This window comes from Hordeum vulgare, chromosome 3H, assembly GCF_904849725.1.
Source record: "Hordeum vulgare subsp. vulgare chromosome 3H, MorexV3_pseudomolecules_assembly, whole genome shotgun sequence".
Taxonomy (NCBI): domain Eukaryota; kingdom Viridiplantae; phylum Streptophyta; class Magnoliopsida; order Poales; family Poaceae; genus Hordeum; species Hordeum vulgare.
Window position 1 is genome coordinate 100,616,452 of NC_058520.1, and position 72,089 is coordinate 100,688,540.

A 72,089-nucleotide genomic window follows, 5' to 3' on the forward strand; every position below is an offset into this window, starting at 1 on the left:
ACCTCAATTGGCCTGAGCAGGCCATCGTCTAGAGTAGGGAGGATCACCCGCCCCGGGTTGATAACCCTGGCGATTTGGCTTTGGTCGTGCCCCCCCAGGTCGGGGGCTACACCCTTTCCAAGGTCCTTATGGATGGCGGCAGCAGCATTAACATCCTATATTTCGATACCTCTCGGCGAATGAATTTCCCAGAGGGCGATTTGATGCCATCTTCCACGGTGTTCCACGGCATTGTTCTGGGTAAGTCGGCATACCCTGTTGGACGGATTAAACTTAATGTAGCTTTTGGCATAGAATCCAATTACAGGAGCGAGCCCTCATGTTTGAGGTGTTCAAGATCAAGAGCCCTTACCACACACTATTCGGAAGGCCGGCTTACACTCGTTTCATGGCCCGCCCATGCTATGTCTACCTCAAGCTCAAAATGTCGGGCCCCAAGGGAACTATCACGATCAATGGGGATAGGAAAATAGCTCAAGAATGCGAGTATGGAGACGCGGCTTATGCCGAGTCGGCTTGTGCGGATGAGGAACTCAAGTTTCACGAAGCCAATGTTTACCCGGTAGATATAACACCACTCAAGAGACCCATAATCGATTCAGAGCCGCCTCTCAAGTTTAAGCCAACGGATGACACGAAGGTGATAGATTTCACGCTGGTGAGTCATCCAAGTAGTTCACCATTGAGTCGGGTCTGGATCCCAAATAGGAAAGCGCGCTCATCAAATTCATCCATGAGAATCGGGACATCTTCGCATGGAATCCTTCAGACATGCCAGGTGTGCCAAGAGAATTCGCTAAGCACCAACTTAATATTGACCCTAAAATAAAGTCAGTTCGGCAGTATCTTCACCAGTTCAATGAAGAGCAGCGTAAAGCAACTGGGGAGGAAGTCGCCCGGCTCTTGGCCGCTGGATTCATTGTTGAGGTTTTTCACCCTGAGTGGTTGGCTAACCCAGTCTTGGTACTCACGAAGAATGGCACGTTCCGCATGTACATTGACTACACCGATCTCAACAGGGCCTGCCCAAAGGACCCTTTCGCCCTCCCTCACATTGATCAAATCATTGACTCTACGACGGGTTGTGAACGACTATGTTTTCTTGATGCTTACTCAGGGTACTACCAGATCAAGATGGCTTTGGCGGATCAGGAGAAAACGTCATTTATAACTCCCTTCAGGGCCTTCTGTGATGTGTCTATGCCATTCGGGCTCAAGAGCGCTGGGGCGACTTATCAACGCTGCATCCAGAATTGCCTACACAGTCAGATTGGTCGCAATGTTCACGCCTACATTGATGATATAGTGGTCAGATCCCAAAGGAAAGAGTCACTTCTGGAGGACCTCAAGGAGACTTTCGACAATTCGCGCGTGTACCAGATGAGGCTTAACCCTACCAAGTGTGTTTTTGGTGTTCCCACAGGAAAGTTATTGGGCTTCTTGGTGTCAGAACGACTCATCGAAGCTAACCCGGATAAAATTGAAGCGATCACTTCGCTAGGCAAGTCGGCCAATGTCAATCTAGTTCAGCGCATGGCGGGTCGTATTGTGGCTGTAGCGACCAGACCTCAAAGACTCTAGCCTCTGTACATCAGTGTCATCCCTGGATCGGTAATGCTGACACGCACAGTACTTGAGGATTTATAAGAGAGTTTCAATCACACACTCATTACATGGAATGTCTCAAAAGAGAACGTATTACAATAATATGGCTTAAGGCCATCTAAAAATGATAACAGCGGAAGGCTTGGAAGATAAACTGAGTGAAAGACAACGACCTATGGCACCTTACTAGTCGTTTGAAAAATCTACAACATGAAATGTTGCAGCCCGAAATGGGCCAGCACTTGGAATATTCTAGCAATGTAACACACAGAGTAATGAACAGAATGAAATGCTATCTCTACTTGCAAATATGGATGGTGGAGAGCTCTATGGTTAACAGTTTTGCATAAAGCCAATCTTTTTCCTACAACAAAGGAATAAGTTTTATTTAACAATCATGGTGGTTGTTAAACATTGAGAAGGTTCCTCCAACTCAATCCCCAATTAAACATCATCATTAACCCAACAAATTAATTTTGAGTGATGAGATCAAGATGATAATCCAAGAACCAGATACTCAAGATGTCCATAACCGGGAACACGGCTAACCATGATTAGTTTGTACACTCTGTAGAGGTTTGTGCACTTTTCCCCACAAGACTCGAATGCATCCATGGTCGGAGATTTGAGACAGAGTCTTTCTGAAGCATTTACTCTCTACTCTGGATAGACAGTACCACCTACAACCCACTACATCTGCTAGTCTACCTCTTCAAGAGCTTCACGCAACTTACTCAACCATGCCCCATATTGGCTTGTGGCTGCACACGGAAGTTTCTAGTATGACTAATCTTATGATCTCTTTGAGCCTGGGTGGCGGACCGTAGGATGATCACATGGTTATTCCGGGATATCCTAGGACAACGGTGGATTTCTCCAAGTGCCCTAACAACCACTGGGTACCCCAGGGTGCCTCAAACAATCCACCCAGATGTGTATTTAAGTAGCCACCTTAACTTAACCATTGATTAACAGTACTCACATCTGTCATGGATACCTCACCCAATGCACGTCTACGAGCATAGCATAGCAATATAAGCATAACGTAGAAGTAACTCCCAAAGGGTTGGTAATAAACGGGTCAATAGGTTCTACCTCATCATCTACTTCCCAAAACCCACATGTTAATCAGATCCTAACCATGCAATGTTTGAGGGTTGATCTAATGCAATAAAACTGGGTAATAAACAGGTATGATCAAAGTTTTACTTGCATTGCTGATGATCCGCAAAACCTAGAGACTCGTAGTAGCACGCTTCGCACTCCGGGTACTCTATCGCAACAAAACAATAACATACATAAGCACTCAAACTAGAAGCACGGTTAAAACTCAAATAAGATATCTAACCAGAAAGTTCAATGAAGAACTCCGGTTTGCAAAAAGAATCAAAACAAATGAAGCAACGAAACTCAAACTACGAAAGAAACAAGATGCGTTTACTAATTTGGACTAGAGTCGAATTTTGTATTACAAAAACTCTTGTTCAAGTTGGTCAAACAAAAAGAGGGCTTTGAGACGAAGATCTAGGCGCTTGAATCACCAGATTCCGATAAATGAGCGAAAAGATAAACTAAAACGAAGATCAGGGTAGAAATCGCGATCGAAAATAATTGCGGAAAAACCATGGAAAAAGAAAAACTGACGAGCAGGCTAACGAACGATCGTTCGCTGTCTACGGCTAACGGGTGAACTTCATTCGTTAAAAAGAACGTATGGACGAACGTCCGCTATTTAACTAAACCGGGAAAAAAATAAAACCGATCAAAAAAATAAATCTAGCGTTTAAAAAAACAATCAGTTTTCTTGCGAAAACCGGCGGCGGCTACCTCGGCGGTGGGACGGTGGACAGCGGCAGCAGCGGCTCCGTTGGGCGGCGGCGGCGGTTGGCGGCGGGGCGGCTAGGGTTCCGGGGGCATGGCTGGCGGCCGCTTATAAAGGCCTGCGGGGTCGGAGTCCTAGCCGGACACGGCCCGGTACGTCGGTTCCCTATAAAAAAATCCGACTGGTAGAAAATAAAATAAAAGAAATACTAAACGGGCTCCAAAAATCCCGAAATAAATTTTCCCCGTCCTCTAAAAATATAACGGACAAGGTGAACATTTATTTGGGCCTCTAATAAAATTTTGAAAAACGCATTTTTTCCTAATTCAAATAAAATAACAATAAAACTCCGAATCAAATACTTATTTGATTTGAATATTTTTTCTCCAATATTTATTTTATTTTGGGAAGTCATTTTATCCCCTCTCTTTTATTTCTTATTTAGAAATATTGGAAGAGAAAATAATTAAAACCAAATGATCCTCTTTTCAAAAGTTGGGAAAGCTCAAATATGAGAATAACGAAATCCCCAACTCTCTCCGTGGGTCCTTGAGTTGCATAGAATTTCTAGGATCAACCAAAAATGCAATAAAATATGATATGCAAAGATGATCTAATGTATAACAGTCCAAAATGAAAATTTGGGATGTTACAAACCTACCCCCCTTAAGATGAATCCCGCCCTCGAGATTCGGGTTGGCTAGAAAATAGGTACGGGTGATCCTTCTGTAGGTCTTCCTCTCATTCCCAGGTGGCTTCATCCTCACGAAATCCTTTAGCTTTTCCTTTGTTCAGCCTTTCCTTTATCTCGGCAATCTCTTCGTCAGTCTTCTGAGCCTCTCTGATCTTATCCATCAAGGTAGACTAAATTTCCAATACTCCTACATAACCTCTCGGAACTATTTCCAAACATAGCTCGCGAAGATCCTCTGCTAACTCCTTGGGTAACCCTCCGGTCATGAGTGTATTGACATGACTCTTGCGACTCAACGCTTCGGCTACTACATTATCCTTTTCGGGATGATAGTGCAACCTCATATCATAATCCTTGATGAGCTCCAACCATCTCCGTTGTCTAAGATTCAACTCCTTCTGTGTGAAAATATACTTCAAACTCTTCTGATCCGTGTACACCTGAGAGTGCTTTCCGATGAGGAAATGCCTCCATGTCTTCAGCGCATGCACTACGGCTGCTAATTCCAAACTGTGGGTAGCATAGAAATACGTCTCCGTCGTATCTACTTTTCCAAACTCTTTTGACCTTGTTTCAGAGTCTAATTTGCATGATTTGAGTGGAACTAACCCGGACTGACGCTGTTTTCAGCAGAATTGCCATGGTGTTGTTTTTGCGCAGAAATAAAATTTCTCGGAATGACATGGAAATTTACGAGGATTTTTTGTGGAATATATAAAAAATACTGGCGCAAGAATCACCTGGAGGGACGGAGCCAGGAGCTCACAAGCCCACCAAGCCCCCCCTAGCCAGGCCTGACAGGCTTGTGGGGCAAACGAAGTTCCACTGCCTCCAAATCTAGCTCTATTTAGCCTCTTTCGTTAGAAAAAAAATCAAGGAGAAGAGTTCATCACGTTTTACGATATGGAGGCGCCGCCACCTGCTGTTCTTCCTCTGGAGGGTAGATCTGGAGTCCGTTCTAGGCTCCGGAGAGGTGAGATCATCGCCATCGTCATCATCAACCTTCCTTCATCGCCAATTCCATGAATTTCTTCACCGTTCGTGAGTAATCTCATCGTAGGCTTGCTGGACGGTGATGGGTTGGATGAGATCTATCATGTAATCGAGTTAATTTTGACGGGGATTGATCCCTAGTATCCACTATGTTCTCAGATTGATGTTGCTACTACATTGCCATGCTTAATGCTTGTCACTAGGGCTCGAGTGCCATGATTTCAGATCTAAACCTATTATGTTGTCGCCAATATATGTGTGTTTTACATCCTATCTTGCAAGTTGTAGTCACATACTATGTGTTATGACCTGGCAACCCCGGAGTGACAATAGCCGGAACCACTCCCGGAGATGACCATAGTATGAGGAGTTCATGTATTCACGAAGTGTGAATGCGTTGGTCCGGTTCTTTATTAAAAGGAGAAACTTAATATCCCATAGTTTCCATTAGGACCCCGCTGCCATGGGAGGGATGGACAATAGATGTCATGCAAGTTCTTTTCCCTAAGCACGTATGACTACATACGGAATACATGCCTACATTAGATTGACGAACTGGAGCTAGTTACTTATCTCTCCGTGTTATAATTGTTGCATGGTGAATAGCATCCGGCATAATCATCCATCACCGGTCCAATGCCTACGAGTTTTCCTACTGGTCCTTGCTACGTTACTTTGCCGCTACGGCTGTCACTGCTGCTACTGTTACTCTGTTGCTACTGTTGTTACTTTGCTGCTACTGGTTACTGCTACTACTGCTGCTATCATACTACTTTGCTACTCATACTTTGCTGCAGATACTAAATCTTTCAGGTGTGGTTAAATTGACAACTCAACTGCTAATACTTGAGAATATTCTTTGGCTTCCTCTTGAGTTGAATTAATAAATTTGGGACCTTTTTGTGGCGCCGTTGCCGGGGAAGCACAGCTATATTCTGTGAGTCACTTGGGATTTACGTCTACTACTCACTATGAGGAATCCGATAGATCCTAGAACTAAAGTCTTGCCCTCCACTACGAGGACAGGTAAGGAACTGCCCTCTAGCTCTGCACTTGATTCACCTTCAGTTATGAGTAAGTTTGCGACACCACCTCCTGCTAGAAATCTTGATATGTCGCCTGTGCTTGATGATGCTATTTCTGCTGCCCATGATGCTTATGATGATGCTATGCCTTATACTAGTTTGCATGATGATGCTATGCTTGATACTGCTTTGCCACTAGGTGCATTCCTTGATGCACAAATTGCTAGAGTTGCTGGTAGATGTGATGATACTTCTGAAACTGCTGATACTATTGAAGTAGAACCTGCTATTTTGCCTGCTAGAACTAGTTCTCCTACACATGAATCGCCTGATATTCCTGAGTGTTATGTTATGGAGGGAGAGATAGTTGAGGATTTTCTTGCGTGTAAGGATAGCTGTAGTTGAGAAATCACTGCTCAAGTGGAAAGAAAAATCTTTGAACGCTAGGATGAAATACCACCCGAAGTTTGCTAGTTCGCCTATTTTTGTGACCGATAAGGATTATGAATTCTCTGTCGACCCTGAGTTAATCACTCTGGTCAAATCTGATCCTTTTCACGGTTATGAGTCTAAAACGGTTGTAGCTCATCTTACCAAATTGCACGATATAGCCACCCTATTCACGAGTGAGGAAAACATCCGCCACTACTATATCCTCAAGTTGTTTCCTTTCTCGCTAAAGGATGATGCTAAGACTTGGTTCACTTCTCTTGCTCCTGGTTGTGTGCGTAGCACCCAGGATATGGTCTACTACTTCTCTGAAAAATATTTCCCTGCCCATAATAAGCAAGCTGCCTTGCAGGAAATATACAACTTTGCTCAAGCTGGAGAAGAGAGTCTCCCACAAGATAGGGGAGGCTCGTCCAACTACTGAATGCTTGGCCTGATCGCCCTCTTGAGAAGAATGAAATACTTGATATCTTCTATAATGGACTTACCGATGCTTCTACAGACCACCTAGATAGTTGTGTCGGTTGTGTTTTTAGGGAACGAACTGTAGAACAAGCTGAGATCTTGTTGAATAATATCTTGTGCAATGAGAATGCTTGGACTATTCCCGTACCACCTCCTAAGCCAACTCCGAAGAAAAGAGGTATTCTATTCCTCAGTCCAGAAGATATGCAAGAAGCTAAGAAATCTATGAAAGAGAAAGGCATTAAATCTGAAGATGTCAAAAATCTACCACCTATCGAAGACATCCATGGTCTTGATAACCCGATATAGGTAGTAGAAGTAAATTCTCTGCGTAGGTTCGATGAGAGTGATATTCCTTTTGATAAACCTACTAGCCTATGCTTGGATAAATTTGATAACTTTGTTGCCAAACAACAAAGTTTCAATGATTATGTTAGCAGACAATTGGAATAGAATGCTCGTATGCTTAGTCATTTAAGTGCTTGTGTAGACACAAATGTCAATGATCTTAAGCTTCTGAGTAAACATGCTTCTATGGTTACTACTCAAGTAGAACAAGTACTTAAAGCTCAGAATGACTTGCTCAAGGAGTTGAATGACAATTCTGTCAGAGTCCTTACAAGAGGCGGTAGAATTACCCAGGAATCTTTGTATCCTGAGGGTCACCCAAAGAGAATTGAACAAGATTCTCAAGGAGTTAGCACTGATGCACCTAGTCATCCTAGAAAGAAGAAAGATGATAGGAACCTGCACGCTAGCAACCCATACGCTGATACACCTGAGAATCTAAACGATATCTCTGTTTGTGATGCGGAAACACAATCTGGTGATGAACATGAGCCTAATGATAATATCAATAGTGATGTTCATGTTGATGCTCAACCTAGCAATGATAAGGATGTGGAGATTGAACATGTTGATCTTGATAACCCACAGCCTAAGGCTAGGAGATACGATAAGAATGACTTCGCTGCTAGGAAGCATGGTAAAGAAAGGGAACCATGGGTTCAGAAACCCATGCCCTTTCCTCCCAAACCGTCCAAGAAAAAGGATGATGAGGATTTTGAGCGCTTTGTTGAAATGATTAGACCTGTCTTTCTGCAAAAGCATTTGACAGATATGCTCAAAATGTCTCTGTACACTAAGTACATAAAGGATATTGTTACCAATAAGGTGAGGATACCTGAGGTTGAGATTTCCACCATGCTTGCTAACTATACCTTCAAGGGTGGAATTCCTAAGAAACTAGGTGATCTCGGAGTGCCCACTATAGCTTGCTCCATTAAAGGCAACTACGTTAGAACTGCTTTATGCGACCTTGGAGCCGGTGTTAGTGTTATGCCTCTCTCTCTTTATTGTAGACTTGAACTGGATAAGTCGACACCCACTAAAATCTCTCTGCAAATGGCCGACAAATCAACTTCTTTCCCTATCGGCATTTGCGAAGATGTGCAAGTTGTGGTTGCTAACATTACTATCTTAACAGACTTTGTTATCTTGGATATTCCCGAGGACGATGCCATGGCGGTCATCCTCGGAAGACCCTTTTTAAACACTGTAGGGGCTGTTATAGATTGCAACAAAGGCAATGTCACTTTCCATGTCAACGGTAATGAGCATACGGTGCACTTTCCGAAGAAACAATATCGAGTACATTGCATCAAAGCTATCGAAAAAACTTCATCGATTCTTATAGGGAGCTTTGAATGCCCTATTCCCCCTGTTAAGATGAAGTGTGATTTGCTTGTTGGGGAGATTCACATCCCCATTGAGGTGACCTATTGACTATTCGAAAATTCTCCGTCTTCTTTTGCGATTCGAATTTTTTTGTCAATGAGACTTGATCAACCTCATTGACGGATTTCTTTCGATGACCATGAGATGGATGAACCGAGGAGTCAGAAACCTCTGTTCCAAGCTTTCACCTTCGTTTTCTTAGAAGAAAAATGATAGGTTTAGTTTAGTTTTCCCTGTTTTCTGTTTTAGCGTCCCGTAGAAAAGTACCCCGAAAATAAAAGTTATCCGAACGTCCTGAAAATCAAGTAAGATTTTTTATGGAATTTTTGAAAAATACTGAGACAAAGAGCTAGTCTGGGGGATGTGCCAGTGGGCCACAAGCCCAGGAGGCCCGGCCACCCCCTCGCCGGGCCTGGCAGGCTTGCGGGTCCCACATGCACCCCCTCCAATCATTCTAGCTCTCATCTGCTTCTCCTACCTCCAGAAAAATCGTTTCGTAGCTCAAACCCGTGCTCTTGCTCCTCTTGCTGGGATTTTCGATCTCCTTGCTCAAAGCACCATTCTCCGAACTATTTTGGGGAAATTACTCCTTCGTAAGTGACTCATCCATAGGTCCAATTAGTTTTTGCTATAGTGCCTTATACTTCAGTATTTTTTATGCCTTGGTGACCATGTTCTTGAGCTTTGCATGCTAATTTTAGCTGGTCCCAAGTAGTTTTGATGCATAATATGGCCTCTAGGCAGTTGTGGGAGTAGTTGCTACGAGTTTAGTTGAGCCTTGTTCACTTTTCCTTAGAGTCACTGTAAATTTCAGAAAAGGAAGATGTTCAGGAGAAACTATCATGGTGGTTCCTCAAGCAAGAGAGGTCCCCGTATTGTGATTCGGGAGCCCGGCCCTTACCAACCAAGGAACGCACAGGTACAACCGTGTGAATGGCCTTGTGGTGAATTCATGATTGAGGCAGGTTTCAAAGATGAGTTTGATACACTTGTTCACAACGTCGGACTCGAAGAATTCATCTCTGATAGATGTGAACAGTATGTCACGCTCACTGCCTCTTTTGTTCGTAGATTCAAATTTTCAGCTCGCCATGATACATCTGTACTATTTGATCTCTATGAAAAATCGTATACCATGGATTTAGAGGATTTCAATAGAATTTGCAAGATACCTATCTGCGGTAGTCTCAATGATCATCTTGAGTCTTCGGTTAGAGATTTTTTCTCTATTATAACTGTTGGAGAAACTAGAGATATTACGCAAGCTACCATGGGAGCATTCATTTTCCTGCCTTGCATTACTTTGCCCTCTTCATAGGCAGATGCATTAATGGCAAGATTGATCATTGTCACCTCTGCGCACCATACCTTCGTATTCTTAAGAGTGCAGTAACGGGTGATAGAAGTTTCAACATGGGAGCTATAATAGCAAGGAGGCAGAATAATAATGCTAATGAAGGGGATTTCTTTGGTGGGATCTATGCCACTCGCATAGAGAATTTCCTTGGAGAACCCATCCGCGAAGGAGATCCCCCGCTCCATACATCTTTCCTTGACCGTGTCGCTTTGACACGCTACCAGTTCCTTGAGAGGGATGATGAATCCCTCCTATACCGTTTAATATTTAACCGGCATCATGTTTTCCATATTACTCTTCCTGCTCCATCCTTCTTTGACTTTCAGGTAAAATGGAGATATTACATAACCAGAGGAGAGGTAGAGGAGTATGAGAGGGAGGCAGTGGCTGCAGCGCTCCCGCACAACCCCCATTATGATTTTTGGTGTCGCCCGGACCATCCATGGGATTAGACCAACTTAGGTCAAAAGCCTAAGCTTGGGGGAGTATGTGTTCCTCACCGACTTTACATTCTTGCTTACGCTTTCACTTTGTTAGTCGGTGTTCACACTTTGCCACTGTATCATCCATGCTAGTTTATTTCTTTTTCTCGTTTTCTTTTCGTGTGTCTGTCTAGTTTGAGAAAACTCAAAAATATTTGCTTGTTCTTCTTTTGTTTGTTGGGAGCTTTCCTGTGTAAATAGTTTTCTTTCTCTTTGGGTCAAGGTAGAAGACCATGGTTACAATGTTTAGTGGCTCTCGCATGCATATCTGTTTATCTGTCAAAGAGCCATATAACTTTGTCTTCTCCTTTGTGTTTGCATGCAGATTCCAGCTTAGTCCAATGCACGAGCACTCTTATTATTGTTCACATCATTCGGTCGTGCAAGGGAAAGGCAATAATGACGATATATGATGAAGTGACTGAGCCTGGAAAAGCTGGTATGGACTCGATCTATTTTGTTTTTGTAAATATTACTAGCTCATCGTTCCTGATTCAGCTTTGTTGTGAGAAAAACATGTTTGCAATGACAACTTCGAGATCATAGTTGTTGATGCCATGCTTAATTAGCTAGGAGCTTATAATGGTTTGTCTTGGATGCCCACATGAATGTTGAGATGACTATGATGTAGTATGATAGGATGGTATCCTCCTTTGAATGATTCAAGTCGCTTGACTTGGCGCATGTTTACGCATGTAGTTGAAACAAAATCAACATAGCCTCTATGATATTCATGTTCATGGTGATTTATGTCCTACTCATGCTTGCACTCAATGTTAGTTAATCTAAATGCATTTTGATGACTGTTGTCGCTCTCTAGTTGGTCGCTTCCCGGTCTTTTGCTAGCCTTCACTTGTACTAAGCGGGAATACTGCTTGTGCATCCACTTCCCTAAACCCAAAATTGTTCCATATGAGTCCACCATACGTACCTATATGTGGTATCTACCTGCCGTTCCAAGTAAATTTGCATGTGCCGCTCTCTAAATCTTCAAGAAATAATCTGTTTTGCATCCCCGCACCCCTCATGTGGTGACAGGGGGCTATGAGTATCTTCCATGTTAGGCGTGTTATCCTCGATATGTGTTTATTCACTATCATTCAAGATTAAGGGCCGGTAAGTGAAATGCCCAGTTCCAGGCTCAAATCGAAAAGATAATTGCAAATAAAACTCCCCCTGGATTGATGTTGGTATGGACGGCACTCGAGGATTCGGCTCATCGTGGAGTGTGATTGATTGGTGGTGGGGGAGTCAAAACTTTACTTTTCTGTTTGGGAACCGCCTATAGCATGTGTAGCGTGGAAGATGGTGAGAACTCTTAGTCATTGCTTTGACAATGAAAGCATGCCACCCAAAATTATTATCTCTGTATTCAAAGCTTGAGCTCTGGCACCTTTCCAAATCAATGCTTCCCTCTGCGAAGGGCCTGTCTATTTATGTTCCTGTTGAGTCATCCTCTTCTTATAAAAAACACCAATTAGAGAGCACCTCTGTCATTTTTATGCTTTGCTTTTAACTGTGTTGAGTATGAGTGTGACTGGATCTTCTTTGCCATGAATTACAATGTTTAGTCAGCCCTTGGTATTTGAAGGTAATTTGCATTTATGTTTTGCGGTCTCAGAATGAGCTAGCGAGATACCATCTGTTCGTACTGCTACATGATTGTCTTGATTGAAGTGTTGATGTTTGAAACTTATTATTATTGCTCGCTAGTTGATTATCCCATTAATATGAGTTTACTGTGAGACCTAGATGTCATTTTCTTTTGTAGTTTGCTTGTGATCTTGCTGAAACTCTGGATATGAGTTAGACATAGTTGCAGCAACAGATAAAATAGAGTTCGTAAAAGTTTTTCTTTTGTCTCTTTCAGTTTGTCAACTGAATTGCTTGAGGACAAGCAAGGCTTTAAGCTTGGGGGAGTTGATACGTCTCCGTCGTATCTACTTTTCCAAACTCTTTTGCCCTTGTTTTGGACTCTAATTTGCATGATTTGAATGGAACTAACTCGGACTGACGCTGTTTTCAACAGAATTGCATTGGTGTTGTTTTTGCACACAAATAAAAGTTCTCGGAATGACCTGGAAATTTATAAGGATTTTTTGTGGAATATGTAAAAAATACTGGCGCAAGAATCACCTGGAGGGACGAAGCCAGGAGGTCACAAGCCCACCAGGCCCGGCACCCCCCCCCCCTGGCCGGGCCTGGCAGGCTTGTGGGGCCCACGAAGCTCCACCGCCTCCAAATCCAGCTCTATTTAGCCTCTTTCGTCCGGAAAAAAACCAAGGAGAAGAGTTCATCACGTTTTATGGTATGGAGGCGCCGCCACCTCCTGTTCTTCCTCTGGAGGGCAGATCTGGAGTCTGTTCTGGGCTCCGGAGAGGGGAGATCGTCGCCATCGTCATCATGAACCTTCCTTCATCGCCAATTCCATGATGCTCTTCACCGTTCGTGAGTAATCTCATCGTAGGCTTGTTGGACGGTGATGGGTTGGATGAGATCTATCATGTAATCGAGTTAGTTTTGACGGGGTTTGATCCCTAGTATCCACTATGTGCTGAGATGGATGTTGGTACTACTCTGCCATGCTTAATGCTTGTCACTAGGGCCCGAGTGCCATGATTTCAGATCTGAAACTATTATGTTGTCACCAATATATGTGTGTTTTAGATCCTATCTTGCAAGTTGTAGTCACCTACTATGTGTTATGACCCGGCAACCCCAGAGTGACAATAGGCGGAACCACTCCCGGAGATGACCATAGTATGAGGAGTTCATGTATTCACCAAGTGTTAATGCATTGGTCCGGTTCTTTATTAAAAGGAGAACCTTAATATCTCGTAGTTTTCATTAGGACCCCACTGCCACGGGAGGGATGGACAATAGATGTCATGCAAGTCTTTTCCCTAAGCACGTATGACTACATACGGAATACATGCCTACATTAGATTGACGAACTGGAGCTAGTTACTTATCTCTCTGTGTTATAACTGTTGCATGATGAATAGCATCCGACATAATCATCCATCACCAATCCAATGCCTACGAGTTTTTCCTACTGCTCCTTGCTACATTACTTTGCCGCTACTGTTGTCACTTCTGCTAATGTTACTCTGTTGCTACTGTTGTTACTTTGCTGCTACTGGTTACTGTTGCTACTGCTGCTATCATACTACTTTGCCACTGATACTTTGCTGCAGATACTAAATCTTTCAGGTGTGGTTGAATTGACAACTTAACTGCTAATACTTGAGAATATTCTCTGGCTTCCCTTTGAGTAGAATCAATAAATTTGGGTTGAATACTCTACCCTCAAAAACTGTTGCGATCCCCTATACTTGTGGGTTATCACATAGTTCAACTCATGGGGTTTAAGCTGTCGTGAGGCATACGAAACAACTCTTCCCTCCTGCATCAGCACTGCTCCAAGTCCTCGACAAGAAACGTCGCAATACACTTGATAATCCTTGCATTGATCTGGAAGAATCAACACTGGGTTGTAACCAAGCGTTTCTTCAACTCCTGAAAACTGGCCTCACATTCCTCAGTCCATTTGAACTTGGTGTCTTTCTTCAACAACTCCGTCATGGGCTTTGCAATCTTAGAGAAATTCTCAATGAACCTCCTGTAGTATCCTGCGAGTCCAAGGAAACTCCGGATCTCTCCAACTGACGTGGGTGATTCCCAATTAGTCACTGTGACAACTTTGGTGGGGTCTACTGCTATTCCTTCTCCGGATATAACGTGTCCGAGGAAACCAACTTCCTTCAACCAAAACTCACACTTGCTGAACTAGGCATATAACTGATGTTTCTGAGCTTCCCAAGTACCAAACGCAAATGCTCCTTATGCTCCTCTTCATTCTTCGAGTAGACCAAAATATCATCAATGAACACCAGGACGAACTTATCCAAAAACTCCATAAACACCTTGTTCATCATGTTCATGAAATAGGCAGGTGCGTTAGTGAGACCAAATGACATAATGGTATACTCATATAGCCAATACCTTGTGGTAAAAGCTGTCTTCGGTATATCCTGCTCTCGAATCTTCAGCTGATGGTATCCCGACCGCAGATCGATCTTGGAAAATACTTTAGCTCCTTGCAACTGGTCAAATAAATCATTGATCATCGGTAGTGGATACTTGTTCTTGATTCTCACTTCATTCAATCCTCGATAATCAACAACCATTCTGAACGATCCATCCTTCTTCTCCACTAGAAGCACCGGTGATCCCCAAGGTGACAAACTTGGGCGAATATAGCCTTTATCCAGTAACTCCTTAATCTGCTTCTTAATTTCTTCCAAATCCTTTGCGGGCATCCGATACAGTCTCTTAGATATTGGCCCTGTGCCTGGCAAAAGCTCAATCAAAAACACAATGTCTCTATCTGGTGGCATGCCTGGCAACTCCTTTGGGAATACATCAGGGAAATCCTTCACCACTCTTACTTCCTCCTGTACAACTCCTGATAAGGAATTTACTTGAGTTCTCTTCGGCACATGCCGGAATATATACTTAATCCTTCTTCCTTTTGGGGTGGTCAGCAAAATCGACTTACTGGCGCAGTCAATGTTCCCTCCATACTTTGATAACCAATCCGTGCCTAATATTACATCCAGTCCTTGTGACTCCAGTACTATTAGGTCTGAGAGGAACACGCAGTTTCCAATCCTTAACGGTAACTGATCACACCATAGGCTAGCCATGTACTCTGCTCCTGGCGAGGTTACTAACATGGGTGACCAAAGGGCTTGTGTTGGCAGGTTATACTTATCCACAAATCCGCTTGATATGTATGAATGCGATGCACCAGTATTGAAAAGAACGATTGTCGTAAATGACTTAATCAAAAACTTACCTATTACTGCATCGGGTTGCGCTTCAACCTCTTCCATGCTAACGTGGTTCACTTGTCCCCTGTTGAAAGGGTTGGGCTTCTTCCCAGAGCTTCCATTGCCATTTCCATTCTTTGCTTCAGAACACTCCGTGGCGTAATGTCCATTCTTCCCGCACTTGAAAAAAGTAATGTGACATAGATCCTTCTTGGCGGGCGTTGCTGGGTTGGAACGGTTCTGTCCGTTGCTTCCTCCATTCCCATTCCCATTCTTGTGGCCACTGTGATTATGCGAACTCCCTCCATTGGATAGATGGCCTCCATGGTTATGGTGAATGTGCCCTCCTGAGTTCGGGGTAAAACGGGGCCTGTGCTGAGCTCCTGAATTGTACTTCCCTTGTCCATACTTCCTCTTGATGTTGTCAATCTGCTGCTGCTTCCCTTCAATCATGAGAGCTCTATCTACCAACTCCTAGTAGTTGTTGAAGGTTGCCACCATCAACTTCATGCTCAGCTCATCATTCAGTCTTTCCAGGAACTTCTCCTACTTAGCGGCATCTGTAGCGACATCATCTGGGGCATAACGTGCTAACTTACTAAAATCATCCATATACTGGCCCACTGGGCATCCTCCTTGGCGCAAGTTGCGAAACTCGTGCTTCTTCATGGCCATAGCTCCTGCTGAAACATGGGTGGTGCGAAAAGCCTACTGAAACTGGTCCCATGTGACAGTGTCGATGGGGTATGTGGTTGTGAAATTCTCCCACCATGATGTTGCTGGTCCATCTAGCTGATATGTGGCAAATCGCACTCTCTCCACATCTGTGCATCCTGCAGTGGTCAACTCTCTTGCAATCTTGCGGATCGAATCATCTGCAACAATCGGCTCGGTGCTACTAGAGAACACCGGCGAATTTAGCCTTATGAAACGGGTTAAGTGATCAACAGGTGGTCGTTGTGCTGGGTTGTTGTTGTTGTTCCCCTGGTTCTGATTCTGGACTAGTAGATGCATCAGGGTATTCTGCTGTTGGGTCAACTGAGTGAGCTCCGGCGGGAAAGCAAATCCAGGGTCACATCTCGGAGAAATCTATGGGTTTAGAAAAGGTGAGAAAACAGAATAGAATGAGGTCTAAAGAGAAAAACACTACCCATATGCACATGAGACAAACACAATCATATCACTTCAATCAATTCAAACAAGGGCATACAAACGGCCTAACTATCGTTACAAAAGTGCTCGGACTATACTATATACATGGGGAAATACTTCTACTGATATGGTGGTCGACTAGAAGTTTTGATCGATGGAAGAATCCATGATATCTGCTCCAGCTTCATCAACATAGGCATCATCGCTATCGTCAGGGTCTGAGTCGGTGTCGTCGATGATGATGTAGTTCTCCGGACAAGTGGAATCGTCGTCATCTCCTCCTGGCGCAGGGTCTACCATGAATTCTCCTAGCTTCCTTGTCAAATCGTCATTCTTCTCCACGAGTATCGTCATCTCCTCCTTGTATCCATCGTGTGTAGACTTGAGTTCTTCCGCCAGCTCCGTGATCCTGATCATTGCCTTCTTCAGATCTATCATGCCTTCGCATATCTGGTTCTCCTGGCGTCGAATGTGCTGGTTTAACTCCTGGATGAAAGTTGCAATGGACCTATCCCTCCCGGTGTTGATCATCTCCCATTGCTCGTCTCGGCGCCCACAAATCTGGTAGATAGTATCCTTGATATCCTTGTGGTAAACTTCTCCAATGTGTCCCATGGTGACGTGGGCTGCCATGCTCTTTCCTAGACTCCAGGTTGGTGCATCAAAGGAAAACTCTATGGGCTAAGTGATTGGCATGATCGTCCTTCATGGAACTTGAACTCGAATCTTCCAACGCTCCTCTTCTGGTAAAGTGGCGAGGTAGGTCCTGGTGAAGCTTGGTATTCCGATGTTCGGGTACCTAGTAACTTCCTTCAAGTGTCTTCCAAAAGGTGTATCTTCATCCGGTTGGGTGAACTTGTTCTTTGCATCCGCCATCCTATAGAGTAGCAATGGGAGAGGAGTCGGAAATGGGAAGAGAGGAGTGACCTATGGTTTTAGCTTAGTGGTCGTGTCCTACAGTCAGTGTGTGCTCTTATACCATCTTGTAGCGACCAGACCTCAAACAGTCAAGCTTCTATGCATCAGTGTCATCCCTGGATCGGTAATGCTGACACGCACAGTACTTGAGGATTTATAACAGAGTTTCAATCACACACTCATTACATCGAATGTCTCAAAAGAGAACTTATTACAATAATATGGCTTAAGGCCATCTAAAAATGATAACAACGGAAGGCTTGGAAGATAAAGTAAGTCAATCAACTCCAACGGCATAACTGAGTGAAAGAAAACAACCTATGGCACCTTACTCGTCGTCTGAAAAATCTGCAACATTAAAATGTTGCAGCCCGAAAAGGGTCAGCACTTGGAATATGCTGGCAATGTAACACATAGAGTAATGAACAGAATGAAATGCTACCTCGACAAGCATATATAGCTGGTGGAGAGCTCTATGGTTAACAGTTTTGTAGAAAGACAATCTTTTTCCTACAACAAAGGAATAAGTTTTATTTAACTATCATGGTGGTTTTTAAACATTCAGGAGGTTCCTCCAACTCAATCCCCAATTAAACATCATCATAACCCAACAAATTAAGTTAGAGTGATGAGATCAACATCATAATCCAAGAACCAGATACTCAAGATGTCCATAATCGGGGACACGGCTAACCATGATTAGTTTGTACACTCTGCAAAAGTTTGCGCACTTTTCCCCACAAGACTCGAATACATCCATGGTCGTAGATTCGAGACACAGTCTTTCTGAAGCATTTACTCTCTACTCTGGATAGACAGTACCACCTACAACCCACTACATCTGCTAGTCTACCTCTTCAAGAGCTTCACGCAACTTACTCAACCATGCCAGAGCCCATATTGGCTTGTGGCTGCACACAGAAGTTTCTAGTATGGATAATCTTATGATCTCTTTGAGCCTGGGTGACAGACCGTAGGATGATCACACGGTTACTCCAGGATATCCTAGGACAACGCTGGATTTCTCTAGATGCCCTGACAATCACTGGATACCCCAGGGTGCCTCAAACAATCCAGCCAGATATGTATTTAAGTAGCCACCTTAACTTAACCATTGATTAACAATACTCACATCTACCATGGATACACTCACCCAATCCATGTCTACGAGCATAGCATAGCAATATAAGCATAACGTAGAAGTAACTCCCAAAGGTTTGGTAATAAACACGTCAATAGGTTCTACGTCATCACCTACTTCCCAAAACCAACATGTTAATCAGATCCTAACCATGCAATGTTTGAGTGTTGATCTAATGCAATAAAACTGGGTAATAAAGAGGTATGATCAAAGTGTTACTTGCCTTGCTGATAATCCACAAAACCTAGAGACTCGTACTAGCACGCTTCGCACTCTGGGTACTCTATCGCAAAAAAACAATAACATACATAAGCACACAAACTAGAAGCACGGGTAAAATTCAAATAAGAGATCTAACCAGAAAATTCAACTGAAGAACTCCGGTTTGCAAAAAGAATAAAAAAAAACGAAGCAACGAAACTCAAACTGCGATAGAAACAAGATCCGTTTACTAATTTGGACTAGAGTCAAATTTTATAATACGAAAAATGTTGTTCAAGTTCGTTAAACGGAAAGAGGGCTTCGAGACGAAGATCTAGGCGCTTGAATCACCAGATTCCGATAAACGAGTGAAAAGGTAAACAAGAACGAAGATCAGCATAGAAATCGCAATTGAAAATAATCGCGGAAATACCCTGGAAAAAGAAAAACTGACGAACAGGCTAACGAACGATCGTTCGCTGTCTGTGGCTAAAGGGTGAACTTCGTTCGATAAAACGAACGTACGGATGAACGTTCGCTATTTAACTAAACCGGAAAAACTCTATCAAAAAAATAAATCTAGGGTTTTTTAAAGAAAAACCAATCGGTTTTCTAGCGAAAAACGGCTGCGGCTACCTCGGCGACTGGACGACGGGCGGCGGCGGCTCGGGGCGGTGGTGGACGCACGACGTGGGGGACGACGGCGGCGGGACGGCGGGCGGCGGCGGCGGCGCGGGGCGGCAGGGCTGGCCGCCGCTTATAAAGGCATGCCGGGTCGGAGTCCTAGCCGGACACGGCCCGGTAGGTCAGTACCTTTTTTTTTAAATTCCGACGCGCAGAAAATAAAATAAAAGAAATACTAAACGGGCTCCAAAAATCCTGAAATAAATTTTCCCCGTCCTCTAAAAATATAACGGACAAGGTGAACATTTATTTGGGCCTCTAACGCAATTTTGAAAAACTCATTTTTTCCTAATTCAAATAAAATAACAATGAAACTCCGAATAAAATTCTTATTTGATTTTAATTTTTTTCCTGCAATATTTCTTTTATTTTGGGGAAGTCATTTTATCCCCTGTCTTTTATTTCTTATTTATAAATATTTGAAGATAAAATAATTAAAACCAAATGATCCTCTTTTCAAAAGTTGGGAAAGCTCAAATATGAGAATAACGAAATCCCCAACTCTCTCCGTGGGTCCTTGAGTTGCGTAGAATTTCTAGGATGAACCAAAAATGCAATAAAGTATGAGATGCAAAGATGATCTAATTTATAACTGTCCAAATTGGAAATTTGGGATGTTAAAGCGGCTCTAAGTCAGTTCATAAGTCGCCTTGGGGAGAAAGCCATCCCTCTTTATCAGTTGCTCAAGAAAACTGATCGCTTTGTCTGGACGGATGAAGCCAACGAAGCTTTCGAAGCCTTGAAGAAACAACTGGCTAAGCCGCCTGTCTTAGCTGCTCCGAGTGAGAAAGAGCCTATGCTCGTGTACATTGCTGGCAATTCTAATGCGGTAAGCGTTGCAGTGGTCATCGAGCGAAAAGAGGAAGGGAAGGAAAACCCGGTTCAAAGACCGGTCTACTTTATGAGCGAAGTCGTGACCCTCTCCAAACAGCGCTACCCACATTGGCAGAAGCTAGTCTTTGGGGTATTCATGGCGAGTCGGAAGTTCAAACATTACTTTCAAGAGCATCATATAACGATGGTCAGTTCTTCCCCACTTGGTGATATCATACAGAATCGAGAGGCGGCTGGGCGGATTGCTAAGTGGGCCATTGAGCTTGGACCCCATCATGTGAAATATACCCCTCGCACACCTATTGAGTCTCAAGCATTGGTGGATTTCATTAACGATTGGACCGAGCTGCAAATTCCAAAAGACGGACCTGATCACACGTATTGGACTATCCATTTTGACAGGTCTAGACAGCTGGAAGGTTCGGGGGCTGGCGTGGTTTTGATTTCGCCTCAGGGGGTCATTTTTTTCTATGTCCTCCGACACATGTTCCACTATACTAATAATGCGGCGGAATACGAGGCCCTGCTCCATGGGTTGAGAATCGCCAAAGAGATGAACCTCAGTCGAGTCAAATGTTTGGGCGACTCAGATCTAGTGGCGCAGCAAGTTTCAGGCACATGGGATTCCTGAGATCCTCTGATGGCGGCTTATAGGCGTGTAGTGTCGGACGTGGCGGGTCATTTTCATGGCTATCGGGTAGATCACATTGATCGTCGGCTCAATGAGGCGGCTGATGCTCTTTCACGAGTCGGTTCACAGCGTAAGCCGGTTCCCCCCTAATGTCTTTTTGGATGTATTGCACAACCCATCAGTAAAATTGCCTTCAGAAGAAGACTTAGCAACTCCTGACCCTAAGTCGCAAGTTGTGGCAGCTCTCTGTGCTACCCCGGATTGGGGAATCCCCTACATGGCGTATCTGGCACGAGGCAAGTTACCAACTGACGAGTTGTTGGCCCGCCAAATCGTCCGCCGATGCAAGTGCATGATCATACATAAAGGCAAGTTACACAAGCGAAGTACTTCTGGAATTTCTCAAAGGTGTATTTCCTCCGAGGAAGGGTGTGCGATTCTCAACGAGATACTTGATGGAGACTATGGTCATCATGCCAGGTCACGCTCTCTGGTATCCAAATCCTTTAGGCATGGGTTTTACTGGTTGATAGCTCATGCAGATGCTTAGGATATAGTACGTAGATGTGATGGGTGTCAAAAGTTTGGACGTCAGATGCATATGTCGGCTCAGGAATTACGGATGATCCCAATTACATCGCCTTTTGTGGCTGGGGGCTGGACATGGTTGGCCCCTTCAAGATGTCGTCCAATAAAAAGACTCACTTATTGGTGGCAGTTGACAAGTTTACCAAGTGGGTTGAAGCAGAGCCGGTTAGCAGCTGCGATGCAGACATGGCTGTCAAGTTCCTCAAGAAGTTGATTTTTCGCTTCGGGTATTCTCATAGTATCATTAAAGATAATGGTACTAATTTATCCAAAGGCGCCATGCAAGAGTTCTGCGCCGAGGAGCACATCCGTCTTGATGTTTCTGCAGTTGCCCACCCTGAGTCTAATGGACAGGCAAAAAGGGCGAATCAGGAAATATTGCAAGGAATCAAGCCCCGACTTACGGTACCTCTGGAACGTACTCCAGGATGCTGGGTTGAAGAATTACCTTCAGTTTTATGGAGCATCAGAACAACCCCTAATCGGTCTACTAGTTACACGCCCTTTTTCCTGGTCTATGGAGCAGAGGCAGTATTACCAATTGACATCACACACGACTCACCATGAGTCGCTGCCTATGTGGAACAAAACAACGACCTAGCACGTCAATATTCCTTGGATGCCCTGGAGGAAGAGCGAGATTTGGCTGCGTCACGATCGGCGATTTAGCAACAGGACTTGCGACGCTATCATAGCCGCCAAGTCAAGAGCCGAGCTTTTCAAGAGGGCTACTTGGTGCTCCAGTTGATTCAGGATCATACTGGTATGCATAAGTTATATCCTCCATGGGAAGGACCTTTTGTCATCAGCAAAAATCTCCACAATGGTTCATACTACCTGGTGGATCTTCGCCTAGGTAGGCCAACAACAGAGGTTGAGACAACCCTCCGTTGGAACATCGCCCACTTGCAGCCAAACTATACTTAGAGCCACTGGCTCCTTATCTATGTCTATAATTTTGACTTTGTAATCTCTTCTTTTATATATAAAGCAGTAAAGTCGGCGCCCACGAACTTCGGGGTCTTTTGCCATTTCAGCTTCTTGAAAGCATGAGTCCTTATTGTTCCATAAGTCGTCCAAACATGGACGCTATCAACATCAAAGAGCATAAGTCACCACATTGCGCTTATTTGAAAATTGCACGTTGATATGCCAAAGAGGACCAAAGTTGCCACACTGCATGGTTCAAACATGGGCAACCTATATGGTTTTGAGAATTAAGTCGGCTTACTTGGGGGATACTAGCTTCCAAGTCGTTTTGCAGTAAGAGCGTATACGCTTCTTCAATCCTATGTCTGGCTTTTCCCTAATCATAGGTCACTTGGGGGCTTCCACTCACTGAGTTCAGCCCGAATACCCTCTTGGCTAGCGAAAAATTAACGCATTACAATGTTTATACTGGACTGTGTGTTTGGCGACTCGCCCTATGGTCCCATGAACTCTTGGCGAGTCAATCCACTTTTTGGACCCTGAACTTGCCTTGGTTAAAACATGAAAGGTACTAGCGAGAGCCGGCACATGGAAAATAGACAAACCATGGGTTCACTGAACCTGCTTCATTGAAGGTTGACTCACGCCTAATCAGCTGGTCTAAACAACTCGGGCTATTACAAAATCCTTCTTGGGGTAGCACTAGAATTTTGCAAACTCATCCTATTCTGTCGTAACTCATTGAGCCGACGTACTTTATGACTATATTTGTGGCATGATGTCTACTACACAACCTTCTCCTTGTAGACGTTGTTGGGCCTCCAAGTGCACAGGTTTGTAGGACAGTAGCAATTTTCCCTCAAGTGGGTGACCTAAGGTTTATCAATCCACGGGAGGTGTAGGATGAAGATGGTCTCTCTAAAGCAATCCTGCAACCAAATAACAAAGAGTCTCTTGTGTCCCCAACACACCCAATACAATAGTAAGTTGTACAGGTGCACTAGTTCGGCGAAAAGATGGTGATACAAGTGCAAAATGGATGGTAGATATAGGTTTTTGTAATCTGAAATTACAAAAACAGCAAGGTAACTAATAATAAAAGCGAGCACGAACGGTATTGCAATGCGTGGAAACAAGGCCTAGGGTTCATACTTTCACTAGTGAAGTTCTCTCAACAATGATAACATAATTGGATCATATAACTAGCCCTCAACATGCAAAAAAGAGTCACTCCAAAGTCACTAATAGCAGAGAACAAACGAAGAGATTATTGTCGGTTACGAAACCACCACAAAGTTATTCTTTCTGATCGATCTATTCAAGAGTCCATAGTAAAATAACAAGAAGCTATTCTTTCCGTTCGATCCATCATAGAGTTCGTACTAGAATACCACCTTAAGACACATATCAACCAAGATCCTAATGTCACCTAGATACTCCATTGTCACCTCAAGTATCCGTGGGCATGATTATACGTTATGCATCACACAATCTCAGAATCATCTATTCAACCAACACATAGAACTTGAAAGAGTGCCCCGAAGTTTCTACCGGAGAGTCAAAACGTGTGCCAACCCATATGCATAGGTTCCCGATGTCACGAAACCCGCAAGTTGATCACCAAAACATACATCAAGTACTCACATGAATATCCCATTGTCACCACAGATAGACACGTGCAACACATACATCAAGTGTTCTTAAAGACTCAATCCGATAAGATAACTCCAAAGGGAAAAATCAATTTATTACAAGAAGGGAGAGGGGAAGAACATCATAAGATCGAACTTTAGTAGCAAAGCCCGTGGTACATCGAGATCAAGACATCTCAAGAACACGAGAGAGAGAGAGAGAGATCAAACACATAGCTACTGGTACATACCCTCAGCCCCGAGGTAGAACTACTCCCTCTTTGTCATGGAGATTGCCGGGATGATGAAGATGGCCACCGTAGATGGATTCCCCCTCCGACAGGGTGCCGGAACGGGCTCCCGATTGGTTTTTGGTGGCTACAGAGGCTTGCGGCGGCGGAACTCCTGATCTAGGTTTCTTTTTTGGGGGTTTCTGTATTTATAGGAATTTATGAAGGAGGAATTACGTCGGTTGGGCCCACGAGGGGGTCACCAGCCCGCTAGGTGCGGCCTAGGAGGTGGGGGCGCCTCCTGGGCTTGTGACTCCCTCGTGGCTCTTCTGGCCTTCTTCCAAAGCTTCAGGGTCTCTTTTGGTCCCAAAAAAATCATCGCAAAAGTTTTATTCCCTTTGGACTCCGTCTGAAAAAGGGTCAAAAACACGGAAAAAACAGAAACTGGCACTTGGCACTGAGTTAATAGGTTAGTCCAAAAAGATATAAAATAGCATATTCATGCATATAAAACATCCAAAGTTGACAAGATAATAGCCTAGAACCATCAAAAATTATAGATACGTTGGAGACATATCAAGCATCCCCAAGCTTAACTCCTGCTCGTCCTCTAGTAGGGAAGTGATAAAGACCGAATGTTTGATGTGGAATGCTACCTAACATATTTGTCCTTTGTAACTTCTTTCTTGTGGCATGAATGTTCAGATCCGTAAGATTAAAAAAAATAGTTTACTATTGACATGAAAACAATAATACTTCAAGCATACTACCAAAGTAATCATGAACTTTTGAAATAACAAGGCCAAACAAAGTTATCCCTACAAAATCATATAGTCTGGCTATGCTCCGTCATCCCCACACAATGAATTTAAATCATGCACAACCCCGGTATTGTCCAAGTAATTGTTTTTGCACTCATACTTTCTCGAACTTTTTCAACTCTCACGCAATACATGAGCGTGAGCCATGTATAGAGCACTATAGGTGGAATAGAGTGTGGTGGAGGTTGTGAGGCAAAAAGGAGGAGATGGTCACATTGACTCGGCGTATCAATGGGATATGGAGATGCCCATCAATAGATATCAATGTGAATGAGTAGGTATTGCCATGCAACGGATGCACTAGAGCTATAAGTGTGTGAAAGCTCAAAAAGAAAACTAGTGGGTGTGCACCCAACTTGCTTACTCACGAAGACCTAGGGTAATTTTGAGGAAGCCCATCATTGGAATATACATGCCAAGTTATATAATGAAAACTCCCACTAGTATAAGGAAGTGTAAAAACAAGAGACTCTATATCATGAAAAACATGGTGCTATTTTGAAGCACAAGTGTGGAAAAGGATAGTAGCATTGTCCCTTCTCTCCTTTTCTCTTTTTTTTTGGGCTCTCTGGCCTCTTTTTTTTATTTTTTTGGTGGGCATCTTTGGCCTCTTTTTTATTTATTCCTCACATGGGCCAATGCTCTAATAATGATGATCATCACACTTTTATTTACTCACAAATCAATACTTAGAAAGATGATGACTCTATAGGAAATGCCTCCGGCAGTGTACCGGGGTGTGCAACGATCTAGCTTAGCCTATGACGTTGAACCATCTCGCTAGCTATATCACGATCATGCAATGGCAATATGAAAGTGACGGCACATGTCATGAGACGGAACGGTGGGATTTGCATGGCAATATATCTCGGAATGGCTATGAAAATGCCATAATAGGTAGGTATGGTGACTGTTTTGAGGAAGGTATATGGTGGGTTTGTGCATCGGCGAAAGTTGCGCGGTACTACAGAGGCTAGCAATGGTGGAAGGTAAAAGTGCATCTATAGCATGGACTCACATTAGTCATGAAGAACTCATATACTTATTGCGAAAGTTTTTATTAGTAATCAAAACAAAGTGCTAAACTCATACTCCTAGGGGAAGGGTTGGTAGGTGTTAACCATCGCGCGATCCCGACAGCCACACAAAGGATGACAATCAATAAATCAATTATGCTCCGACTTCCTAACATAGAGGTTCACCATACGTGCATTCTACGGGAATCACTAACTTCAACACAAGTATTTCTAGATTCACAACACCCTACTAAGATGACTCTAATATTACCATATCCATATCTCAAAACTAATTCTGATGAATCAAACTTCTCTTACTAATCAATGCACTAGAATATGGAAGTCTTTATTATATCCTCTTTGGATGCCTATCATATTTGGAACTAATTTCATAGCACACGCCAATTACCAAGTTACTTAGAGAGAGCACTCTCAAAAATATATAAGTGAAGATCGAGAGTTTTTATTTCTACAAAATAAGACACCGCCGTGCTCTAAAAAGATCTAAGTGAAGCACTAGAGCAAAGTTATCTAGCTCAAAAGATATAAGTGAAGCTCAATGAGTAGTTGAATATTTATTTGGCTATGTGAAGACTCTCCCATTTAAGAATTTCAGATCCTAAGTACCTTATTCAAACAAAATAAAATGACGCTCCAAGCAAAACACATATCATGTGGTGAATAAAAATATAGCTCCAAGTAACGTTACCGATGGATTGAAGACGAAAGAGGGGATGCCTTCCCAGGGCATACCCAAGCTTAGGCTTTTTTGTGTCCTTGAATATGTCTTTGGGGTGCCTTGGGCATCCCCAAGCTTAGGCTCTGGCCACTCCTTATTCCATAGTCCATCGAAACTCTACCCAAAACTTGAAAATTTCACAACACAAAACTTAACGGAACTTCGTGAGATGGGTTAGTATGCTAACGAGCAAATCAATCACTTGGGTACTGTCAAAACAAGACTCATTATTATTTTTCACACAATGCCTACTGTATCTTACTATTTCCACAATTTATATTACTCAATATAATCTATGGAAACACCAAAACAAGCAAACTATGCATTGAAAACAGAATTTGTCAAAAATAGAACACTTTGTAATGATCTGAACAATGACCATACTTATGCACCTCCAAAAATTCTGAAAGAATTGTGAAAATTAGGGAAATTTGCATATCAATCAGTAGCAAAAAGAATCAGCTCAATATATCTCTTTGGATAGGAACGAAGAATAATTTTCTGAGAGCAAAGTTTCTGTCTTTTTCAGCATGATCAAACAACTATCACCCAAACTAATCATAAAGGCTTTACTTGGCACTTTATTGAAACTAAGGCAATAAAACATGATTAATATGGTAGATTAATCATGTGAACACATAAAAATAGTAAGGATACATATTGGGTTGTCTCCCAACAAGCACTTTTCTTTAATGCCTTTCAAGCTAGGCATGATGATTTCAATGGTGCTCACATAGAAGATAACAATTGAAACATAATGGAAGCATCATGGAGAATATGACTAGCACATTTAAGTCTAACCCACTTCTTATGCATAGGGATTTTGTGATCAGACAATTTATTGGATCAAGAATCAACTATCATAGGAAGGCAAAACAAGCATAGCTTCACAAATTTCAACACATAGAGGGGAAACTTGATATTATTGCAATACATAGAAGCATATGTTCCTATTTAATAATAATTTTCGGTAGCATCATGAATGAATTCAACAATATAACCAGCACCTAAAGCATTATTTTCATGATCTACAATCATAGAAATTTTACTACTCTCCACATAAGGAAATTCATTCTCATCAATAGTAGTGGGAGTACCATAAAAGACTTGGATACTACAAATAGTTTCCACATTGAAAAAGAAAGATTTAGCAAAGGGGTACTCATAATTGTGACAAGTTTTGTCATCATTCTTCTCTATACCATAAGTATCATCACAATAATCATCATAGATAGGACGTATGCAAAACTCATAGTAAATTTAATCACTCAAAGTGGGGGGACTAAAAGGATCATCTTCATTTAACGAAGCATCCCCAAGCTTGGGACAAACTTTAATTGTAGACAATATATTCTCAAACATGTCATTCTCGTCAAACATAGCATCCCCAAGCTTGTGGTTTTGCATATCATAGAAATAATCACTCTCATCATTAATGGTATGAATAGCACCAAGAGTATAGCAATTATTGTCATCCTCCACATTTATTTTTAATTCATTCTCATGAGGCATATCAATAGTAGGAGAAACATTATTTGGGAGAGATACCTCTTTAGCTTTACTTTTTGTTCTTTTCTTCTTCTTCACCCCATGTGAAGATTTACTTAATTCTTCCAAGCTTCTTTTTGGAGAGGTTGGTTGAATAGAAAGCTCCTCCTTGTTACCTGATTCATCATAAGAGATAATAGGCGGGTATTGGGAAACCTCTTCCCCTTCGTTCATATTATCTTTATCTTCTATTTGTTTCCTTGTCTTTAAGTAATTGGCAATGTAGGGATTCTCAATGCAATTCACCGCACAATATCAATAGATTTCTTCTAGATCAAAATCAAGCACTTTCATGATAGCCCAATCTGGAAGGCTCTTAGTTTTATGTTTCATGTCATCATACCCCAAAAGTAGACTAAGTTCATTACGATGCTCGAGGGTAATGAAGTTATCACAATTTTTGGTCACCACTTGATCATGAAAGAATTTGCATTGGAAATTAAAATGGCCTGTTTCATTGCAAAGATCACAAGTAATGTGAAGAAAATAAAATTCTTCAGCACAATAAGCTAGCCTTTCATGCAACCATTTAGTTTCTAAATACTTATGCCTCTTGCAAAATCTATTTTCCCTTTTTGAAATATTTTTGCAAACTCTAGGCACTCCATAGAAATCGACATGCTTATAGGAAACATTTTCATCATGAATGGTGCAATCATCCTTGGCATCATGGATATTCAAAGTATTCATACCAACCACATTGCAGTCATACTCATCATTCACATATTTTATCCCAAGCATTCTATGTAATTCTTCTTTTAGCACTTGAGCACAATTTTCCTTCCCATCATTTTCACGAAATATATTGAAAAGATGAAGCATATGAGGCAACCTCAATTCCATTTTTTGTGGTTTTCTTTTATAGACTAAACTAGTGATAAAACAAGAAACTAAAAGATTCGATTGCAAGGTCTAAAGATATACCTTCAAGCGCTAACCTCCCCGGCAACGGCGCAAGAAAAGAGCTTGATGTCTACTACGCAACCTTCTCCTTATAGGCGTTGTTGGGCCTCCAAGTGCAGAGGTTTGTAGGACAGTAGCAATTTTCCCTCAAGTGGGTAACCTAAGGTTTATCAATCCACGGGAGGTGTAGGATGAAGATGGTCTCTCTCGAGCAATCCTACAACCAAATAACAAAGAGTCTCTTGTGTCCCCAACACACTGTGACGCCCTCGGTTTAATCGTACGCTAATCATAAATGCAAATGCGTACGATCAAACCCAAGGACTCACGGGAAGATATCACAACACAACTCTAGACGCAAATACAAATAATACAAGCTTCATATTACAAGCCAGGGGCCTCGAGGGCTAGAATACAGAAGCTCGATAAACACACGAGTCAGCGGAAGCAACAATATCTGAGTACACACATAAAGCATGGGGTGCCTTAGAGAAGGCTAGCACAAAAGAAAACACGACCGAACGAGGCGAGGCCTCTTGCGTGGGAACCTCCTAAGTACTCCTATTCTTCAGCGGCCTCCATGAAGAAGACACCATCGGGGCAGCAGGTGTCGATGTCGTGGTTTTATCACGGCAGATGTCCTCGTGAAAGGACTTAAAGATGGAGCCATCGCACCTTGGTGGCGACTCAAAGGGGCTGAGTGAAAGCGAGACTCAGATTTACCCAGGTTCGGCCCCTCGTGAGGAGGTAAAAGCCTATCTCCTGCTTTGTGTAGATTAATGGTGGTTTCCATTACAAGGAGGGCGTAACTCGCCTGACCTAGCTCTCGATTCTTTCTAACTCACCTGACCTTTCCCTAGGACTCGCCTTTATATACAGGTGGAGGCCCTAGGGTTTACAAAGTCCTGCCATCCTACTCTTGGTAGTTTCCCTTATCTCTAAGTCGCCGTGTTCCCCACGACCAGGAGCTTCCTTGACGTTCCATCATCCACATGCTCTTTTGAACCGCCCTACGACTCCTGGGCCACTGGACACGTAATCAAAGGTGAGTCGCCCCTTTGGTGACCCGGCCCATTAAGGGCCGGTTACCCACAAGTAATATCCCCAACATTAGGCCCCAGATTGTCGTGAATTCATTCGTGTCAATAAACTCCCATCCAATTTGGGGCGACTCTCCTCATTTCCGGCCTCCGACAAACGTTGAGCCGCCATCCGTGGTACTTAACCTGAGTCGCCATACAGTATTAGAGGCTGTCGCCTCATCTCCTCGGCTCCAGTCCCAAAGCACTGTAACTGTCGGCGAATCTTTCGCCCATAATTGCTTATCCCAAAAATCTAGGCGCCATCATTGCGTTTACGGACTTGTCGCCTCGATCTCCGCCTTGACAGCCTCGTTTTCCGTTCCTGCCCTTTAAATAGTGAGAGAAATGGGGGGAGAGAAATCTCGTCACCAACCCCCATCTCATCTTCGTCTTCGTTTTCCCCGTGCTCTTCATCTCCGCGCATCGACATCCCGGCGTCGTCCCCAGCTCCCGGAGTCTTTCTTTGTCGACCGTGACTCTCCGGGTGGCAAGGAACACGAAGCTCCGAGCCTTCGCTCCCAGCGGCGATCTTCTATTGACAGGTACACACCTTCCCCTCTTGGGTCTAGACCAAGAACGCCATGACCGCAACTCCTTTGCGAGCCAGCTTCATAAGAGGACGAACACTTCAAACTATTTTAGATCTGCTCCCCGCTCCAGTGATTAGCTTTAGATAGCAATAGGCGTCGGCCATTTTAATCACGTCCTCCTGTTAGTTCAAACCCATGTTCTGTTGACCAATACTGTAGTTTGTACTATATGCGTAGTTCATCGCCATTACTTCAGGCGATATCTTCTTATTTTACTCCGTCCGTAGATCCATGATTTACCGCCTGTCTGTAGAAACATGTTTATTCACCCATTGAGGATATCTCTAAGGAAAAGAACACTTCCGAGAGTCGCCTTTTAACTTCAACCTTCATAGCGACTCAGTTTCATTACTGTAGCCAGGATGCCCTTTCTTCTAGTCTGGAGGGCGAGTTAGAACAACCCCCGATGATATACTCGTAGATCGCCCAGATAACGGGCTACGATGCACGTCAACTGTTTGGCGAGTTACCAAAGCCTTTGTGAGCACCATAGGCCCGTACCAGCGGGTTAGAATATTTTGGCGGGTCAACAAACCCTTTGTGAACATCATGGGTCCGTACCAGCGGGTTGGAATACACTCTAGTTTTTTGCTGAGTCGCCCCGTACTCCATTTTATTGTAGTTATGGCCATCACGAGGTGTGATTGGTTGCCAACCAAAGTCGACGATGCCACGCTCGAGAAATACGTTAAGGCGGGTCTCCTCGACAGTAAGGAAACTATTGGTTGGAGAACCGCCCTGGGAGACTTGATTCCCAACCCTGCTCCAGGAGAAGTGGTGATCTTCACTGATTACCTTAAGCGTGGATTCAAGCCGCGTGTGTCAAAGTTTTTCCGAGACGTCTTGCACTTCCTCAATCTCCATCCTTAAGACCTAGGACCCAATTCCATCAGCAATTTATGCCAGTTCCAGGTCTTCCGTGAAGTGTATCGGTAGAGAGAACCCATCATCCCCCTATTTTGGAACTTCTTCCACCTAAACCGCCAGACCGAGTTCCCCTACGGTCCCAACCATGAGCTTGGAGGAGTCAACGTCTAGAGACGCCGCGAGCATGGATTCTCGGTAGTTCTTTTGCCCAGCCATCCCAAAGGATGGGCCGAGTCATGGTTCTACTGCCAAAATACTTCTCCACCAGGCAAGAACCCTCTTCCGGGTTTCAGAGAAGACCGCTTGCCTATGGATTTCAAATTCCCTGACAAGCTCACTGAAGAAGAATAGTCGGAGTTCATCCCGCTCTTTTCAGATCTGAAATTCCTGAACAACAATGGGCTCGTCGGGATCGACCTGTTCCGTTGCTGGATAGAATGGAGCATCCTTCCCTTAAGCCGCCGCGATGGGTTGATGTACGAGTATGATGGTACTTTAGACCATCCACAGCGCGCCGGTCGCCGCCAACTCTCAGAGAGCGAAGTCGTCAGGGTTATAAAGAAGCTGACTGGCGAGTGTCTGGAATAATGCGCCAAGATCGGCCTTAAAGGCTTCTGTCGTGCCAACCCGGTGCCACCAGTAAGAAACTAAGCCGCCACTTGTCTTGTTTATACTTAACAATCCTTTATGGTTAAAGACCTGCCCCTGTCTATCAGAAAACCGATGTGTTTTGGCGGAGGGCCCCAAAAACTTTCGTCCCAAAGTCCACCAAGGTGCCAACCAAGAAGAAGAAAACGGTGAGCATGAAGAAAACCGCCACAAAAGATTCATCTTTTGTTGGCGACTCTCATGCACACGAGGCACATTCTGAGGTAAGGCTATTTCCTTGTCCCTTCTCTATATGTTCCGACGTAAGCTTATGCCATATATCCTTACATGTAGGGCGACGATGATGAGAGCAAGAATGATGTAGTCGAGGTAATTTCCATTTCTTCCGACTCACCTTCTTCTTCCCCTAGACCAGCCAAGCAGATCTGCGGAAAAGTGCCCATGTCTCATCCTCATGCTTATATGGACCCTGATTTCCTTTTGAAGAAAGCAAGATTCACCCCCTCTCGCACGACCCGTAGTCGCTCTGGCGACTCGATCACTGGACTGCCCGAGAACACAACCGGTCGGAAACGGACCAGTGAGGTACATCTTTGTTTTGTTATATCTTTTGCCATGTGAAATGTAACCCGTCATGTGTTGTGAACTTCAAGTCTTTATCCTGTCAGACTTCTCCTCCCACATCTGGCGACTCGGCCATCTCTGCTCTCCCGTCGATGATTCATGTACAAGGGTAAGTCTTCTTTGTTAACCCAATTTTTTTAAACAAATAACATGTGCTTTTAACCTTGGTGCTTTCGTCGCAGGGCACAAGAGAAGAAAAGGAAAACCGGCGACTCTCCTTCTCTACACCAACCATCTGACGCCTTAGGCACGGGAACCTCTGTTCCTGAGGTTGAAGAAGAGCAAAAGGCGGCTTGCGACATTCCTGCACGCACTATTCCGGACGCCCGGGATCACTCGCCCATCAGTTTGAAGGAGACCGCTGGCTAGAGTAACCCGCCAAGCCCTCTCAAGGCGGCCGACGATCCAGACGTCGTGGTTACCAGCGTTGGCTTCTCTACTCCCCCAAGGGTTGTGCTTTCCCAACATACTTCGAAGGTAAGTCGCCTTTCCCCTGATGGTGATGCAGAACCCCTCAAACTCCCCGAATACAAGAAGCTGGAATTTGACTAGCTTTGCTCCGGCTTCACAAGTCACCTGGAGAAGGATTTCGAGATGAACAAAAGCCTGCTCCGCCTTATGAGGACCAAACACGAGGTATGTGGATGTATTTTCCTATACTCATTAGCCTTCCAAGGGCCGGGTCATCTTGTCACAAGATGAGTCGGATCTTTAAAAAACTTCAACCTGTAGCCCCGAAGGGCTGGGCCATCTTTTCAGAAGATGAGCCGGGTCTTGAATTAAAAACTTCAACCTGTAGCCACCAAGGGCCGGGTCATCTTTTTAGAAGATGGCCCGGGTCTTGAATTAAAAAACTTAAACCTGTAGCCACCAAGGGCCGGGTCATCTTTTTAGAAGATGAGCCGGGTCTTTCATTAGAAAACTTCAACCTATAGCCCCAAGGGTCGGGTCATCTTTTTAGAAGATGAGCCGGGTCTTGCATTAGAAAACTTCAACCTGTAGCCGCCAACGGTCGGGTCATCTTTTTAGAAGATGAGCCAGGTCTTGCATTTAGAAAACTTCAACCTGTAGCCCCCAAGGGCCGAGTCATCTTTCTAGAAGATGAGTCGGGTCTTGCATTAGAAAACTTCAACTTGTTGCCCCCAAGGGCTGGGTTATATTTTTAGAAGATGAGACAGGTTTTGCATTTAGAAAACTTCAACCTGTAGCCCTCAAGGGTCGGGTCATCTTTTTAGAAGATGAGCCAGGTCTTGTATGTGGTATGACTTTTGATAAAAATCATACATTAGCCCCCAAGTGTCAGGGGTATTGCTTGCAAAAATTCTGAGACTTGTCTCCCCAATTATTATGTGCAGGAGTCTATGGCCCAGAGTGAGGCGGCAGTAGCTGACTTAAAGAAAAACTTGGCTGGTCAACAGGATGCTTACCCCGAGTTGGAGGCAAAATTCCGCTTGCTGCAGGCCGATTTAGAAAAAATGAAGGCTGACCAGAAATGCCGACCAAGCCGCCATCTTGAAGCGCGCTGAGCAAGTAGAAGAGGAACTGGAAGCCGCCCAACAAGAGCTGACTGGCTTAAAAAGCATGTATCCATTATAACAGTCGCCATGTTTGGTAGGCTTGATCGTTGAACTCTTTTAACTAACCAGGTTGGGATCAGAAATTACCAAATACTTATGTCCCTTTTGCAAGTGCCCAGCTGTCAATCTGCCAGACGACTGCGTGCTTAAATTGAGAGCCATATACACCTTTGTTGAACAGCTATACACCGGAGGCGTGTTATCAATCAAGGCAGTGATGGGCAGTAAGGGACCAACAATGACCATCAAGCAAATGCTCGGCTTCTTGTCTGTGCTACCTCCTCAAATAGAAGAATTAAAGAGATCGGCCGCCCGAACGGTAGTGTTGAACACCCTGAGTCGGTGCCTAGCGTATGCCTCGGAGCTCAAAACCAAGGAAATAGTCGCCGACTACCCTGAACTGAAGGTCGATGGGTCAGAATTCACCGAGGTGGATTATCAGCGGACCATCGTAGAATCTCGCTATGCGGTGACTCTACTGGCCGCCAGTTTGGACCTGAAGAAGTATCAAGCCGCCTATGACGAAAAAAAAGAAGGTGACGCCTCCTTCATATCAAATTGCTAGCCTGGTTCCCAGCCGCCCAGGAATCCTTTTAATCTTGACTTGGACCTGTCTCACTTCCTGGCTAAGGAAGATGAGTTCATCGCCTTGTCCAAGTGTAACTGGAGGCTGGGCGACTTACCAATTGAAGGCAGAGAAAGGTCAAGGCAAGGCGACTTGGTGGCGGCCTGACTCGCCTATGGATCCTTCCTTTGCTTGGGAATGATACCCATTTTGTCCATGCGAGCCATTTAATTATCTTGCTAGTGTGTGTGTAACACCAAACATGTCGTATTGTCTTTTGGATAGAACCATTTGTAGTCCTTGAATTTTATGGATGACTCTCCTGCAATTTGTTCATAAACCAAGAAATGGCTCCAAATTTGTCCTGGTATGTTAGCAAAACAGTAGCTTATTTCAAAAAGTGCATCTCCAGGAATAAACCAGCCCCCTGAATCATGGCAAGAGATAAATCAGCCCCCGGGTTAGGGAAAAATATGAACCAGGGCGAGTTATAATCAAAACCAGTTCAAAGGAAAAATTTATCGACTCAATGAGTTTTGATAGGATAAGATGAGTCTGCAAAACTCTAGTGTTACCCTTAGGAAGCTTTTTGCAAAAAAGCCTCATTGGTTTAGACCGGCTGATCAGGCGCGAGTCAAGCTTCTGTGAAGCAGGTTCAATGAACCGATGGTTTCTCTATTTTCCATGTGTGACTCTGGCCGGTTCCCTTTATGTTTTAACCAAGACGAGTTCAGGGTCCATATAACGGATTGAATCGCCTTCAGTACATAGGTCCATGTGGCGACTTGTTCAACACATAGTCCAGTATAACCATGTGTAATGCGGTAATTTTTCGCTAGCCAAGAGGGTATTCAGGCTGAAATCAATGAGTGGAAGCCCCCAAGTGACCTACGATTTAGGAAGAAACCGGGCATAGGATTACAGAAACGTATACGCTCTTACTGCAAAACAGCTTGGGGACTAGTAGCCCCCAAGTAAGCCGGTTTACTTCTCAAAAACCATATAACGCGCCTATGTTTGAACCGTGCGACGTGGCAACTTTGGTCCTCTTTGGCTTACCAGTATCCAGTTTTGAAATAAGTGCAACATGGCGACTTATGCTCTTTGATACTGATAGCGTTCATGTTTGGGCGACTTATAGAACAATAAAGACTCATGCTTTCAAAAGATGAAACGGCAAAGGACCCCGAAATTTGTGGGTGCCGGCTTTATTGCTTTCATAATTTATGGATTACAAAAAACTTGATAAAAGAAAGAAAGGGAGCTCAAGGCTCTATGTATAGTAAGGCCGCGGATGGGCTATGTTCCAGGGGCGAGTTGTCTCAACCTCCGTAGTTGGCCGATCTGGATGAAGATCCATCAAATAGTATGAGTTGTTCCGAAGATTGTTGTTGACGACAAACAGTCCCTCCCATGGAGGTGACAGCTTGTGCATACCGGTATGATCTTGAATCAAACGGAGCACTAAGTCGCCTTCCTGGAAAGCTCGGCTCTTGACCCGGCGGCTATGATAACGGCGTCAATCCTATTGGTAAATCGCCGACCGTGACGCGGCCAAGTCACGTTCCTCCTCCAAGGTGTCCAGCGAGTCTTGTCATGCTGACTCGTTGTCCTGCTCCACGTAAGCGGCTACTCGCGGGGAATCATGTTTGATGTCACTTGGTAACACTCCCTCCGCCCTGTAGACTAGAAAGAAAGGAGTAAAACCCGTGGAGCGGTTTGGAGTCATCCTGATACTCCACCGAACTGATGGCAACTCCTCAACCCAACATCCTGGCGTGCGTTCCAAAGGTACCATGAGTCGAGGCTTTATCCCTCGTAATATTTCCTGATTCGCCCTCTCTTCCTGTCCATTAGACTGGGGATGCGCCACCCTGGAAACAGCAAGTCGGATATGCTCTCGTGAGCAGAACTCTTGCATTGCACCTTTGGATAGGTTAGTACCATTGTGTGTAATGATACTATGTGGATATCCGAACCGGAAAATTAGCTTCTTCAAGAATTTAACGGCCGTATCAGCGTCACAACTGCTAACAGGTTCTGCTTCCACCCATTTGGTAAATTTGTCAACCGCCACCAACAGATGTGTCTTTTTACTAGAAGATATTTTGAAGGGGCCGACCATATCGAGCCCCCGGACTACAAACGTCCAAGTGATTGGTATCATCCGCAATTCCTGAGCCGGTACATGCATCTGACGTCCAAACTTTTGGCAGCCATCACATCGGCGGACGATCTCCTCCACGTCTGCGTGAGTCGTCAACCAATAAAACCCATGCCTGAAGGCTTTAGAAACCAAGGATCGGGATCTAGCATGATGACCACAGTTGCCCGCATGAATCTCATTGAGAATCATACATCCTTCCTCAGAAGAAACGCATCTTTGAAATACCCCTGAGGTGCTTCGCTTATGTAACTCGCCATTGCTTATGACCATAGATTTGCACCGGCAGACAATTTGGCGAGCTAGCAGCTCGTCGGCAGGTAACTCGCCTTTGGTGAGATACGCCATTTAGGGAATCTCCCAGTCCGGAGTACCGTGACGAGCCGCCACGAGTTGAGATTCGGGGTCTGGCACCGCCAGGTCTTATTCCGAAGGCAGTTTTACTGAAGGGTTATACAACATATCCAAAAATACATTGGGAGGAACCGGCTTACGCTGCGAACCAAGGCGGGAAAGAGCGTCCGCTGCTTCATTAAGCCGTCGATCAATGTGATCCACTTGATAGCCACTGAAATGACCCACCAGATCTGACACAGCCCGTCTGTAAGCCACCATCAAAGGGTCTCGTGAATCCCAGGTGCCAGAAACCTGCTGCGCCACCAGATCGGAATCGCCCAAGCATCTCACCCTCGTGAGATTCATCTCCTTGGCGAGTCGCAAACCATGAAGCAGAGCTTCGTATTCTGCTGCATTGTTAGTACATGGGAACATGAGTCGGAGGACATAGCAAAATTTGTTACCGTGAGGCGAAGTTATCACCACGCCAGCCCCCGAGCCTTCCAACTGTCTGGATCCGTCAAAATAGATGGTCCAATATGTAAGATCTGGTCTTTCCTCACGGATTTGTAACTCGGTCCAATCATTGATGAAGTCCATGAGCGCTTGAGACTTGATAGCTGTCCGAGGCATATACCGCACCTGATGGGGACCAAGATCGATGGCCCATTTGGCAACCCGTCCAGTGGCCTCTCGGTTCTGTATAATGTCACCGAGGGAGGCGGAGCTGACGACCGTGATCGGGTGTTCCTGAAAGTAATGTTTCAACTTTTGAATCGCCATGAATACCCCAAAAACCAACTTTTGCCAATGCTGGTAACGTTGCTTGGAGAGGGTAAGGACCTCGCTGATGAAGTACACTGGCCTTTGGACGGGGTATTCCTTCCCTTCCTCCTTTCTCTCAACCACTACTGCCACGCTGACTGCTTTGGAGTTGGCCGCAATGTACAGGAGCATAGGTTCTTTGTTTGCCGGAGCCGCTGGCACTGGCGGGTTAGCTAATTACCGCTTCAAGGCCTCGAAGGCGTCGTTGGCCCCATCTGTCCATACGAAACGATCGGTCTTCTTGAGCAATTGGTAGAGAGGGATGACCTTCTCCCCAAGGCGACTTATCAAACGGCTCAAGGCCGCGATTCGACCCGCCATGCGCTGTACTTGGTTAATGTTGGTTGGCTTCCCAAGCAAAGTAATTGGTTCAATCTTCTCCAGGTTTGCCTCGATTCCTCGTTCTGACACCAAGAAACCCAATAGCTTCCCCGTCGGGACACCAAATACGCACTTGGTGGGGTTAAGCCTCATCTGGTAAACACGTAGGTTGTCGAATGTTTCTTTGAGATCCTCCAAAAGCGACTCCTTGCGGTGAGATCTGACCACGATGTCGTCCACGTAAGCGTGAATGTTACGACCTATCTGGCTGTGCAAGCAGTTTTGAATGCAGCGCTCGTAAGTCGCCCCCGCGCTCTTGAGCCCTAACGGCATGGACACGTAACAAAAAGCTCCAAAAAGGGTTATGAAGGACGTCTTGTCCTGATCCGCCACCGCCATTTTTATCTGGTGGTATCCTGACTAAGCATCCAAGAAAGACTGATGCTCGCAACCCACCGTCGAATCTATAATTTGATCGATGCGAGGAAGGGCGAAGGGATCCTTCGGGCAGGCTCTATTAAGATTCGTGTAATCAATGCACATGCGGAAAGTGTCGTTCTTCTTGAGTACCAGGACCGGGTTAGCTAACCATTCTGGGTGAAAAACCTCGATGATGAACCCGGCGGCAAGGAGTCGGGATACTTCTTCTCCAATCGCCTTACGGCGTTCTTCGTTAAACCTGCGGAGGTACTGCCGTACCGGCTTAACTTTGGGGTCAGTATCGAGATAGTGCTCAGCGAATTATCTCAGCACACCCGGCATGTCAGAAGGTTTCCATGCAAAGATGTCATGATTCTCACAGATGAACTCGATGAGCGCGCTTTCCTATTTGGGGTCAAGACCCGCCCCAATAGTGAACTGCTTGGTGGAGTTGTCCAGCGTAAAATCAATGACCATGGTGTCGTCCGCTGGTCTGAACTTGAGGGGCCGCTCCGAATCGATGGTTGGCCTTTTGAGCGGCGTCATGTATGCCGGATCGACGTGGGATTGGTGAAATTTAAGCTCCTCTGCCGCGCAAGCTGACTCGGCATAGGCCGCATCTCCTTCTTCGCACTCTTGGGCTATTTTCCTGTCGCCGTGGACGGTGATGGGACCCTTGGGTCCAGGCACCTTGAGCTTGAGATAAACATAGCACGGGTGGGCCATGAACTTGGCGTAAGCTGGTCGTCCAAACAGCGCATGATAGGGGCTCTTGATCTTGACTACCTCGAACAAGAGAGACTCGCTCCTGTAGTTCGATTCCGTGCCAAAGGCCACATTAAGCTTGAACCGCCCGATGGTGTACACCGACTTACCGGGCACAATACCGTGGAAAACCGTGGATGATGGCATCAGGTCCTTCTCGAGGAGGTTCATCCGCCGGAAAGAGTCAAAGTACAGGATGTCGATGTTGCTGCCCCCGTCCATAAGGACTTTGGAGAGGGTGTATCCTCCGACTTGGGGAGCCACGACCAGGGCTAAGTCGCCATGGTTGTCGACCCGGGGTGGATGGTCTTCCCGGCTCCATGTTATGGGTTGCTCTGACCAGTGAAGGTACCGAGGGAGAGCCGGCTCTGCTACGAAATTTCTGTGCTTTACCTTGTGATCCCGTTTACACGTGTTGGTGGTGAACGCGTGGTACTGCCTGCCGTTCAATTGTTTCGGGTTATTTTGGAACCCGCCCCGGTCCTCCTGTCGCTGGGGGTCTCCTTGCGGGGGGGGGGGGGTTGAAATATTCCCGGTGGGTGGTACTGCTGGTTATGAACTTGGTATTGACCGGCATTGTGTTGCGACCCGCCATGTGGTCCTTGGTTAGGGAAACCCCCGAATGTGACTTGTCGCGACCCGGACGCGCCAGGTTGCTCCTGCCGCTGGCCCTGCTCGCCGCCTTGACTCCTTTTGAGCGCCTCGGCTCGGAACTCTTGCATCACATAGCAATCCTCCCATGAGTGAGTCGTCGATCCATCGACCGTGGCGTGCTGCGGGCACGGGCCTTTAAGCATTTCATGATAGTTACGCGGTTTCTTCCCATTGAAGCCTCGTTTCTTCTCACGCGGGTTTGCGTTGCCAGTATTAGTATTAGCAACGAATTCCATGGGACCTTCCTGTTGCCACTTCTTGCCATGCCCGCCATGATGGTCATTGCCCCGGTTCTGAAACTGGGATTGGCCTTTTTGTAACTCGCCCTTGCGGGCAACTCCAATCTTGTCGTCGCCCTCTCCAGGATCCTTGGTGTCATCCGACTCAGCGTATCTGGTAAGGGCATCCATTAGCTCGCCCATGTCCTGTACCTTTCGCTTAAGTCTCCCTAGTTTCAGCACCAGAGGCTTGTAATGGCAATTTTTCTCCAAGATCAACACTGCCTGAGTTGCCGAAATACCTTCCGACGAATGAATGACTTCCGTGACTCGCCGGGTCCGGTGGTGGGCCGACTCATCCGGCCGCTGAACACAGTGTTGTAAGTCGACGAGAGTCATCGGGCGCTTTCAGTTCCCTCTGAAGTTCTTGATGAAACGCTCCTTCAGTTCCGCCCAAGTGTTGATGGAATTGGGCGGTAGGTTTTTCAACCAAGTGTGTGCCGTCCCTTCGAGCATCATGGTGAAGTACTTCGCGCACACTGCCTCGCTAACATCCAACATATCCATCGCGGGTTAATAGCTCTCGATCCATGATCCGGGCTCGAGATCCGGCGAGTAGTTGGGAACCTTCCTGGGCCCTTTAAAGTCCATCGGCAAGCTCTTGTTGTGAAAAGCCAGCGTGAGACATGACACTCCAATGTGTTTGCCCCCACCGTCCAAGGGCGCGAGCGACGGTGGTATGTAGGTCGGGTAGGCTTGACCCGCCATGGCCGTTGGTTCCATGTGCCGCGCGGCCCGCGCTGCATCCATAATATCCTGGGCTCGTGTGTCGGGCATCCCGAGCAGATCGTGTTGGGGGAGCCGCCGCGGCCTGCTGGTTACTGCGGGGAAATCCTCATGGCGACTTCTGGTGTGACTCGCCTGAGGCGTAGAGTGGAGCCGATCAAGGCTATGGGAATACTGCGCGTGCTGAACCACGGCCGTTTTCAGCATCTCGATGGTGTTTCTAGCTTCTATCTCGGCCGGGGTGTTTCTGTAAATTGGAAGAGACTCCAGGTGGCGGGTTGCAGCCAGCACGTTGTCGACGGGGTTTGAGAAGTGACCACGTGGTGTCTGGAATCGAGTCGCATGGGTGCCCATGGGTTGGACCGGCGGCGGATTGGGTGGTGGAATCGTTCCTCCCCTTGGGGCGGTTTGATCAGGACCCGCCCCGGGGGTGCGCGGAGTGTCAAAGAGGCGAGTTGGGTGTAAGTCGGCCGGGACGCGCCCACCGCGTCTCCTTTGATGGACGGTGTCAGACGCGCGCTGTTGTATCCCGAGCCGCCAGCCATCGGTGTTCAGTCGATCGGTCTCTGCGGCGACCACAACTCGCTGTGTCTTGATCCTGGCGGCTTCTGCTTCCATGTCGCATTGTGCTTTGGCCAATTCCTCCCGCAGTTTGGCTAGCTCAGCATTGACTGACTCCTGATTTTCAGATGTAACCGGGGTTTCCATAAGGCTGGCTATCTCCGCTGCTAGCTCCGTCATGGTTTGTGCTGGAGGCTTGGACGTCCCTCTAGTCTCGTTGATGCCAGTCGGATTCTGAGGAGGCTGGGCTGACCCCGCCATGTAGGTGGCGATTTGCCGGCGAGATCTCTTGAGGACTTCAGGATCCATCGCCGGTGATAGCCCCCCGAGCTGTCCTTCCTCAAGAGGGTGGATCGACGCCGTCTCGCCCATGGATGACTCACCGTCAGAATTGACAAGGGTGATCTCCTGGCCCGCCTCTTCGTTTTGTGGGTCGCCTCCCTGCGTAAAGCCAACGAAAACCCGACGGCTCTTGATCTACCGTGTAACGTGGTGGACGTACCTGGCCTCTTGGACGATGTCAGTGGAGGTGTCCGGCTCAGGAACAGGCGTCACAATCATGCCGATGAAGATGTTGATCTTGCCGAAGGGGACTCGGTAGCCAGATTCGACGGAATCGGCCTCCGATTCCCATAGCGAGTTGTCGATGTAGTACTTCCTGCGGCGGCTCTTAGTCATGTTGCTGACCGCATTTTTGGAATTATGCCCTAGAGGCAATAATAAATATAGTTATTATTATAATTCATGTATCAAGATAATCGTTTATTATCCATGCTATAATTGTATTGAATGAGGACTCATTTACATGTGTGGATACATAGACAAAACACCGTCCCTAGCAAGCCTCTAGTTGGCTAGCCAGTTGATCAAAGATAGTCAGTGTCTTCTGATTATAAACAAAGTGTTGTTGCTTGATGACTGGATCACATCATTAGGAGAATCACGTGATGGACTAGACCCAAACTAATAGACGTAGCATGTTGATCGTGTCATTTTGTTGCTACTGTTATCAGCGTGTCAAGTATTTATTCCTATGACCATGAGATCATATAACTCACTGACACCGGAGGAATGCTTTGTGTGTATCAAACGTCGCAACGTAACTGGGTGACTATAAAGATGCTCTACAGGTATCTCCGAAGGTGTTAGTTGAGTTAGTATGGATTAAGACTGGGATTTGTCACTCCGGGTGACGGATAGGTATCTCGGGGCCCACTCGGTAATACAACATCACACACAAGCCTTGCAAGCAATGTGACTTAGTGTAAGTTGCGGGATCTTGTATTACGGAACGAGTAAAGAGACTTGCCCGTAAACGAGATTGAAATAGGTATGCGGATACTGACGATCGAATCTCGGGCAAGTAACATACCGAAGGACAAAGGGAATGACATACGGGATTATATGAATCCTTGGCACTGAGGTTCAAACGATAAGATCTTCGTAGAATATGTAGGATCCAATTTGGGCATCCAGGTCCCGCTATTGGATATTGACCGAGGAGTCTCTCGGGTCATGTCTACATAGTTCTCGAACCCGCAGGGTCTGCACACTTAAGGTTCGACATTGTTTTATGCGTATTTGAGTTATATGGTTGGTTACCGAATGTTGTTCGAAGTCCCGGATGAGATCACGGAAGTCACGAGGGTTTCCGGAATGGTCCGGAAATGAAGATTGATATATAGGATGACCTCATTTGATTACCGGAAGGTTTTCGGAGTTACCGGGAATGTACCGGGAATGACGAATGGGTTCCGGGAGTTCACCGGGGGGGGGGGCAACCCAACCCGGGGAAGCCCATAGGCCATGAGGGTGGCGCATCAGCCCTTAGTGGGCTGGTGGGACAGCCCAAAAGGGCCCTATGCGCCATAGAGAGAAAAATCAAAGAGAAAGAAGAAAAAAAAGGGAGGTGGGAAGGGAAGGAAGGACTCCCACCCACCAAACCAAGTCCAACTCGGTTTGGGGGGGGGAGCCTTCCCCCTTGGACTCGGCCGACCCCCTTGGGGCTCCTTGAGCCCCAAGGCAAGGTCCCCTCCCTCCCATCTATATATACGGAGGTTTTGGGGCTGATTTGAGACGACTTTTCCATGGCAGCCCGACCACATACCTCCACGGTTTTTCCTCTAGATCGCGTTTCTGCGGAGCTCGGGCGGAGCCCTGCTGAGACAAGGTCATCACCAACCTCCGGAGCGCCGTCACACTGCCGGAGAACTCTTCTACCTCTCCGTCTCTCGTGCTGGATCAAGAAGGCCGAGATCATCGTCGAGCTGTACGTGTGCTGAACGCGGAGGTGCCATCCGTTCGGTACTAGATCGTGGGACTGATCGCGGGATTGTTCGCGGGGCGGATCGAGGGACGTGAGGACGTTCCACTACATCAACCGCATTCACTAACGCTTCTGCTGTATGATCTACAAGGGTACGTAGATCACTCATCCCCTCTCGTAGATGGACATCACCATGATAGGTCTTCGTGCGCGTAGGAAATTTTTTGTTTCCCATGCGACGTTCCCCATCACTGGCATCATGAGCTAGGTTCATGCGTAGATGTCTTCTCGAGTAGAACACAAAAGTTTTTGTGGGTGGTGACGTGCGTTTTTCTGCCCTCCTTAGTCTTTTCTTGATTCCGCGGTATTGTTGGATTGAAGCGGCTTGGACCGACATTACTCGTACGCTTACGAGAGACTGATTTCATCGCTACGAGTAACCCCGTTGCTCAAAGATGACTGGCAAGTGTCGGTATCTCCAACTTTCGTTGAATCGGATTTGACCGAGGAGGTCCTTGGATGAGGTTAAATAGAAACTCATATATCTCCATTGTGGTGTTTGCGTAAGTAAGATGTGATCCTACTAGATACCCATGGTCACCACGTAAAACATGCAACAACAAAATTAGAGGACGTCTAACTTGTTTTTGCAGGGTATGCTTGTGATGTGATATGGCCAACGATGTGATGTGATATATTGGATGTATGAGATGATCATGTTGTAATAGTAAATATCGACTTGCACGTCGATGGTACGGCAACCGGCAGGAGCCATAGGGTTGTCTTTATACTAACGTTTGTGCTTGCAGATGCGTTTACTATTTTGCTAGGATGTAGCTTGTGTAGTGATAGCATGACTAACACGACAACCCCGATGGCAACACGTTGATGGAGATCATGGTGTGGCGCCGGTGACAAGAAGATCGTGCCGGTGCTTTGGTGATGGAGATCAAGGAGCACGTGATGATGGCCATATCATGTCACTTATGAATTGCATGTGATGTTAATCCTTTTATGCACCTTATTTTGCTTAGAACGACGGTAGCATTATGAGGTGATCTCTCACTAAAATTTCAAGACGAAATTGTGTTCTCCCCGACTGTGCACCGTTGCTACAGTTCGTCGTTTCGAGACACCACGTGATGATCGGGTGTGATAGACTCAACGTTCACATACAACGGGTGCAAAACAGTTGCGCACGCGGAACACTCGGGTTAAGCTTGACGAGCCTAGCATGTGCAGACATGGCCTTGGAACACATGAGACCGAAAGGTCGATCATGAATCATATAGATGATATGATTAGCATAGGGATGCTTACCACTGAAACTATACTCAACTCACGTGATGATCGGACTTGAGCTAGTGTAAGTGGATCATGAACCACTCAAATGACTAGAGAGATGTACTTTTTGAGTGGGAGTTTAGCGAATAATTTGATTAAGTTAAACTCTAATTATCTTGAACATAGTCTAAGTCCACTTTGAATATATTTGTGTTGTAGATCATGGCTCACGCTACAGTCATCCTGAATTTTAATACGTTCCTAGAGAAAGCTAAGTTGAAAGATGATGGAAGCAACTTTGTAGACTCGGCTCGTAATCTTAAGCTAATCTTACAAGCTGGGAAGAAGGATTATGTCCTTAATGCTGCGCTAGAAGATGAACCACCCGCTACGGCTGATCAGGATGTTAAGAACGCTTGGTTAGCACGTAAGGAGGACTACTCAATAGTTCAATGTGCAGTCTTGTACGGCTTAGAACCGGGACTTCAACGTCACTTTGAGCGTCATGGAGCATTTGAGATGTTCCAGGAGTTGAAGTTTATCTTTCAGAAGAACGCCCGGATCGAGAGGCATGAGACCTCCGATAAATTCTATGCTTGCAAGATGGAGGAAAACTCGTCTGTCAGTGAACATGTGCTCGAAATGTCTGGGTACTCAAACCGTCTAGCTGAGCTGGGGATTGAACTCCCACAAGAGGATATCACTGACAGAATCCTTCAATCACTGCCGCCAAGCTATAAAGACTTTGTGTTGAACTACAACATGCAAGGGATGAACAAGTCTCCCGGCGAGTTGTTTGCGATGCTGAAAGTCGCAGAGTCGGAACTCCATAAAGAGCATCAAGTGTTGATGGTGAATAAGACCACTAGTTTCAAGAGAAACGGCAAAGGCAAGAAGGGTAATTCGAAGAAGAGCGGCAAGCCTGTTGCCAATCCGCCGAAGAAACCCAAACCTGGACCTAAGCCTGAAACGGAGTGTTACTATTGCAAGGGTATGGGTCATTGGAAGCGCAATTGCCCCAAGTATCTGGCAGATAAGAAGGCGGCCAAAGAAAAATCAGGTATATTTGATATACATGTTATTGATGTGTACTTAACCGGCTCTCGTAGTAGTGCCTGGGTATTCGATACCGGTTCTGTTGCTCATATTTGCAACTCGAAACAGGAACTGCGGAATAGACGAAGGCTGGCGAAAGATGAAGTGACGATGCGCGTAGGAAATGGTTCCAAGGTTGATGCAATCGCCGTCGGCACAGTTTCACTTCACTTACCATCAGGATTGGTGATGAACTTAAATCATTGTTATTTAGTGCCTGCGTTGAGCATGAACATTATATCTGGATCTTGTTTATTGCGAGACGGTTACTCTTTTAAGTCAGAGAATAATGGTTGTTCTATTTCTATGAGTAACATCTTTTATGGTCATGCACCTAATGTGAGAGGATTGTTCATATTGAATCTTGATAGCGATACGCATATACATAACATTGAGACCAAAAGAGTTAGAGTTAACAATGATAGCGCCATATTTTTGTGGCACTGCCGCTTAGGTCATATTGGTGTAAAGCGCATGAAGAAACTCCATGCTGATGAACTTTTGGAGTCACTTGACTTTGATTCACTTGACACGTGCGAACCATGCCTCCTGGGCAAGATGACTAAGACTCCATTCTTCGGAACAATGGAGCGTGCAAGTGACTTGTTGGAAATCATACATACCGATGTGTGTGGTCCGATGAGCGTGGAGGCACGCGACGGATATCGTTATTTTCGCACCTTCACTGATGATTTGAGTAGATATGGTTATGTCTACTTAATGAAGCACAAGTCTGAAACATTTGAAAAGTTCAAGCAATTTCAGAGTGAAGTTGAAAATCATCGTAACAAGAAGATCAAGTTCCTACGGTCTGATCGTGGGGGTGAATATCTGAGTTTCGAGTTTGGTACTCACTTAAAACAATGTGGAATTGTTTCACGGTTAAGACAGCCTGGAACACCAAAGCGTAATGGTGTGTCCGAACGTCGTAATCGTACTCTATTAGAGATGGTGCGATCTATGATGTCTCTTACAGATTTGTCGTTATCATTTTGGGGTTATGCATTAGAAACAGCTGCATTCACTTTAAATAGGGCACCATCAAAATCCGTTGAGACGACACCATACGAACTGTGGTATGGCAAAAGGCCAAAGTTGTCGTTTTTTAAAGTTTGGGGATGTGATGCTTATGTCAAAAAGCTTCAGCCTGAAAAGCTGTAACCCAAAGCGGAAAAGTGCGTCTTCATAGGTTACCCAAAAGAGACAGTTGGGTACACCTTCTATCTCAAATCCGAGGGCAAAGTGTTTGTTGCTAAAAATGGAGCCTTTCTCGAGAAGGAGTTTCTCTCGAGAGAATTGAGTGGGAGGAAGATAGAACTTGACGAGGTTGTTGAACCTCTCATCCCTCTGGATGGTGGCGCAGGGCAAGGGGAAACCTCTGTCGTTGTGACGCCGGTTGAGGAGGAAGTTAATGATGATGATCATGAAACTCCAGTTCAAGTTTCTGTCGAACCGCGCAGGTCGACGAGACCACGTGCTGCTCCAGAGTGGTACGGTAATCCCGTCTTATCAATCATGTTGTTAGACAACAATGAACCTCCAAATTATGAAGAAGCAATGGTGGGCCCAGATTCCAACAAATGGCTAGAAGCCATGAAGTCCGAGATAGGATCCATGTAAGAGAACAAAGTGTGGACTTTGGAGGTACTACCTGAGGGCCGCAAGGCTATTCAGAACAAATGGATCTTTAAGAGGAAGACGGACGCGGACGGCAATGTGACCGTTTATAAAGCTCGACTTGTGGCAAAGGGTTTTTCACAAGTTCAAGGAGTTGACTACGATGAGACATTCTCACCCGTAGCGATGCTTAAGTCCGTCACAATCATGTTAGCTATAGCTGCATTTTTCGATTATGAAATTTGGCAGATGGATGTCAAAACGGCGTTCCTTAACGGTTTCCTTAAGGAAGAGTTGTATATGATACAACCCGAAGGTTTTGTCGATCCTAAGAATGCTAACAAGGTGTGCAAGCTCCAGCGATCCATTTATGGACTGGTGCAAGCATCTCGGAGTTGGAACAAACGCTTTGATGAGGTGATCAAAGCATTTGGGTTTATACAAGTGGTTGGAGAATCTTGTATTTACAAGAAAGTGAGTGGGAGCTCTGTGGCGTTTCTAATATTATATGTGGATGACATATTGCTGATTGGAAACAACGTGGAGTTTTTAGAGAGCATAAAGGATTACTTGAATAAGAGTTTCTCTATGAAGGACCTAGGAGAAGCTGCTTACATTCTAGGCATTAAGATCTATAGGGATAGATCAAAACGCCTGATAGGACTTTCACAAAGCACATACCTTGATAAAGTTTTGAAGAGGTTCAAAATGGAACAGTCCAAGAAAGGGTTCTTGCCAGTTTTACGAGGTACAAGATTGAGTAAGACTCAGTGCCCAGCAAATGATGAAGATAGAGAGCATATGCGCTCCGTCCCCTATGCTTCAGCCATAGGTTCTATCATGTATGCAATGCTGTGCACTAGACCGGATATTAGCCTGGCCATAAGTATGGCAGGTAGGTTCCAGAGTAATCGAGGAGTGGATCACTGGACAGCGGTCAAGAATATCCTAAAGTACCTGAAAAGGACTAAGGAGATGTTTCTCGTGTATGGAGGTGACGAAGAGCTTGCCGTAAAAGGTTACGTCGATGCAAGCTTTGACACAGATCCAGACGACTCTAAGTCACAAACCGGATACGTATTTATTCTTAATGGGGGTGCGGTAAGTTGGTGCAGTTCCAAGCAAAGCGTCGTAGCAGATTCTACATGTGAAGCGGAGTACATGGCTGCCTCGGAGGCGGCTAAAGAGGGTGTCTGGATGAAGCAGTTCATGACGGATCTTGGAGTGGTGCCAAGCACACTGAATCCAATAACCTTGTTCTGTGACAACACGGGTGCCATTGGCTTAGCAAAGGAACCACGGTGTCACAAGAAGACCAGACACATCAAACGACGATTCAACCTCATCCGCGACTACGTCGAGGGAGAGGACGTAAATATATGCAAAGTGCACACGGATCTGAATGTAGCAGACCCGCTGACTAAACCTCTTCCATGGCCAAAGCATGATCAACACCAGAACTGTATGGGTGTTAGATTTATTACAATGTAATTCACATGATGATGTGAGGGCTAGATTATTGACTCTAGTGCAAGTGGGAGACTGTTGGAATTATGCCCTAGAGGCAATAGTAAATATAGTTATTATTATAATTCTTGTATCAAGATAATCGTTTATTATCCATGCTATAATTGTATTGAATGAAGACTCATTTACATGTGTGGATACATAGACAAAACACCGTCCCTAGCAAGCCTCTAGTTGGCTAGCCAGTTGATCAAAGATAGTCAGTGTCTTCTGATTATAAACAAAGTGTTGTTGCTTGATGACTGGATCACGTCATTAGGAGAATCACGTGATGGACTAGACCCAAACTAATAGACGTAGCATGTTGATCGTGTCATTTTGTTGCAACTGTTTTCAGGATGTCAAGTATTTATTCCTATGACCATGAGATCATATAACTCACTCACACCGGAGGAATGCTTTGTGTATATCAAACGTCGCAACGTAACTGGGTGACTATAAAGATGCTCTACAGGTATCTCCGAAGGTGTTAGTTGAGTTAGTATGGATTAAGACTGGGATTTGTCACTCCGTGTGACGGAGAGGTATCTCGGGGCCCACTCGGTAATACAACATCACACACAAGCCTTGCAAGCAATGTGACTTAGTGTAAGTTGCGGGATCTTGTATTACGGAACGAGTAAAGAGACTTGCCGGTAAACGAGATTGAAATAGGTATGCGGATACTGACGATCGAATCTCGGGCAAGTAACATACCGAAGGACAAAGGGAATGACATACGGGATTATATGAATCCTTGGCACTGAGATTCAAACGATAAGATCTTCGTAGAATATGTAGGATACAATATGGGCATCCAGGTCCCGCTATTGGATATTGACCGAGGAGTCTCTCGGGTCAGGTCTACATAGTTCTCGAACCCGCAGGGTCTGCACACTTAAGGTTCGACGTTGTTTTATGCGTATTTGAGTTATATGGTTGGTTACCGAATGTTGTTCGGAGTCCCGGATGAGATACAGACGTCACGAGGGTTTCCGGAATGGTCCGGAAACGAAGATTGATATATAGGATGACCTCATTTGATTACCGGAAGGTTTTCAGAGTTACCGGGAATGTACCGGGAATGACGAATGGGTTCCGAGAGTTCACCGGGGGGGGCAACCCACCCCGAGGAAGCCCATAGGCCATGAGGGTGGCGCATCAGCCCTTACTGGGCTGGTGGGACAGCCCAAAAGGGCCCTATGCGCCATAGAGAGAAAAATCAAAGAGAAAGAAGAAAAAAAAGGGAGGTGGGAAGGGAAGGAAGGACTCCCACCCACCAAACCAAGTCCAACTCTGTTTGGGGGGGAGCGTTCCCCCTTGGACTCGGCCGACCCCCTTGGGGCTCCTTGAGCCCCAAGGCAAGGTCCCCTCCCTCCCATCTATATATACGGAGGTTTTGGGGCTGATTTGAGACGACTTTTCCACGGCAGCCCGACCACATACCTCCACGGTTTATCCTCTAGATCGCGTTTCTGCGGAGCTCGGGCGGAGCCCTGCTGAGACAAGGTCATCACCAACCTCCGGAGCACCGTCACGCTGCCAGAGAACTCTTCTACCTCTCCGTCTCTCTTGCTGGATCAAGAAGGCCGAGATCATCGTCGAGCTGTACGTGTGCTGAACGCGGAGGTGCCGTCCGTTCGGTACTAGATCGTGGGACTGATCGCGGGATTGTTCGCGGGGCGGCTCGAGGGATGTGAGGACGTTCCACTACATCAACCGCGTTCACTAACTCTTCTTCTGTACGGTCTACAAGGGTACGTAGATCACTCATCCCCTCTCGTAGATGGACATCACCATGATAGGTCTTCGTGCGCGTAGGAAAAATTTTGTTTCCCATGCGACGTTCCCCAACACGCATAGCTTTCTAACCCTGATAGGGCTCCCTTTGAGAACTCAACTCCACCGTACGCAAGCCCCACGGTGGGCGCCAACTTACATGGTTTTATCATGGCAAATGTCCTCGTTAAAGGACTTAAAGATGGAGCCATCGCACCTTGCTGGCGATTCAAAGGGGGTGAGCGAAAGCGAGACTCTGATTTACCTAGGTTCGGCCCCTCGTGAGGAGGTAAAAGCCTACGTCCTGCTTTGTGTAGATTAATGGTGGTTTTGATTACAAGGAGGGCGTAACTTGCCTGACCTAGCTCTCAATTCTCTCTAACTCGCCTGACCTTTCCTTGGGACTCGCCTTTATATACAGGTCGAGGCCCTAGGGTCTACAAAGTCCTGCCATCCTACTCTTGGTAGTTTCCCTTATCTCTAAGTCGTCGTGTTCCCCACGACCAGGATCTTCCTTGACGTTCCATCATCCACATGGTCTTTTGAACCGCCCTACGACTCTTGGGACAATGGACATGTAATCAAAGGTTAGTCGCCCCTTTGGTGACCCATCCCATTAAGGGCGGGTTACCCACAGGTAATATCCCCAACAATCGGCATGACAACTCCATCTCTTGGGCTCCATCATCTGGTCGCAGCAACGGATCACGGGGACAAAGGGGGAGCAAACCAGCGGTGAGTGCTCATCCAAAGTACTCGCAAGTCTTACATCAGAACTATTCTAAGTATGCATCAGTATCAAAGAAGGGGGGTTTATATGTGGACTGACTGCAGCAATGCGAGAGTAGAGAGAGAAGGCCTAGTCCTATCGAAGACTAGAATCTTTAGGGTCTTGCAGCAATAGACGAGAGTAGAACAGGTGTAACACAAATAATAGTCATATTGTTGCAGCAATATTAAAGTGAGGTCAGGCACAGAGATCCTTCCTCGACTCCCTGCGAGGAAGCAATCCCGAGGCAACTAATTCTAGTTAAGTAACAATTGTAGTTGTATAAGATCAGGGCACAACTCCAAGTCGTCTTGTAACCGTGGACACGACTATTCGAATAGTTAATTCTCATCCCTGCAGGGGTGCACCACATGTCCCGACGCGCTCGATAACACTCAGGCCGGACACACTTTTCTGGGTCCTGCCCAACCTCGGAATATCGACAAGTCGCAGCCGCACCTAAGACTAATCAGAGAGGCCAGCCCGCCGGTCTAAATCCTAAGCACAAAGGGTTCATGGGCCCAGTTCCCCCTCGCGCTCCTGTATGATGCGTGGGCGGCCGGCGTCAGTCCTAACATCCCTTAATCACAAGCGTGATGCATCTCAGGACCACTCGGGCGCGCGCCACTATGATTGCTGACATCTGAAAAGCTTCGGCTGATACCGCGACACCGAGTACCCATAATTCTTCCCACGCAGACGGTTAGTGCGATAAGGTCTCTGACCAACCCAGATCAAATACCCAAATCCATTAACACAATCAACCCAAATCCACCCATCTGTCAACTAATCAGCAATGATCCCAGTAACATGGTCGAGTAACCGTGTGGTTGTAACATCGGGGGGAATCCAAGGTATCACCCTCGTTGGATTCCGAATGATGTATCCGTCAAGGTGGGCTTAGAGGAATCACCCTCGGGGGTCCCACACTTGAGGGGTCGCACGACAGAGGCATCGTCGGGAATGGAGAAAGAGGAATCACCCTCGATAACCACGACCGACTAGCTATACTACAGAGATATCATCAGGATTACATAGTGAGGTATCACCCTCGGTACTCGATAGTATCTCTGTAGCGTCGTACAACTAAGGGGGTGTATGTGTTGTGCCGGGTCTGGATCGTCGATCAGGGATCGAGATTTGAAAGCAAAGCGGCAACTGGACTACGGGGTCAGAGGGGATGACTACTCCACCTATACTAAGCAGATTTAAAGTACAGTGCAGAAAGTAGCAGTTCATCAAATACAGGCTATGCATCAGATATAGGAGCTAACTACAACAGTAGCAAAACACTAATGCAAGCAGTAGGAAGAAAGACATAGGCGATATAGGAATGATCAAGGGGGGTTTGCTTGCCTTGCTGCTCTACGGCAAAGGACTGATCGGCAGGGTCGTAGATGTACCCGGTAGCAGCGTAAGTCTCGGGGTCTACCAGTAAGAAGAGGGGGAAGAAACAATAAATAATAGCAACGGTGCAACACAATGCATGACATGGCAAGATGCAGGCTAGACATGAGCTAACGCGACAACATCCGTCATAGACGGGTCGGAAGAATATCTGACGACATTTTCCGGGTGTGTGACTACTACCGGTCGGACGGAAAACGATGGAAAAGTTTCACGTTTGCTATGCTAGGGACGCGTGACAGACGAATGGACCGTGTATCCGGGTTTGTATCGTTGTGCTGATCAACTTTCATGTTGAAAGTATTTTGATTTGACTTACGGATTATTTTATATTAATTTTTTAAGTTTTATTAATTATTTAGGAAAAAAAAGATTTAAATAAATTTATTAAAAGCAATTATGACATCAGCATGATTTCATGCTGACATCAGTAGTTGACTAGTCAACTCTGACCAGTGGGGCCGCATGTCATAGGCACATTTATTACGAACGTTAGCTAAAGATTAACCCGATTAATTAAAGGGAAAGGGACCCACATGTCATACACTGATTAGGATATTTATTTATTCTAATTAACAGATTTACTTATATATCTATTTAAGTAATTAACTAATTAATTAATATAACTAATTATTCATTTTATTTATTATTATTATTCTTAGGGACATGGGCCCCGCATGTCATTTAGACACCGAGTACCATAATCACTAACGCACACACATCCATAACACCAGATTCATACATAGCACATTTTCACAAATTTCACATACATACCCACCATTTCATACATACATACATACAATTATTTGCATACATACATTCATTCCTTTTATTACTTTTGTTTTTATTTTTTTCTAATTCAACACAGGGGCTAATCCCCCTGTCCTCACCAATAGGAGGTAAACACGGCTCACGAACGAGGAGGCTGACGGCGACGCGTGGGAACGGGGCCGGATGGGGGAGGAAGGAAAGGGGGCCTCACCCTCCGTGTAGAGGAGGTAGCGGCGCGAGGAGGATCCAGTCGGGGAGGTCCGGAGTGAACCCGACGAGATGGAGCCAGGGAGGAGGCCGGCGAGGGCGCCGGTGAAGGGCCGGCTGAACCCGGCCGGCGAAGGGAAGAGCGAAGGTGCGGCGAGGCGGCTCCGATGCGGCCCCGGGAAGCTTTCTACGGCGAGAGGCGAGGGCGCTCGTCGGTGATGCGTGGCTGACCGAGGACGGCGGGGGAGGCTCCTCACGGCGACAGATTCGGTGAGGGGCGGCCCCCAACGATGGCGAGGACAGAGCAGGAGGGGTTGGCCGGCGGGGATGTGGAGGTTGCCGGGGCGCCACCGGTGTGGTGCTCTGGCGGCGGGGAGTGAGGTGGGGGGCCGCCGGAGTGGAGGGAGCTCCTGGGGATGGGGGAGGGCCGAAGAGATGGTGAGTGGAGGGAGCCGCGAGGGGATGGGGGTGGTCGCCGGAGGTGGGGTGGCAGGGGGCCTCGGTCCCTGGGAGGACGAGGGAAGGGAGGCCGACGGGGGGCTTTGTGACTCGGTCTGGGAGGGCGTCGATCCGGGGGAGCGCAGGAGAGGCCGAGAGAAGAGGGAGACGCGGGGGGGAGGGTAGGCTCTCGTTGGGGAATGGATCGAGGGGGATAGGTGGGGGCCTTGTCTCGGTAGGTGGGGCGAGCGATCTAGCCAGGGCGATGGGGGTCTCGGGAGAGAGAGGGAGACCAGGGGGGTCAGCGGTAGGTGGGGAGGCTCCTGGCGACGTGGGGTGGTGGCAGCGACGAGAGGGAGAGGGTGGCGGTGGTAGGTGGGAAAGGGGGAATGGGGGCGGTTGGGCTTAGGGTTTGGGGGGTTTATACCTCCCTAATTAGGTGGGCTCGCTGGGTCAATTTGCCCCAGTTGGCCCACGTATTTTTTGCATTGCCTTCTATTTGTTTTAAAACTAGAGTATTTTTATTTAAGAAAATATATAATTTTCTCAATTATTTACGATGCATTAATAGATACTGCTCCAGAAAGTGGGTTAATTATTTGTATTAGTTTGAATTCTCATAATTTAGAATAGGGAATTTAAATAATGTTTTGGCCTCTATTATAATTACTTTATGGCACTTAATATATCAAATGATGTTGTTTGCTAGGTAACAATTACTTTGTGAATATTTGTGACCGAACCAAGATTTTATCTTTAATTTAAAAATGGCTTTGATTTTTATCAAGTGAAAGTTTAACTTTGTTAAACTTGATGACGTGATACTATTAGCGAGTGATTACTATAGTCTAACTATATTTATTATAGTAGCTTAATCCGAGGATGTCACAACTCTCCCCTACTAACAAGAATTCTTGTCCCGAGAATTAAGAGGTAGAAGGAAAGAGCTCGGGGTATTCATCACGAAGATGATCCTCGCGTTCCCAAGTGGCATCATCTTCAGAATGATTTGACCACTTCACTTTAAGGAACTTGGTGACTTTGCATCGAATCTTACGTTCAGTTCGGTCGAGAATACTGACCGGATGCCCTTTATAAGAGAGGTCTTGTTGCAGCTCAAGCATATCAAGATCCAGTGCTCGAATAGGATCCTTGAAACAACGGTGGAGCTGAGACAGATGGAAGACATCGTGAACCTAAGAAAGGTTCGCCGGCAGTTCCAATTGATAAGTCACTCTTCCTCGCCTTTTCGAAAACGGTGAAAGGACCAATATAGCGAGAAGCTAACTTGCCCTTGATCTCAAAACAATGTGCACCTCTCATTAGTGTGACACGAAGATAAGCCTTTCTGTCAGGTTGATAGACCATATCTTGATGATAACGGTCATACTGACTCTTCTAAGGAGACTGAGCAGCCTTCAGATTCTCATAAATAATGTGGACTTGATCTTCGACATGTTGGATAATATCCGGACCGAAGAGGGATCGGTTCACTGAACGGTGGCTCGAGAATTACATACGAAGTTAAGTGTAAAGGATACCTTGGAGTCAAATGATGTACAGGAGAGTCAGGTTTCAATCCTGTGGAACTTTGCGTTATGGGTCCACTATGTGGGCCGAGAGTAGACAGAGGGGTGACATATTATACGGTCTTGGTAGGAAGACATGTCAGAGGATAACCTGTCAGTTATGTTGGCCACAACGTCAGTACCAAGTGCGGGGAACGAATAAAACCATTTTCCTGCTCGCTGAAACGAGGCGGACCAATAGGTAAGGTTCTAGTCCACCGGCGGCTACCGGAATGTTATCCACAATAGTAACAGGGTCTTACTCACAGGGTTGTATACCGATAATTTTACCTAAGCAGTGAATTAACACTGCTTAGATAAGTTATGCCACAAGAAAGGTCAAACAGACCAATAGGAAGTTAAATGTGTTCACACACACAAAGAATCTAAAGTATACCATTCCTGAGGAAAACATAGAGTATGGTAGACAAAGAGGATCACGATGTTTACCCATACCATGCGGTTTGGATAATTGATCAGGAACAATCTAGCATTGCGCTTCCAATGTTCCCGTTGACATTTGAAGTACCACATCCGTGCTTCGGGGTAGCATCGACATGGTCATCCGATAAAGGTCATACCTTGGATATAGAAAAGGATCAATGAGGAACAATTTATAGTATTTAGTCATACAATTTCCTCACGGGAGAATGGCTAATCTTACATATGGAAGAATTTATAACCATAGGTCCTTCTGCCCGGTGTGCCAGACAAGACATCACCGTACCAGATTAGATAAGACCAAAGTTATAATTTATTGGGAAATGTTCCAACCATCATATCTGGCCGAGAGTCAGATCTGATAGGTGTCGGGACACCTCAGACTCAAGATACCTGAGAAGAAAAGATGATGATTCAGGAGTCTTAGGATATGAACTACGTACACAAGCAATTCTTGAATCATGAGTTCGATTGTAAGACTTATGAACACAACGTCAAGACATTCGTGCCCATAAAGAATTCTTACGTGAAAATGCAATTGAGTTCTGATTTGAGAACCACCATCGAGGATATCAAGGCTCTAGCGCAAGCCCCGATTAGTTCTTATGAAGGGACTTCGTTTCCCATGATCAAATCAGTCAGTGGCTTGGCGTGCTAAGAGAAGTTATATGAAGTGAGGGTAACAAATCTTCATAACATATAACACTTCGCACATGCATGAATGATTTGGTATGATACTAGAGGAAGCGAAACAAAACTTTCACATATTCACGGCGGAAAGAGTGCACATGAACTTTGGGAAAGCATTTCTGCTACCAAACACATTCTTCATGAGCTAGGCACAAGGATAATCCTTTCAATAGCTTCATCACGAACCATGGAGAACTTGAGGGTGCGGCCGACGGGCTGAGCAATTCCCTCAAGATTTTGACGGGGATGAATTTCCAAAATTACAATATGAAGGAGATAGCATTTTTCAAAACAAATGGTATAATGTCGTATGCTCGAGGGAACAACAACAATTAAACATTGGTCGAAAGGCGCACTCGGAAATACGGACGAAGTAGCACAACCAATGTCCAAAAATAATGAGTCAACACACAACACACTAAGAATGAAACAATCCGTTGTTAACCTCAAGGCAAAAGGGTTGCCAGAAGTATTGGAATCACACATCAGAGTTCACTTGTTGGTATTCCGGTTTGAAACAACACGGGACCAAGAAATGAATGGTGATTGCGAGAAGTATTACTATATCAAGAATTCTTAAGACGTGTGCAATTTTTACGACATTCTTGACATACCAGATAGTAATACTCCAAGGTAGAAGATAACATAAGCTGAATTAGCAAGGAACTCAAAGGATAACACAAAACATGATCAAGTTTGTGTTGGAGGGAAGGCAAAAAAGGTTGTTGATGAAAACACAAATCATCGAGGGGCAAGGATGGCATTTCTCATCGTGCATTTGATTGATACCCTGCAAGAGCTTGGAATGCTGATGATGATCACGACACAATTGTCGAGAACTTCACGAAGATGTAATCGATCAGTGACGACATCCAGCAAGGGAATGGTGAAGCTACAGGTTGCCGAAAACATAGTTAAGACTGCTAGCTCAGAATCGAAAGTGCATTTCAAAACAACCAATATGATGTGAAAAAACTCGATCTGAGCTTAACGCACCGTTGGAAATTTGTTCCAGAGGTGGAGGACATAGATAGCATGGTCAAGCTCCAACATGCCAATGATGATGTAGCGTAACAACTTGGAAAGACATGATCGAGTTCAAACTTATAAGCAAGGAATATTACTAAGAGTTGTTGAATCGCAATGCGTACTCAATTCTGTGATTGATGTACTCGCATGTCCAACAAATCAAACACGAGGAAACTGGAATTAATGAAAATATCATCGTTGATGAGGAGCTCACAAGAAGTTATATAGCTCCGCGATATCCTCGAGCTACAAGGAACAATACTCGGATGTAGATCAACTTTAAGGTTTGGACCGGTGTGTTGATCTGAAGAAGACAAGTACTTTAACTCGTCTGAGAATGAAATCAAGGTAGGACAACATGGTCGGAACCATGGTTGCGAAGTACCAAACCACAGATACCAGATCAAATCATATAAAGGATGATTATTGATACGAGAAGCTTCTATGATAAGATCAACATTGTCTCCATGGGCTTGAACACAAAGTTCAAGGTCGGCTCCCACTTCATCAATGTATCACCTGTCATTTACTCTTCTCCTTTGATCAAGTTGTAGCTTTGAAAGGATACTCGGTAAAGCACCAGAACAGTAAGACTCATGAAAACTTTTCGAGTCATATTGATTTAGGAGGGCATAGGTCCAACCTATCGGGGCATCATAGGAACATATACCATGCACTCCAAGAGTAAACAACACATGTTTGAAGGGCATAACTGACAAAAGTGTAGGGTACAACTTATTAAAGGGAGAAGACACAATTTACCAATGGCATCTTGTGTCAGGGGAAGCAATCACAAGAATTTTTGAAAGCAAAGGATGTCGTCGGTTAATAACCCAGAATGAATCTGGCAGTCCACAAAAGATCTGATGTGAGTATCAGTACTCAATCAGAGGGTAGCAAAACGCAAGGCATCAGATTATAGAACATCTGAAAAATACCGTTAGTTAATTACCAAAGGAATTAGGATTCCCAGGTTGGTGTATCATAATCAGATGCTCTGATCAAATACAATTAAGTTGAATAGACTTAGATGGACAACGAACCAAAGTTGATTTGTCGAGAACCAGCTCTGTCTAGAAGGACGTATGAGCCGGAAGATAATTTATGAATATCAACAGATGATTGTGCGTATTCACACAACGGTAGAATCAATAAGATTATAGGAAAATCACAAAGGATTTTAATGAATGTTGCTAGACATATGGATTTAACCATAACACAAGCAGGTGAGAAAGGTCAAAAGCAATAGGTTACTGGGAATTCCGAAAGATTGAATAGTAATTCGAAGAACTTTCGAAACCCATGACAACTGATGATGGACGAATCCCCGATAAGACAATTCGTTGCATCTCATAAAAACAAGAGAAATTGGAAAAGAAAGTATGGACGACAATTGTATGTCGTCATCCATAATGGTAGACGGAGGAAGGGAAGTCGCAAGAGCGATGGGCACAAGTTCTCGATAAAAACATCGGAGAGTATCATCAGAGTCTTCTGACGGATCAAGCCATCGTCTGGAATACGGGGCTCTCCGGGAGGAAGTATTTACGAGAACCTAATGTTAGAGTTAGTAAAATCTTTAACCCGAAAGAGAAGAGAGAGTAGAGCCGAGAGTATAGGAAAGGAGTAAAACATACTAATACCACCCAATTGAGATGTGGGCCCGAAAGCCACAACATCAGTGTTAGTAAAGTTTTTCAAACACTAGACTCAACTTCGGCCAAGGAGTTAGGAAGGGGGCTACCTACAGGTAGTTGGCTCTGATACCAACTTGTGACGCCCTCGGTTTAATCGTACGCTAATCATACACGCAAATGCGTACGATCAAACCCAAGGACTCACGAGAAGATATCACAACATAACTCTGGACACAAATACAAATAATACAAGCTTCATATTACAAGCCAGGGGCCTCGAAGGCCAGAATACGGAAGCTCGATAAACCCACGAGTGAGCGGAAGTAACAATATCTAAGTACAGACATAAAGCATGGGGTGCCTTAGAGAAGGCTAGCACAAAACAAAACACGATCGAACGAGGCGAGGCCTCATGCCTGGGAACCTCCTAACTACTCCTATTCTTCAGCGGCCTCCACGAAGAAGACACCATCGGGGCGGCAGGCGTCGGCATGAAAACTCCATCTCCTGAGCTCCATCATCTGGTCGCGGCAATGGATCAAGGGGACAAAGGGGGAGCAAAGCAGCGGTGAGTACTCATCCAAAGTACTCGCAAGTCTTACATCAGAACTATTCTAAGTATGCATCAGTATCAAAGAAGGGAGGGTTTATATGTGGACTGACTGCAGCAATGCGAGAGTAGAGAGAGAAGGCCTAGTCCTATCAAAGACTAGCATCTTCAGGGTCGTGCAGCAATAGACGAGAGTATAACAGGTGTAACACAAATAATAGTCATATTGTTGCAGCAATATTAAAGTGAGGCCACGCCTAGAGATCCTTCCTCGACTCCCTGCGAGGAAGCAATCCCGAGGCAACTAATTCCAGTTAAGTAACAATTGTAGTTGTATAAGATCAGGGCATAACTCCAAGTCGTCCTGTAACTTTGGACACGGCTATTCGAATAGTTAATTTTAATCCCTGCAGGGGTGCACCACATGTCCCGACGCGCTCGATAACACTCTGGCCGGATACACTTTTCTGGGTCCTGCCCGGCCTTGGAATATCGACACGTCGTAGCCCCACCTAAGACTAATCAGAGAGGCTAGCCCGCTTGTCTAAATCCTAAGCACAAAGGGTTCATGGGCCCAGTTCCCCTTCGCGCTCCTGCACGATGAGTGGGCGGCCGACATCAGTCCTAGCATCCCTTAATCACAAGCGCGATGCATCTCCGGACTACTCGGGCGCGCGCCGCTACGATTGCTGACATCTGAAAAGCTTCGGCTGATACCGCGACGCCGAGTACCCATAATTCTTCCCACACACACGGTTAGTGCGATAAGGTCTCCGACCAACCCAGATCAAATACCCAAATCCATTAACATTTTAATTAGGCCATCAACACAATCTCGCGGGAATCCACCCGTCTGTCAACTAATCACCAATGATCTCAGTAACATGGTTGAGTAACTGTGTGGTTGTAACATCGTGGGAATCCGAGGTATCACCCTCGTTTGATTCCGAACGATGTATCCGTCAAGGTGGGCTTAGAGGAAGCACCCTCGGGGGTCCCACACTTGAGGGGTTGCACGACAGAGGCATCGTCGGGAATGGTGAAAGAGGAATCACCCTCACTTACCACGACCGACTAGCTATACTACAGAGATAACATCAGGAGTACATAGCGAGGTATTACCCTTGGTACTCGATAGTATCTCTGTAGCTTCGTACAACTAAGGGGGGTGTATGTGTTGTGCCGGGTCTGGCTCATCGATGAGGGATCGAGATTTGAAAGCAAAGCGGCAACTGGACTATGGGGTGAGAGGGGATGACTGCTCCACATATACTAAGCAGATTTAAAGTACAGTGCTGAAAGTAGCAGTTCATCAAAAACAGTCTATGCATCAGATATAGGAGCTAACTACAACAGTAGCAAAATACTAATGCAAGCAGTAGGAAGAAATACATAGGCGATATAGGAATGATCAAGGGGGGGGGGGTTGCTTGCCTTGCTGCTCTGCGGCAAAGGACTGATCGGCAAGGTCGTAGATGTACCCGGCAGCAGCGTCAGTCTCGGGGTCTACCGGTAAGAAGTGGGGGAAGAAACAATAAATAATAGCAACAGTGCAACGCAACACAAGACATGGCAAGATGCAGGCTAGACATGAGCTAATGCAGCAACATCCGTCATAGACGGGTCGGAAGAATACCTGACGATATTTTTCGGGTCTCTGGCTACTACCGGTCGGACGGAAAACGATGGAAAAGTTTCACGTTTGCTATGTTAGGGACGTGTGACACACGAATGGACCGTGTATCCGGGTTCGTCTCGTTCTGCTGATCAACTTTCATGTTGAAAGTATTTTGATCTGACTTACGGATTATTTTATATTAATTTTTAAAGTTTTATTAATTATTTAGGAATTAAAAACAGATTTAAATAAATTGATTAAAAGCAACTATGACATCAACATGATGTCATGCTGACATTAGTAGTTTACTGGTCAACTCTGACCAGTGGGGCCGCATGTCATAGGCACATTTATTATTAACGTTAGCTAAAGATTAACCCGATTAATTAAAGGGAAAGGGACCCACGTGTCATACACAGATTAGGATATTTATTTATTCTAATTAACAGGTTTACTTATATATCTATTTAAGTAATTAACTAATTAATTAATATAACTAATTATTCATTTTCTTTATTATTATTATTCTTAGGGACATGGGCCCCGCATGTCATTGAGACAGCGAGTACCATAATCACTAACGCACACACATCCATAACACCAGATTCATATATAGCACATTTTTACATATTTCACATACATACACACCATTTAATACATACATACATACAATTATTTGCATACATACATTCATTCCTTTTATTACTTTATTTTTTTTGTTCTAATTCAACACAAGGGCTAATCCCCCTCTCCTGACCAATAGGAGGTACACACGGCACACGGACGAGGAGGCCGACGGCGGCGCGTGGGAAAGGGGCCGGATGGGGGAGGAAGGAAAGGGGGCCTAACCCTCCGTGTAGAGGAGGCAGCGGCGTGAGGAGGATCCGGTCGGGGACGTGCGGAGAGAACCCGACGAGGTGGAGCGAGGGAGGAGGCCGACGAGGGCGCCGGTGAAGGGCCGGCCGAACCCGGCCGGGGCGGGGAAGAGCGAAAGTGCGGCGAGGCGGCTCCGGTGCGGCCCCGGGCAGCGCTCCACAGCGAGAGGCGAGGGCGCACGCCGGTGATGCGTGGCTGAACTGCGGAGGGCGGGGGAGGCTCCTCACGGCGACGGATCCGGTGAGGGGCGGCCCCCAACGACGGCGAGGAGAGAGCAGGAGGGGTCGCCGGCAGGGATATGGAGGTTGCCGGGGCGCCGCCGGCGTGGTGCTCTGGTGGCGGGGAGTGAGGTGGGGGCCGCCGGAGTGGAGGGAGCTCCTGGGGATGGGGAGGGCCGAAGAGATGGGGAGTGGAGGGAGCCGCGAGGGGATGGGGGTGGTCGCTGGAGGTGGGGTGGCACGGGGCCTCTGTCCTTGGGAGTAGGCTCTCGGTGGGGGATGGATCGAGGGGGTAGGTGGGGGGCTGGTCTCGGTTGGTGGGGCGGGCGATCTCGCCAGGGCGATGTGGGTCTCGGGAGAGAGAGGGAGACTAGGGGGAGCGGGGGTAGGTGGGGAGGCTCCTGGCGACGTGGGGTGGTGGGAGCGACGAGAGGGAGAGGGTGGCAGCGGCACGTGGGAAAGGGGGAGTGGGGGCGGTTGGGCTTAGGGTTTGGGGGGGGGGGTTATACCTCCCCAATTAGGTGGGCTGGCTGGGTCAATTTGGCCTAGTTGGCCCACGGGGTTTTTTTTATCTTTTGCATTGCCTTTTATCTGTTTTAAAACTAGAGTATTCTGATTTAAAAAAATATATAATTTGCACAATTATTTATGATGCACTAATAGACACTGCTCCAGAAAGTTGGTTACTTATTTGGATTAGTTTGAATTCTCATAATTTAGAATAGGCAATTTAAATAATGTTTTGGCATCTATTATAATTACTTTATGGCACCTAAATATATCAAATGATGTTCTTTTCAAGGTAACAATTACTTTGTGAATATTTGTGACCCAACCAAGATTTTATCTTTAATTTAAAAATGGCTTTGATTTTTATCAAGTGAAAGTTTAACTTTGTTAAACTTGATGACGGGATACTATTAGCGAGTGATTACTATAGTCTAACTATATTTATTATAGTAGCTTAGTCCGGGGATGTCACACACACCCAATACAATGGTAAGTTGTATAGGTGCACTAGTTCGGTGAAGAGATGGTGATAGAAATGCAAAATGGATGGTAGACATAGGTTTTTGTAATCTAAAATTAAAAAAACAGCAAGGTACCTAATAATAAAAGCTAGCACGAACGGTATTGCAATGCATGGAAACAAGGCCTAGGGTTCATACTTTCACTAGTAAAGTTCTCTCAACAATGATAACATAATTGGATCATATAACTAGCCCTCAACATCCAACCAAGAGTCACTCTAAAGTCACTAATAGCAGAGAACAAACGAAGAGATTATTGTCGGGTACGAAACCACCACAAAGTTTTTCTTTCTGATCGATCTATTCAAGAGTCCGTAGTCAAATAACACGAAGCTATTCTTTCCGTTCGATCCATCATAGAGTTTTTACTAGAATAACACCTTAAGGCACATATCAACCAAGACCCAAATGTCACCTAGATACACCATTGTCACCTCAAGTATCCGTGGGCATGATTATACGATATGCATCACACAATCTCAGAATCATCTATTCAACCAACACATAGAACTTCAAAGAGTGCCTCGAAGTTTCTACCGGAGAGTCAAAACATGTGCTAACCCATATGCATAGGTTCCCGATGTCACAAAACCCGCAAGTTGATCACCAAAACATGTATCAAGTACTCACATGAATATCCCATTGTCACCACAGATAGACACGTGCAAGACATACATCAAGTATTCTTAAAGACTCAATTTGATAAGATAACTCCAAAGGGAAAACTCAATTCATTAAAAGAAGGGAGAGGGGGAAGAACATCATAATATCCCACTATAGTAGCAAAGCCCGCGGTACATCGAGATCAAGACATCTCAAGAACACGAGAGAGAGAGATCAAACACATAGCTACTGGTACATACCCTCAGCCCCGAGGGTGAACTACTCCCTCCTCATCATGGAGATCGCCGGGATGATGAAGATGGCCACCGGAGATGGATTCCCCCTCCGGCAGGGTGACGGAACGGGCTCCCGATTTGTTTTTGGTGGCTACAGAGGCTTGCGGCGGCGGAACTCCCGATCTAGGTTTCTTTTTGGGGGTTTCTGTATTTATAGGAATTTATGGCGGTGGAATTACGTCGGTTGGGCCCACGAGGAGGTCACAAGCCTGCTAGGTGCAACCTAGGGGGGTGGGGGCGCCTCTTGGGCTTGTGACTCCCTCGTGGCTCTTCTGGCCTTCTTCCAAATCTTCTGGGGTCTCTTTTGGTCCAAAAAAATCATCGCGAAAGTTTTATTCCATTTGGACTCCATCTGAAAAAGGGTCAAAATCACGGAAAAAATAGAAACTCGCACTTGGCACTGAGTTAATAGGTTAGTCCCCAAAAAGATATAAAATAGCACATTCATGCATATAAAACATCCAAAGTTGACAAGATAAAAGCATCGAACCATCAAAAATTATAGATACGTTGGAGACGTATCATGGCACTGCCCAAAGGTTTCATGCAAATTTATAACTCGTCGTGAATCACTGAGCCGGCCTATTGTTTTTCTCTAATAAAAAGGGCAAAGACCTTTTTTGTCAAAACATGACAAAAGCATTGGGAAAAGCGATTCGTATTAATGAAGGCTGAATCTTCCAAACACCATCACAAGGTACGGTTATCATATTATTTTCCAAACTCCTAAACTATTACATGGCTCAGCATGCCATACGAGGAAAAACATCCCAGTCATAAAGGATCAAAATATTCTTGGAGGATAAACTTCATGAAATTTTGGTTCAAGTCGCCTCTGGGTTACCCTGCCTAGAGCTTTCGCCATCTTCGATTTGTAAGTCGCTCAATTTCCAATTGCAATTGGTCAAGGCGAGGAACTCGTCTTCATCAGTCAAGACAGTGGACAGATCAACGTCAAAATCGAAAGGATTCTTACGGCGTCGCGGAGTCAGGCTGGTGATTTCATATAGGGAGGAGTCACTCTTTTGCTGTGTTCATCATAAGTCGCCTGGTATTTGCCTAAGTCCAGGCTGGCTGCTAGCTGAGTCGCCACAAAACGAGACTCTTTGACACAATGGTGGTTGTCCTCCTCGGTGAAATCTGACGCATCATCCTTCATCTCTAGAAAGCCAGCAGCCACCTCTTCCGGCTTATGTTCTATGGCATAGGCCAAACACCAACTTAGGGTGGTTATCGCTCCTTTATAGGTGGCTGGCCTTTTTAACTCCTCTATCTACAGCGGTAGTGTTGACAAGCAACCCAACATGTTCTTGATGGACTTTATGGGTTCCCTGTTGCCCATCACGGCCTTCATAGTCATCATACCACCAGTGTATAGTTGCTCTGTTAAAGTATAGACCGCTTTCAGCTTCAGAATGCAGTCATTGTGCAAGGTGACGCCTCGTGAACCTACAAGTGGCAAAACAGGATAATTAGCATTGCAATATTCTACGCATCACTTTTCAGAAGAAGGTAATTGACCCTTACCAAATATAGCTTGGGTCATGTTGGAGATATGACGCTTCAAACCGGAGAGTTCTTGAATAGCGGCTTTCAGCTTCTCTTCGGCTTCTTGTGTCCGTTTTAACATGGCGGCTTGCTCAGCATGGGCCTTATCTTCAAACCTTTTGTGCTTTGTTTTCATATTTTCCATGTCAATAAGGGCGAGACGAAACTTTTCTTCAAACTTACCCAAGCGTCCTGCTGCTCTCCTAAGCTTTCCTTCAAGCCGGCCATGGTCGAGTCGGCCCGTGTCAAGGATTCCTGCAACAAACATTGGGGAAGCAAGTTTCAGGACCATTGCAAGCAACATCCCTAACACTTGGGGGCTAATGTATGACTTTGTTCTTCTAAGGTCATACCTTCACACAAGACCCGACACATCTTTCAAAAGATGAGCCGGCCCTTGGGGCTACTGGTTGAAGAATTTTTTTGTTCAATTACAAGTTCAAGACCTAGCTCATCTTTCAAAAGATGACCCGGACCTTGGGGGCTACAGGTTGAAGAATTTTCTGTTCAGTTACAAGTTTAAGACCCGACTCATCTTTCAAAAGATGACCCGGCCCTTGGGGGTTACAGGTTGAAGAATTTTTTTATTCAATTACAAGTTCAAGACTCGCCTCATCTTTCAAAAGATGACCTGGCCCTTGGGGGCTACAGGTTGAAGAATTTTTTATTCAAATATAAGTTCAAGACCCGGCTCATCTTTCAAAAGATGACCCAGCCCTTGGGGGCTACAGGTTGAAGCTGTTTTCGCAACTATAAGTTCAAGACCCAGATCATCTTTACTAAGATGACCCGACCCTTGGGGATACACATTGCAGACTGCTAGAAATGCACAATTCGTCATGGAATACCCGTCCTTTGGAGGGCTAATGGGAGGATATATTAACAGTGATAAGACACGGCATACCTCATGTTTGATCCGCATCAGGTTAGCCAGGCTTTTTTCCATCTCGCGGCTTGTCTCCAGGCGGCTCACAAAACCAGAATATAGTTCCTCAATCTCCATTTTTTCATAATGAGGAAGCTTCAGCTTGGTGATATCCTTCTCTACAAATATTTGGGCATCTTTTGGCATGTGTTGGGTTAACACCACGGTTAAGGGCTTAGAATAACAAGTACCGGTAACACTAACTGCGTCTGGATCTTCAGGCGCCTTAGAAGGACTGGGCAGGTTGATGTTTTCAGTCACCTCCTTTTGAGGGCTTGAAGGCTCGACCCGGATATCAGGAATATCATCAAAAATATTGTCGTGAACTTCAGCTGGTTCTTCTGGAGCCTCTTGGACGGAGGTACCCTTACGAGACGTTTCAGCCGCTTTGGGAGGTGAAGATGAGTCGCCCGTTTTCCTTTTCTTTCCTTGCACTCTGAAAAACAATGGCACTAATGTTGGAACAAAGACATTGATATTTGAAAGAACATGTTGGTAATGGAACTTACCCTAGAACATGAATCATTGGGGGGAGAGTCGACATTGCTGAATCGCCAGATGAAGGAGGCGAAACCTGATGGACAAGGATTCAAATATTGGATAAATTGCGAGAATATCTTACACAAGAAGGAAAAGATGCTCATGGAAACATACCTCGCTTTGCCGTTTGCGACCAGTTGTTCTCTCGGGCAAGACAGACACTAGGTCTCCATAATGGCTTCGAGTATGACATTTAGGTGTATAACTCGCCTTCTTCAAAAGGAAATTGGGGTCTAGATGAGCATCTGGGTGAGACATGGGAAGTTTCCTACAAATTCGCCTGGCTGGCTTGGGGAGAGAAGAAGTTGAGTCGGAAGAAACGGAAATTACCTAGACATCTTCATCTTGGCTCTCAAAGTCATCATCCTATAAGCAAAGGTGGTAAAGCATAAGTGCAAGTCAGAATGAAGCAATAAAGACAAGAGAAATTTTACCTCTGACTGTTCCTCGACGGCCCGAGGCTCGCCAACGACGGATGACTCTTTTGCTGCAGCTTTGCCTTTGCCCTTCTTCTTCGTCTTGGAGGCGGGTTTGGTTTTTTTCTTGACCGTTGTCTTGGTTCTTCGGGTCCAAAACACCAAATCTCTCTGATTAAACATGATGAAAGGCTCAAGACCAGAAACACGAATGAGTATATGGAAAGGTTAGAAGCGAGAACCGGTTTGTTTACCTCTCGAGCCGGGATGGTGATGTAAATGGGTTTAAGCTCAATTTTGGAGAAATTTTCAATAGGCTCGCCACATAGCATCTTTATGATATCAACAATGTATTTTTCCAAAAGCCTCACATTGTAAAAGCATTGGGGGTGGTCCAAGTTGCCATTATATTAACACATCAAACCATCTCGATGGCTTAAGGGTGGAATTCTCCATTCTACCCAGCAGCGGATCAGATCAATCCCTGTAAGACCGTTGGTGGTAAGGGATCTCGGCTTTCCAAACATAGGGACAAATGTGGCTTCTTCTTCTTTAGTTAAATTTTCTGGCAGCTTGAAGTCCATAGGTAGGCAATCTTCCCTGAAGCATGGCAAAGGGTTCTCATTGGATGGAGAGGTGTCGTGGCAGTAGAACCAAGTCTTCGCCAGCCTTTGGGATGACCAGGCAATGTAACGGCTGGAAACCCGCATTCAGAACGCCACTGAATATTGACTCCACCAAGCTCTAAGCTAGGCCCATTGGCAAACTCCGTCTGGCGGTTCAGATAGAAATACTTCTGTAACAACAATACAGTGGGCTCTATTTGCAGATAATCCTCACAGAATACTTGGAACTGATAAAGGTTGCTGATGGAATTTGGCCCCAAGTCTTGGGGATGAAGGTTGAAAAAGTGCAAGGCATCTCTAAAAAACTTAGAGTCGGGCGGCTTGAAGCCTCGCTCTAGGTGATCATCAAAGACGACTACTTCCCCTTCGGTGGATTAGGGGATTGTTTCCCCGAAGGTGGTCCGCCACCCAATGATCTCCTTGGGATCAAGGTTGCCCGTTTTCACAAATTTATCAAGATAAACATCATTGACCTCTCTTGGCAGCCAGTTACATTTCAAGATGGTACCCATAACTACAAAAAGAAAGAGATGGGCGGGTTTTCTAGATCTACGGAATGGTAACTCGTCGGCTAAATTATCGGGAACGTATCTGCAAGGATGTTGTGACTCGCCATAGCAAAAGGAGGTGGGTTGTGGATCTAATAGGTTTCCATAAGAATATATATTTTTGGGACAAACATGTTTCCAACACCAAGAGATAACTTACAGATCTACGGGTAATTCCGATTGAGAAAATAACGTTGGCCAAAGAATCGGGTGCTAAGAACAAAAGAACACTACGAAAAATAGTGTGTGAATCTATGAGCAACGGAGGGGGAACATCACTCACTTAGGAATATGATAGAACTACCGAGGCTATTACTGCATGTACGGATGTACAATGATGTATCCGGACGGATTAAAAGTAAAGGGGATACGACGTTCATGGAGTTCTGGCGTTGCCCTAAGAAGTGCACGGGTTCAAGATCTATTCCTAATGGAGGAAGAAGACTTACCTGAAGAGGGAAGGAGATGCTGAGAGAAGGTTGCAGAGGTTCTGCAACGACGACTGCACCCTCGATTGGCCTGGGAAGCAGTTGGGCCACGCCGACCTGCGACAGAGCTTCGGCGATGGCGAGGTGGTCGAGATGTGGGTTTGAGGAAGATGATGCAGCCGAAGAGATGAAATGGGGGTAGGCGGCAATGCCCTCCCATTCCCCTGCAGCTATTTAAAGGTCTAGGGCAAGAATGAAACGGCACGCGCGAGAATCGAGCCGACAAATTGAAAACCGAAAATAATGATGCCTAGATTTTTGGGATGACAGGATACAGACGAAAAAGATACGTTGGAAAGTGATGTCACCAGAATCCCGGTAATAGTGGAGAAGGTGATGTCACCAACAAATGACTTGGCGACTCAAGCAAATTGAGGAAGCTGGCGGCTTGTCACTCATTAAAGAAAATACGAAGGTAATATGAGTCACCGAAGATGACAGTAAAGGTTTGTTGGCATGAAAAATGCAAGTCAAACTGGGGCCTAATGTTGGGGATATTACCTGCGGTATGACCCGCCCTATTGGGCCAGGTCAGGAAAGCGCCGACTCATACATATATGGTCGGTGTAAGCCTTGGCCCAGGCCTGAGGCGTGTAGAGATATCTTCGTCAGAAGGCTGCCAGGGCCCATGAGCCAGATGGCGGTTCGGGATTGATGAAAAAGATAAGTCGCCAAGGAGGTTTCCTGGCTTGGGAAACACGGCGACTTAGAGATATGGAAGGCCACGATTTGTAATGTGGCCAGGACTTTGTAATCCCTAGAGCCTTGACCTGTATATAAAGGCGAGTCTCTAGGGTAAATAGATCAAGTTAGAATCCATCAAGAGCTAGGTCAGGCGAGTTACGCCCTCCTTGTAATCGAATCCACCATCAATATACACAAAGCAGGAACTAGGCTTTTACCTCC